Below are 71,267 nucleotides of genomic sequence, written 5' to 3'. Positions count from 1 at the left end.
CAAGGATGGAGTCTAGTGCATAAATATGGACATGTGACAAGTGTTTGACACATTTATATTTCAATAAATCCAATGCATAAGAACACTATACCTAAGATCACTTGCCACGTGTTCACATCTCAATAGGTCTTGTGCATAAAAGCACACCCAAGCCAATTCTTCTGTGCTAATGCTTCAGGTTCAGGCTGAGTTTTAGAGCTCTTTAGCAGCTTAGCATGCATTTTGTACTGGTTAAGGCATTAACATTCAGCTCTCAAAACATTTTTTTAGCCAAATTATTGAAGAACAATGTAGTCAAGAATTATTATAAAAATAATTATAAATAAATAAATACCAAAAAAAAGAAAATCCAGGGTTGACTCTTCAATTCTACCATTCAAATATGTTTGCAAAATGTTACAATATTCAACAAGTTTGATATCTCCCCTTTAACATTTTGTAAAACTTTTTTTTTAAAACCAAAATTTATGTCACATCTCTCTTAAAAAAAAAAAAAATTTATGACAAATATTTTAATTCAATGTATAAGAAAATAAAGTAATTTATAGGATTTTTTTTTTTTTTTTTTTTTTTTTTGTATGAGAGATATAAAGGGCATATTAGTTAAAAAGAAAGTGACTTTTTCCTGAAGCAAAATTTTAAAGTTTAAACTTGTTGCGAATTTGCGATTGCTCTTATGTCTTCATTCAATAGGCCGCCCCCTCAGATTTCTATTGAATCAGCCATGTCGCATTGTTGACAACTAGGCATAACACAACTCCCCGTGACCTTGGGGAATCTGTAGTGATGAAAAGAAGTAAAGAACACATCAAGGTTCAAAGAGCCTTCTACATGGGGGTGTCAACCAATTATAAATGTAGTTTTTTTTTTCTTTAGGCTGCGGAGGTCTGTTTCCAAAAAAAAGACTAGATTTTGTCTTTTATAAACCATGACAATCTAAAGCACTCCATCAATATCTATAAAAACTCACAAATATAACAACTTAAACAAAGAGAAAAGTTTTGAACAAAAACAATTAAAAAGTGAAAACAACATTTAAGAGAGGATTCAAAGTAACAAGTACTAAAGACAGGTTCTCCGTTGGTGGTTTATTTATGTGATATGAACATGAGTAATTCTTAAGTACTTCCAAAGTACGGAGAATGGTACTTTCTCCTCTCACATTCATGGTAGGGTCCAACCATGAATGTAAGAAGAGGTAAAGTCCACCATAAATGTAAGAAGAGGGAGCACTATTTTTCCGTATTCCGAGAGTATCTAAAAATTTTCCGACAAGACAAAGCATGTAGAATGTCATGGCTAATAAAGTTCAGTATTTAAAATAGCAAAATTAAAAACTCCTGGAGACACAAGGATGGATAATCTAATAGAATTGTGATATGCCATTTTATGCACTTACAGCTGTTACAACAATTCTACACAATTGATCTACATTATTGACTCCCAGATGTTTTCCAGAATCTCTTCTCCTAAACTTCTAAAATACTACACACAAGTGGTAAATGAAAAGAGGCTTACCAGTTACCTGGTTTCAATTGCATAAGTTTCAGAGCCTCTTAGGAATGAGCGGCGCCACCAAATCTGGAAGGCTTTGCTTAGATTAGGGCATTCAGTGCCATGCTTGGAGAAACACCGAAACCATTCCATAAATAGCATATACTGCTGCTTCAAAGGAAGAGTAAGGAGTGTCTGACCCATAGCTTCCTCCAATGCCTTCATGTCAAGCCCTTTTCTGCATCTCTGCAGCCAACCAAAGTCCAATAGCATTGGGCCAAACCATGCCAGGAGAAGCCCTGATCTTGATTCTGACCGGCAATGCAGTTTTCTGGTCCCCATTGCAATGAATAGAAGTGCCGAAACCCTGCTAAGCTCGTACCTGACCATTGGAGACACATTCTCATGCATCTTAATCAGTTCACCCTGATCTGCCCACATATCCACAAACTCCTCAGCCATTTGCCTATCAAGGAGGATTTCTAGCAACCAATTGATGTTATCAACTTCTCTTGAGATTCGTTCAATCAAGGGCCTACCCTTTTCCTTCTTGGCCAATTTCTCACTGGGAATAGTGTCAGAAGCCTCCTCAAACAAGCAGACAATCGAACTCAGACAGAACTGGCAAACACCGTATAGATCTTCCTTATTGACATCAGCATGGTCCTTCTCATAGACTGAACTTCTGCACAGGAGACCCTTTACTAGATGCTTTAGCTCATTCCTAGCATTAGCATCAGTGCAACTGGTGATAGACCAAACAATCTGTCTAGCTAAATGTTGTTGGGAATCTACTGAGTTACGAGAGTACAGTCTGGCCAAAATATCTCTAGTTGTTACATCATCAAACTTAAATCTTGAAAACAGAATCCTCAGTTTCTCCTCTTCTTCCTCAGTCCAAGGAACAGCCTCAAGGTACTTTAAACAGGACAAAACTCCCTTGGTGAACATTATACCTGCTGATACCTAGTAATAATAAGAGAAGACGTTGTTAAAGAGGCACACAACTATTATTACAGATTCCATGGTTCACAATTCACAGAAGCTTTCTTTAGTTAACACCATGGTTTCAATTCAAAGAATTCCAGTCCTCTTTCTCTCTCTCCAATTAATTTCATATATCTCTTAGAACAGATCCATTAAATTGATAAAATCTAATTCTCAATTGCAAAATTGTTACTACCTTTTAAAAAAAAAAAAAAATTAGATATGCAATTAAGAAAAAGCAATTGGTACCTCCATGCTCTACAATGAGGTGAACACAGTAATCATGCAGGGCATCATACTACTGACATAAGTAGAGAAAATGAATGACCAAGATGTGCATAGACAGCAATTTCCAGGGAAAGAAACCTCGAATCCCATTAGAGGGCCAACTTCCATATGTACACACTTTCTAATTTTTAATGTTAATATTTAGACCTAATACCTATGCCAATCCTACCTACCACTGATACACCCCCTGTGGGTAGATTTCCTTTGAACCTATATAAACCCCCTACCCAACCATCCAACCAAAAGAAGTAAAGAGAAAGGAGTATTAATCTCATTGTAACAAACATAATCAATAATGTGTGGGGATAAGGACGCTTCTATAGCTTCATGTCCAAGTATTTCAAGAGAAGAGAGCAAACAATGAAACCTTAGTTTCTTTAGAGCATTCCAAGATTGGGAGTTAGAGCTGATGGATTCTTTGTTCGTGTTTGTGCGTTCTAATTATCCCTTAGGTGGAAGGTCGTATTGGAGGTTATAAAATTTTATTGAAGTTCTCGTTATAATGCTTTGCAAGGGTTTACATGTGTAACGTCCCTGGGGAAAGTATATAGGGCGTTGAAGCACCATGGAGCATTGCTTTCTTTGTATGGTCAGCAGCTTTAGTGGATTCTGATAATGGAAAATCTGAAAAGTGGGGGAAGATCATGATTGGTAAGGTATGTGCAAACCTAGCATAGAATTGATGGACTGGACAGTTTAATAACTCACCATAGAAGACTGCTTGGGAGTTGTGGGCCTCGTGTTTTCTCCTTTTGGGTTGCATTGTGGATTATTGAAATACTTGCTAGTTGGAGGGAGAAGTTTTGGAGTCTTTTAACAGGAAAATATTGGAGTATAGTTCCATTGTGCATAATACGGAATATATGGAGAGAACTGACCAATCATACCCCTTTAAGTCCCTGTTCTTAAGATTTTTGCACGATAATTTTAGGAAGTATATAGTCTCTTCTTTTTATTTCATTGATCTTCTTAACTTTACATTGTAACTTTAATCCACAACACCCCCCCCCCCCCCCCGACCCTCCTTTTTTTTTCCTTTTTATTCATAAGATTCAAAGTAGGATCTCCTCCAATGGCACTCTCTTTATCACCTAAGACAAGGAATAAGGGAGGATTTTTCTTTCTTTCAAATTGCATATTTTATCCATCAAATCTCAAAAAAATTATTTATGTTTTGCTCAAAAATAACAAGAAAGTTCCTTTTTTTATTTTCCCTTTTTTTTTAGGAGGTATTGTCTTTGATTGAAACTATTGGTCATCTGCACTCTAAACTTAGGCAACCACTAAATTCAACAAACTTATAAGTCCTGTTTCCTCAAAATGGAAGGGGCCAAATTTCCCCATAAAGCCACATTCCTTTTAGGTTGCGTTCATTTTGCAAGAATTTAAAGTACAAATTTAAAATTCAGGAGACTTACCATATTATTTATGGGTATTAAGTTAGAAAGTCTAGGGATATTTTCAATTCTTACAATTTATAGGATTCTAAAGTCTTGTGCATAATTAGTTTTTTCACCCAAACATAATCTGATTCAAAACACAAATATCCAAATTCATTAAACTCATAGCTCTACACTCTTCATACATACTATTTCATGCATGCGACAGTGCACATAATCTCACTCACTCACATACACTTATCACATCAAACCAAGCAAAAACACTTCAATCACACACACGCACCCAAAAAAAAAATTTAGAGATAAAACCCACTTAGATATTACTATGACAAACAACAATTGAACAAAACCCCAGTTAAAAAAACACAATAAAACAAAGACATAAAACAAAAACCAAAAAGCACAAACAAACCTCGAGAATATCGATTGAGCGGTAGACACCGATCTTCGAGAGACGTTTAGGAATATCGTCCTCGAACATGAGCTCGATGGTCTCTCTAAACACACCAAGATTCTCCACTTCTGGAACCTCAATCCTACACATCTTCGAAGAAGAAGAAGAAGAAGAAGAAGAACCATTCCTCTTAAACTCGCTGATTAAACCAGCGAACACTTCAGAACTCGTACTCAGAACTTGCGAGTTCAGCTCCAAAACCAAACACCCACCACCAGTTTTCCCTCTCAAGTTCAACCTCACGTCGAACACAGTAGCTTCCTTGTCGGAAATCTCAGGTGGGGCCCGAAAGCTTTCGGGTTTCGGTTCGGGTACAGAGGAATCAACGGCTGTGATGATTTCTTCTGGGTCTTCTTGTTCTTCTTGGATAATGGAATGGACGGTGGGATCGGAGTCGATGGGGGAGACCCGACCCGGGGACAAGATCCGACGTGGGTCGATCCGGGTTCGGCCCACGAGGCTCAACCCGGATTTAGTGCTCAATGGGGAGTTGGGAACGGAGGAGTTCGTGGGTTTTGATGAGAGAGTTTTGGGGTGAGAATGAGAGCGAGAGAGTGAGAGGTCTTCGGGGCTGGAAGGTGGGACTCTGAATGAGCAACACCATGATCTCCGGCGAGCTTGTGACTCACGCCGTGACGACGACCCGGGTTTCCGCCGGGTCGAACTGCTCATTTTGGGTGGTACTGATTAGAGTGTTAGAGTCTGAGAGTGAGTGTAACTGTGAAAAATGTGAAGGTATTGGTTTTGTTTCTTTATTTTCTTGAGAGAGAGAGAGAGAGAGAGAGAGAAAAAAAAAGTAATATTATGATGACGATGATGATGAGGTTGAGGGAGATGGGTCTTTTTTTTTTTTGTTTTTTTTCTGGTTAATCTTGGGAATCGTGAGTGTTTTGGAGTTTAGTTGGGTAAAATGTTTTTAGATAGTTTGGTTTCTTTCTCTATTGGTCAAGTTATCAAGAAGATGAGGAGCGCAAATTCTTTTTCCTTCATTTTTCCCTTTTTCTTTTTGGTTGTGTTTCTGACCGTTATACATTTTCAAAGTTGAATAAGGGATTTAGAGTTTAATTTTTATCTACATTAAAAATTGATTGATATTTTACTAATAATAAAAAACTATCATTAAAAGTAAACATTATAGATTGAAATTCTTTAAAATAAATAGTAAATTAAAATATTATTTGTTAGTATTTTTGGTGGCATAGTCTATTTCGTATCCAACAATTTTTGGTAGCTAATCTATATAATATTTATCAAAAAATATAATTTTTGGTAGGTTTTTTTTTTTTTAGATTGAATTTTTGGTAGTTTGTATGCTATAAACATGTGATAAAATGCTAAAATCTAGCATATTTTCATAAAAAGTTAGTTTTGTTAATTTATTAAAAAAAAAAAAGGTCGAAACAAAAAATAAAAAGCTAAAAGTTTTGTGCCAAATAGACATTTTAATAATCATGTAACTTATTAAAATGATGATGTGATACAATATACATGGATGATCTTCTAATCCTCCTTCAACACAATTTGAATAAAAACTTTGTAAAACAAAATGGTCAATAACAAAAAAAAAAAAATTAGGACAAAGTTTAATTACAAAATTGGTTGTAACCTTAGACTACAACCTTAATATCTTTTATTGGATGTGAATTTTGACAAATTTATTACATCTTCTTCTTATATCTTTTGTAAGGACTCAATTTGTAACGACCTCAAGCTGGTATTGGGTTCGTACATTAAAGGCTCAAACAATAAAATTTGTAGAGAGTGGGCTGAAAGGCTAAACCTTGATCACCGGACAGTAGTTAGTCATGGGCTACATGGTGGACGCACAGAGGTGAACCATGTTTGCCCAAGAATTCTTTCTCCTCGGCACGGCCTGGGAGGCTTTAGTTCTTGGCCTTTTTTCCCAGCCTCATTTCTAGATTGCTTACTTCTCTTTTTATACTAGCCTTTACCCTCCCTCCAACGTTCACGTGTAGGTTCAGTTTTCTAGGGCTGATACTTGTCCTATCAGCCCATACCCAAAGTGGTTAGGGGTGGTTGTAAAAGCTGAAAAGTATTGTTCTGTCAGGCGCAGAGTATTTAATTGCAGTAATGACAGTTTTTTCCTTGTCTTTTGTCGTCATACTGTTTAGGGGTCCTTTCTCCATCAATGCGGAGGTATTCAGTTTTTCCTCAAACTGTTCCTATACCGTACTTGCCCTTTCTTTCAGGAGCGCTTTGGGATGCCGAGGACAGAATCGTCCTCGGCTATATCTCTAGGCCATTTGGACTTTCATTGTATGTCCTCGACAATGTCCCTCCTCAACTCGGGCCTTGGGCCCTAACGTAATGTGGGCCGGGGTTACAAGTTCTCTGGCCCCACATCTTTCATGCTTACAAAATTTCTAAAAAAAAAATTAAAGATCAATAGATATGTCATCAATAAATTATTTAAATTGCAAGTTTTTATAGTTTGAAATTATGTATAAAATATAAACTTATATAGATCATATAGTAAATAATATCCGATTAACACAAAATTTGACATGTGTATTAAGAGCGTAAAGAACGTACAATGCAAATGTTAGATTTTCAAAATATATAGTAATGTTTATTTTATTGAGTAAAGTTGTAGTCTTAAGTTCCATTCAATTTTGTAGTTAACTTTGTTTTATAAAGTATGTAAGAAATTTGCAAACCAATATTGTCCCAACCTTCTTCTCAACAAAATAAATAAATAAATAAATATATATATATATATATATATATATATATATATATATATATCTCTTCCAAACCTCACAAAAATACAAATTACACCTGACTTTATAAAAATATTTTTAAAGTGTGTAAGAGAAATATGGGCATATGCTTTTTTTTTCCCCTCAAAGAAGCTGTCATCATATAGGTAAATCTAAACGGTATATATGTGAGAGATATTGGCATTTAGCAAAAAAATGAAAGAAAGTGGGTGTCATTTAAAATAATAATAATAATAATAAAAAAAAAATCTGTTATTTAAAAAGGAGTGAGCTGGAGCTCTCGTGGAATACAGTACTTTTGGGCACTTTCTTGGCTTCTTGGCGTGGGAAAGGCATCAATGCCAGGTTGTTTGGTTCCAAGTCTCAGCTTATAGGTTGTTCTTCAAATACGCTACTACTACATAACAGAGAACAAAGTAGTAAGTAAGTAAGAGATTTTTTAGTTTCCATGAACATCATTTTTTTGGGCTTATCAAAAAAAGAGAAAGAAAAAGAAAAAGGAAGAGAAAGAGAACATGATTTTGCGTGCTACTAACTATTTTCTTTAATGTCAAAAGTGAGATTTAGCTTTAAAATAACGGAATAGCCTAATCATTTGTTAAGTATTCTTCACAAAAGTAGTATGCTTGCAGACTGAGAGTTACATACCATGTTTTGAAAACGACTCAAATGATATTAAAGGTAAAAAGTTTAGATGTTCCAAAATAAATTATTACTTAAATCTATAACATCAATTGTAATAATGGCTTCAATTTTACATATTTCCACTTTACATTCCTACTTTATTTTATTATTATATCAAGAATCGCGCGCTGCATTTTATCATCCAATCTAGCATCAAATCAAAAATCAAAATTTGTTCAGGTGGTAAATTGTACTCTAATTTATATTATATACACGTATTTGAGATATCTTTTCTAGTTACACCATTTTTTATTATTTATAAATGGGCCTTTTTATTTCTTTTCTTTTCTTTTCTTTTTAGAAAATTTACATACAAATATTTTAAATAATTCTGGGATTTTTAATTTTATAGATTACAGTCCCAAAAATTTTGAAACCTTCATCCATGTTTGTTATAATAAATAATGGTATAGTAATTATATCTATAGTTATAAAATGGAACATCATTGGCAAAGATACTATGGTGACAGGCGATGCTCCCGTGAGGTCTAAAGAGGAAGACGAGGAGCTTCAAAGAAGCACCAAAAAAGTTAAGGAAAACCATCGTGTGAAACCTGCACAGGAACCCCACGGTCTTGGAGTTTGGGGAGTAAGTTTTTCGTACAAAGAATCACTGGTTGAAGAGCTGCCCGGTGCTTTTGAGCAAGCTTTCGACTTCAACCATGAGATGGATTTTGATGCCATATCTGATGATGAGTTTGAGAACCTACCTTCCGAGGAAGTTGCTGTTAAACTCTCTGGGGAAAGGAAAAACAAAATCAGAGCCTCGTGGACTAGAGCCTTGATTGTTAAAGCTTTTGGGAAGTCTGTGGGTTTCCATTTCCTACACTCACGGCTGACTAGCATGTGGAAACCCTCTGGTAAGATGGACTGCATTGATCTAGGTTATGGTTTTTTCCTTATAAAGTTCTCTCTCAAGGAAGATTATGCTAGAGTCCTTAAGGGCGGTCCTTGGTTTGTGGGAGGTCATTACCTATCCATTAGAGGATGGGAACCAAACTTTAGGCTAGAGGCGACCAATCTATCCTCAGTGGCTGTGTGGGTTTGCTTGCCAGGTCTCCCCATTGAGTATTATGAACTCTTAGTCCTTAGGGATATAGGAAAAGCAATTAGACCAATCTTACACATTGACACACACACCGCTTCGGAGACCAGAGGACGTTTTGCGCGTTTATGTGTTCAGGTAAATTTTAATGATCCGTTGGTCAAGCTCGTTAAGGTTGGTGGCATAAATCAAATCATGTAGTATGAAGGCATTAGATCCCTTTGCTTCTCCTGTGGTCGAGTAGGACACAAGGCAGAGAGCTGCCTGTACATAACCCGTTCACCGGTTAATGCTGCTAGAACAAAGACTAATGTGGAAGTTCCGACGATCCAAGAAAGGCAAGAAAAAGCTGAAGGTGAGTCAAACGCTGAGGCTGAGTCTAACGCTTTTGGGCCCTGGGTTTTAGTTGCACGTAAAAGGAAACAAGGCAGGCATGCGTTGAAAGAGAGTAAGGCTGATGCCATTTTGGGGCTTCCGTCCAAAAGCCTAGTTAAGCCCATCAGGTCCCTGAGCCCACTAATATGAACCTTTTACTCTGATGTTGACCAAACTTTTGAGGCTACACGCAACAACGACATGTTTAAAGGAAGTGCGATCTGTGCAAATCACACTATCACCGAACCTAGTGGGTATTATCCAAAACCTTTGCATGCTTCCTCAAAGGGAATGAAACCGTTGTCTGCTCTGAAAGGTAAAAAAAGTATAGCCCAATTTGGGCCAAAAATGACTAAACAGAGAAGCTTGTCGGAATGGAAGTTAGTTCAATCAAAAGAATCAGAGATCACCAAGCAGAAAACCAATAGGGGGAGCTTTAGCTTCTCCGGATCGAGTTTGGAATTTAGGGAGTTCAAAGCTGGAGGCTCTTCTAAGCTCGAAGTCGTCGGCCTTGATCACATTCCTAATCAAGCAAGTCTTGATACGAAGAAGGTTGCAGCAGTGGGTGCTACGAACATAAGCATGGATCCTGGCTCTGGCTTAAAGGCACTTGACATCACTAAGCCCAATTCCACACCTCAGGAGACCATTAGACAACTGTTTGTGGAAATGGCAGAAAACCAACACATGGAGAGTTAATAAGCATAATTCGTCCATGGAAGTTGAGATCAGGAACATCTTTAAAGCTAATTTGAAGCGTATTGACCCCAAGCTCCGTTCCAAGATAGCGGATCTAGATGGAGAAGTTGAGTCACCTGATTCTTGGGATGATATGGCTCAAAGGAATCCTTGCACTAATCAGGGGGTTGATCTGACCCACTCGGGAAAGGATATGCAGGTGGACAATGGAGGTGATGCTTCTACTCACCTTATGTAATTTTTCCCTGTTGATCTTTTATATTTTTAATTTAATTATGAATATGCTAATATGGAATTGTAGGGGTGCTAGAAACCCCAACTTCTGTACTATTGTTAGTGATATGATTCGTAGGCATTGTCCTGCTATTTTGATTATTACTGAAACTAAACTGAGTGGTGACAGAGCTCAAAGAATTATAGACAGGCTCCCTCTGGATGGAGCAATTGTAGCTAATTCTCTTGGGCGGTCTGGCGGCCTTTGGCTTCTTTGAGATTTTGACCAAGTGGAATTATCTGAGTTGTCATCTACGGAGCAAGAGACTCACGCTATTGTGTCGTCCATAGCTAATGCCCCTTGGCTCCTCTCTGTCGCATACGCCAGTCCTAGATTAGTTGAGTGGAGATTTCTCTAGGAGAATTTAGAAACGGTGGCTGGTCTCCATTCTCTGTCTTGGGTCATAACAGATGATTTTAATGAGGTGCTCATGAATGGGGATATATTTGGAGGAAATGCTGTAAGTATTAGTAGAGCTCTCCATTTCCAGGATTGTTTGAATGTGTGCAACATGATTGATATGGGTTTTGCAAGGCCTCAATTCACTTGGTCTAATCATATACCTCTGACTCAGCTTGTCCAAGAGCGGATAGACAAAGTTTTTGTTAATCCTATATGGAACAACCTTCACCCTGAAGCAGCCGTTCTTCATCTGGAGAAAACACACTCGGACCATTGCCCTATTAAGTTGCTGTTTAACAGGCCTCAAGACTCTTGTGCTCCTAGACCTTTTAGATTCCAACCTATGTGGCTCTCTCACCCCTCCTTTCCTGGTGTGGTTCGTGAAGCCTGGTGCAACCCGTCTACCTTACAGCAAGCGATGAGGTCTTTCTCTGAGAAAGCTAATAGTTGGAATCGTACTCACTTTGGCAACTTGTTTCAGAAAAAGAAAATAATTCTTGCGAGGCTAAAGGGCATTCAAGAAAGTTTGGCAGTTTGTCCGAATGATCACCTTATCAATTTAGAGAAGATGTTAAGAAGTGATTTTGTAGAAGTGGCCAAGCTTGAAGAAGAATTTTGGGCAATGAAATCCAGGATCCTTTGGCTTGTTGAGGGTGATAGGAATATTTCCTTTTACCACACAGCAGCCTTGGTTCGTAGGAGAAGAAATCGCATTTTGTGCATGAAGGACAGGATGGGGAATTGGATCAATGGGGATAGAGAAATTTCAGAATTTATTAGAGAGGGTTTCGATGCGCTTTTCACTTCTGGGCTTATCTCCTCATCATTGACTAAATGGAATCCTCCTTGTTGGTCCACTTGGCTAAATGAGGCGGATGCCACAGCCATTGACAGGCCGATTTCTGATGCTAAAATTAAGGCCAGCCTGTGGGCACTCAAACCCTTCAAAGAGCCTGGTTCAGATGGCCTTCACGCTGGTTTCTTTCAACGTTTTTGGCTCCTGGTTGGAGATTCGGTGAAAAAAGAAATCCATCATATTTTCACGACAAAGGCTGCTCCCGAATACCTTAATAAGACCCTGATCACCCTTATCCCCAAAAGCAGAAATCCTGAGACTTTGAATAACTACCGCCCCATTAGTCTTTGTAACACCGTATACAAGATGGTGACAAAAATTATTGTGGCTCGGCTTAGGCCCCTGCTTCCTGATTTTATCTCTCCTTTACAGTTGGCCTTTGTCCCTGGAAGGCAAGGGATGGATAATGCGATTATCGTCCAAGAGTTGATTCACTCCATGGCAAGGAAAAAAGGTTGAGTAGGAGTGATGGCAATTAAGTTGGATTTAGAGAAAGCTTATGATCGCTTGGAGTGGAGTTTTATTAGGGATACTCCGAACCTCTATAAATTCTCGAATCGGCTTATCTCTCTGATCATGAGCTGCTTGTCTTCGTCCTCTATATCTATCCTGGTAAATGGCGGTGCTTTGGAGCCGTTCTACCCTTTTCGTGGTATCCGGCAAGGAGACCCCCTATCCCCTTATCTCTTTATTTTATGCATGGAAGTCCTTAGGGCCCTTTTAGAGGAAAAATGCAAGGCCAAGCTTTGGAATTCTGTCAAAGCTTCCCAGGGCGGTTCGGAATTCTCTCATGTCTTCTTTGCGGATGACCTCATCATGCTTTTTGCCAAAGCAGATAGGAAGAATTGCACGGCTATTAGAGATGTTCTTGACTCCTTCTGTGAGCTTTCCAGGTAGAAAATCAGCACTAAAAAGTCTCGGGTCTATTTTTCTCCAAATGTTGACCCCGAAAAGAGAACCGAGTTGGGTGAGATTCTGGGGTTCCGCTCTACTCCTACTCTTGGGAAGTACTTGGGCTTTCCCATCAAGCATTCAAGTACCCCTCAGGATTTTGGGCACATTCTTGACCGTATCAAAAGCAAATTGGCTGGTTGGAAAGCAAACCTTTTGTCCACCGCTGGCAGAGTAGTTCTGACACAATCGGTGACTTCGACAATTCTAAATTATAATATGCAATGTGTAGCTTTCCCTTCCAAAATCCTTTAAGGAATTGATAGGCTTAGCCGGAACTTCTTATGGGGTTCTTCGGAAAACAAGAAAAAACTTCACTTAATTAGTTGGGAGAAGATTACAAAATCTAAAGAAGAAGGGGGGTTAGGAATCCAAGTGGCTAAGCCGAAAAACACTGCTCTTTTAGCCAAGCTTAACTGGAGATTCAATTCTGAAAAAACATCTCTTTGGGTTAGAATCCTGTCCAAAAAATATCTTAGGCTGAGACAAGGCTCTATAAATCAAGCTTGGAAGTCTTCTTGCTCCCCAACTTGGGCAGCTTTAAAAAAAGGGCAAGCAATATTCAATAAGGGTTCTAAATGGAGTCCTGGAAAGGATAGTAGCTTATCTCTTTGGTTTGACAAATGGATGGATAAAGGTACGCTCCGAAGCCTTATCTCGGGTCCACTGAATAGGGATAAGGAGAATATCAGACTTAAGGATGTTGTTGGGTATTTTGGCTGGAATTTGGATCAAGTGTCTTTCTCTTTCCCAAAGCCAATTTTGTTAGAGATAAAGGCAACTCCCCTCTCCTTCTCATGCAAAGGAGATGATAGACTAACATGGCACTTATCTTCAAATGGTGAATTTAATTTGAAAGAAGCATACCAGCTGGCTTTAGATAAGGAGGAGAATCTGAGCAGAACTCCTTTTCCAGGTGCTTGGGTGTGGAAGATTTTATCCCTCCCTAAAGTAAAGCATTTCCTTTGGCAATGCTATCACTCTAGCATAGCTGTGAGAGCAATTCTTTATGAGAGGGGGCTGGGAATCCCGCCGGTCTGCCCAGTTTGCAATGCCAAACCTGAGACCATTGTCCATGCTCTTCATGACTGCCCAAAAGCTAGATGTTTTTGGAATTCCCTTCTGCCTCCTATGCCTCCAAATCTCTTCTTTGGTATACCATTAGTGGAATGGTTGAAAATCAATTGCAGAAGCTCTTATATTAGCACCATATCTGAAATGAGGTGGGGAACGATTTTTCCTATGGCTGTGTGGATTCTTTGGCTGCACAGAAATAGTATTGTTTTTGGTAGAACAGGTCTGCAACGTAATCTTTTAGATGAAACCTTGGCTAGAACAGTTGAGGTAGCTTATTTGGTTAGCAATGGAAGCAAAAACACTAGTCGAAATAAAATCCAGGTGAGGTGGCTGCATCCTCCGAGTAATTGGTTCAAGTTAAATTCGGATGGTTCATCTAGGGGCAATCCAGGTTTGGCTGGCGGTAGAGGCCTCATTCGTAATGACAAGGGTGGGTGAAAGGGTATGCCCGAGCCATTGGTATCACGACTAGTGTAGCTGCGGAATTGTGGGCTTTATGGGATGGCATCAGGCTCTGCATCACTCCCAAGCTTCCTGCAGTGGAGATAGAGTTGGATGCCAAGGTGGTCATTAATTTAGTGAGGAAAGATTCTTGCGATCTTAACAGCCTAGGTGCTCTTGTGGCTGATTGCAAAGAAGTGCTGAAGGAAATTCCTTATGTCAAAGTTTTGCATTGTTTCAGAGAAGCCAATAAATGTGCAGATAACTTAGCTAGGAGGGGTGCTATGTTGGAGCAAGATTTTATTGTTTTTATCCATCCTCCCACAGAGGTGGAGCTGCTTATTAATCTAGATGTTGTGGGCACCATGTACGATCGTTTTGTTTCCTCTGCTCTAGAGGTTGTTTAGTTTGTTAATGAAATTTCCTACTTACCAAAAAAAAAAAAAAAAATGGAACATCTGTTTATTTATTATATTATTTCTATATTTATATTCTAATAAATATATATATATATATATTGTAAGGACTCAATTTGTAACGATCCTAAACTAGTATTGGATTCGTACGTTAAAGGCCCAAACAATAAAATTTGTAGAGCGAGGGTTGAAAGGCTAAGCCTTGGTCACTGGACAGTGGTTCGTCATGGTTTCTATAGCAATTTGCACAAGGGTGAACCTGGCGTGTCTAACAATACTTTTTTCCGATACGTCCTGAGTGGCTTCGGTCCTTAGACCTCGTCCGAGGAGCTTCATGTTCTTATTATTCTCCTTTTTTAGGGCTCCATGGTCTGGGAGACGATTTGTCCCCGCCCTCCCTGAATTGCTTCTCTTTCCTTTTTATACTAACCTTTACCCTTCCTCCAATGTCCACGTGTAGGTTTAGCGTTCCAGGGCCGATACTTGTCCCATCAGCCCATACCCAAAGTGGTTGAGGGTGGTTGTAAAAGCTGAAAAGTATTGTTCTGTCAGGTGCAGAGTATTTAATTGCAGTAATGGCAGTATTTCCTTTGTCATTTGTCGCCAAATTGTCCAAGGGTCATTTCTCCATCGATGTGGATGTGTTAGGCTTTTCCCTAAACTGTTCCTATACCGTTCTTGCCCTTTCTTTCAGGAGCGCTTTGGGATGCCGAGGACAGAATCATCCTCAGCTATATCTCAAGGCTATTTGGACTTTCATTGTATGTCCTCGGCAATGCCTCTTCTCGGCTCAGGCCTTGGGTCCTAATATAAAGTGGGCCGGGGTCACAAATTCTCTGGCCTTACATATATTATTAAGAATAATAATTATTAGTATTATTTTACATTAATAATATTATTATTAAATATTGTGTGTGTTAAAATACTTAGTATTTAAAATATATATATATTCAAAATAATAATGTATTATTATAATGTATAATGAATAATATTATTTTGAATTATGAATGTCGTTTCCTTAGGTTATGACAAGATTTGCCATCCGCTTGTTGGCTTTTTGGAATGGGCACTTTTAGGCTTTCGTCCGGTTAGGGTGAAAACAATAAGAATAGAATACTTTTGGTGAAATTTTTTGTGAAAATTTGATATTTTTCATTGTTTGATTAACTAGGAAAAACAAGAAGGAAAATGGTGGGACCTAGGTGTCACTTGTGCCTATCAAATTGTTTTATTCTCAAATTAGGGAGAGAGAAAATAAGGGTGAAAATGGATAGTCAAGTTAAAATGATTCAATTGCCCTTCCCACATCACTTTTTTATTTTACTTTCCCTGCCCACCAACTATCATGTTTGTCTTATTTGGTTATTTCCACCCATTTTTAGTAAATTTATATAAATTATATTTTTCATCTTCTCATTCTTCTTCTCAACCAAATAAAAAATATATATATATTTATTTGTCATCCTTCTAACCAAACACATATCATGAAAAAGTAAAACATTTTATCTCATTCCACTTTTCCATTCTCACTAAGGATGATAAAATGACTCACTCTACATGACATGACCCACCATGCCTCACCCCCCAACCCCAAGTGGATGTTTTGCTAGTCCCACCTGTCTTAACCTGCCCCAAATCTCTCTCTCTCTCTCTCTCTCTCTATATATATATATATATATATAATTTATTTATTTAACTTATTTATACATAATAATGTAAAAAATTTGTTATATATAACCTAATTATAATATTTTATTTTATATACATATTATAGATTATCTTTAAAACATTTTAAGTTCTTGCTGTCACACTTTCCCTTTATATCTCATCTTTATCTTATCCATGTCGGAGCAATCTTGTTAGGATTAGTAAAACATCTTCTATCAACTTAAACTCGCCCTACCCCACTACTACCTCACATGAGTTTCTTCTGCCCTGACCCAACCCTGCTTTTCCCCAATGCCATCCCTAAATTCCTCACAACCAAATGGAACATTAAATATACGACAGGGTTGACACTTGGAAGGTTGTTCCTTTGTGCAGATATTGACTATCTGAAAAGAACTCAAATTTGAAGACAATGAACTGTTAGTGTTGAGGTTGAGAATTTTTATTTTTTATGCACCGTACATGAGTGGGATTATGCTTGACATCGTTTTTAGATTCCATTAATCACCTGAATTTCAGAGGTTGAATTCTTCACCTTTTGCCTTTTTCTTTTTGGCTTGTATAATTCTCACATACTAGACTTGCCGGCCTTTTTTTGTTTTCTAATGAATTTTATTTACTTGTCATAAGATTATCGTGTGCGCAAAAGTCCCATTTACCCTTGCAAATAACAACACATCACCATCAAATTAAAGAAAAAGAAAGATTAGTATTATCTATTATTTATAATACTAGAAGTCATAATAAAAAAATGGACTTCTTATGTGCCTTAACTCGTAATCATTGCCATTTTTTGGTATATTTGAGAATTTGAGTACTTCCATAGCATTATCTCTTTCATGTGCATCCCCTGCAATTCTAGAACTACCAAATGTAACATGGCAGGCATTTTAGGTCATCCATTGCCAAGCATTTGCTTTTCCCATAATAGAGCTTATTTCAAACTAAAGCATGTTTTAGGTCATCCATTTCTGTATTATTTAGATTTCAGACTGTTAATGCTGAGCTAATTTTCCTAATTGTTTCCTTTATTATTTATCTTTCAAATTTGGTTTTTTCTCAGATTGCTAAGATTTGTCATATGTGCAACTGGTCCTGTCCTGTCTCATATGTAAATGAGAGAAATTGATGACAAACTAACCATTTGCATTGAAAAAGATAACCATTTGGTTTCAGTCTAGAAGCATTGCCTGGAGACTCTAAAAGCTCTTCACAGCTCTTGATGGTCTTTTGTGGGCAGAACCTGTACCTAAGTTTGGCCCTTTTTCAAAAAGAAAATGACAAAGGGGCACCCTTCACAGGTAAGAAATGCTAAGACATAACTGATCTCTTCTCTACATTTACATAGAAAGAGATTAACATTGAGAAAATAAGGTGTTAAGTCAGCTGGTGAGCTCCTCCATCAAACCCTGTTATCAAAGGGATAAGATGGAAGGTTAGAAGAACTCACAAAAACCATTCTGCTATGAGAATTCAAGTTTAAAGTTACCGCAGACAACCCACCCTTGAAATAAATTGCTCAGCGTCAGTTCGTTTAAGAAAGTGCACTGAGTGTCGAGCAAAATTGGTTGTCTTATCGTCACTTAGTACCACACCAATATCGTCAAGGACTCTCACCTGGATGTAGGGATCTTTGGGTGGCACCATATCCTGTCAAAGAAAACATATAGGTATTACTTTTGAGGTGCAGAATCAATCTATATAAATAATTCTTAAAAAAAAAAAAAAAAAAAAATCAGAATATGGATACTTCCAACTCTGTAGCATTGATAATCCCATAATATAAATTTTAATTTGCCTATTTTTGTGTGTGTGTGAGAGAGAGAGAGAAAGAGAGGTTACCACAGTCAAATCAAGGTCAAGTCTCGACATATAGGATTGCAAAGTTCCAGCATGTTTCTTAAAATAGTCTTCCTCTGTGTGACTGAGCTTCTCTTGAATTTCTTGAGGAAGCACAGGCCCTACTTTCCATATCAAACTTCATATAGTTTCTGCTCAGTTGTACCTGCATGGTTGTCAATACCATATCCATACCCATGATAACTGGTGAAGATGATGAACCTCCAACAAAAGAGGAAGCTAGAAAAGGTTGGCACATAAAAAATAAATGGCAAGAAAGAAATAGTTACACACATGCCATTAGACAGTGCTTATTGCGAACTAAAGAAAGGTGGTGGATGAGCGCTCCATAGTGATCTGCATTTCTAGTTGTTTGCACATCCAATCCTTCTTCCTGCATTTTTCTGTGGTAATATAAAGTCGTATGAGGCTTATGGGCCAAACCAAACCAAACTGATGTTAATATATCATTGCATATGAAAATGGTAATAGAGTAGTAGCCGTATGCAATAATAGTCAATGAATGAAAAGGAATTCCCAAAAATAAATTCCAGCCGAATGAGTTACCAGAATTTTCAAATTGCCAACTAGCTAAGAAAACAATCCCCACCCACCCCCACCCCCAAAAACGATAATAATAAAAATAACTCAGCTGCTATGCAAAATTGTCCCATGGTTGCGACTTAGCCACGCACACACAAAAAAAGGAGCTAATTCTCTCTTATAGAAGGAGAAATTTCGGGGTTAAGCTCATTGGAGAGGATGTTTTTGATAAGAACTTGCTAGAATATGAATATGAATTGTGGAAAAGTAAGAATGGTGAATGGGAATAGTAGTTGTTGTAGGCCACTTCAAGGGGACCTAGACCTCCATAGAGAAAGAGAGAGATTAAGAGAGAGAGAGAGAGAGATGCACTAAGAAATTGGTTTAGTCTTCATTGATATCTAATGTTGAATTACAATTATGTATTTATAGGAAACTAGCTCTAATCTCATTGGCCCACATGACTTAAGATAATTGGCTAGTTAATTAAACATGTGCTCTATGAATTAACCATGTGTTAAATGAGCTACATGTGCTCAAATCCTAACTAACCCATCCTAATCTCAACTAAGTAACTAACTAAAGGGGTTATAACAACTATAAGGAGATTACAAGGCATATGACATAATTTGGGGTTCCTATCAATTTTGGATCCTAGAGTGCTACTCCCTTTTATGTATCATCTAATTTGACTATTTTAAAGAATTATCCAACAGTTATCTATGTATGCATCAAATATGCATAGATATGCTAATATGTATGCTTGTACATGTCCATGCAACTATATGCACATTTGAGTGCGTCTTGGAAACACGTTTATATTTGCTAGTTGAAAAGTTAGAAGAAAACATTAGAGATCAGCAAGGGAAGGTGCTTCTTAAAATTATTAGACCTATGTTTAGCATTTTTTACTTAAGTTCAACCCTAAAATCTGGAGTTCTAGGAATTTTGGATCCACATCAACACTTAGTGGGAGCAAATAATGGAGAAAAATTAGCCTCTGATTCATTATCCAAGAAATTAAAGCAGAAGCCGCACACTATTTAGGAGGAATCTGTCACTATAACTAAGGCTTTTATCGCTATATTACAAGAAAAGTAACCTCAAAGCCGGCAAACCACATGCAGGAACAAGGATATCCAAGCAAAAGATGACATATAATATATATCATTTACTGGAACAGTATTGCAAAGGTAAAAATATAAGAATAAAGAAACCCAAAAATAAATAGATAAATAAAAAGTGAGCAAACCAGGAAAATAGCATCACCTTATCAAGGACTGAAGCTCGAGGTGATGCTGACTACATTCTGCAATTACTTGATCAAACAGGTCGCTCTACAAGATCATAGTAAAAGAGAGAGTCAAGTTAGAGGTAGCATGACAACGGAATTGAAGGGGGAGAGAGACAGTTGTCGATGGTAATGTTAAATCCTGAGGGAAAGTAGAAAATGAGATAGGGGATGCACCATGTATCAAGATAAAAGTTTCAAAATATTTTATCAAAAGACACTAGGGAAAAATGATCAATAGATAATCTGAGTTTTGCCACACTTGGGCGTCAAAAGTGTTACCACACGACATAGATCGCCATGTCATGTAAAAGAAAACAAGTGGGCTTATGAAGCAAGTATGGCCCCAAGGCTTAAAAAATTGGAGACAAGAAAGTGAGAAAGATCCAATTTCAAGGAAAACATTTATTTTCTTCTGTTCAAAGAACAATGTAAAACTAGAAGATCAAGTTCTAAGTCCCCCTTCTCAAAAAAAAAAAAAAAAGTTCCAAGTCCCCAATGAATTTTCAAACATTATTAAGAAAGATAACATTCAACAAAGAGTGCACTTATCATTCAGGCGACAACCATTAACAAGATCCTGTATGTTTTGCAAAATGCTATGTTCTAATTTAAGAGAAATTATAAAACACCAAAGATTATGGCCAAAAGAAATCTACAGATATGGAATTTATCTAAATTAAATATATCCAATAAAAGGTTAAGTTATAGACCAAAAAGGAAAAAATCGCACAAAATGAAGTAATATTGTTTTGGAACCAATAGCACCAAGCACCTACCCATTAATAAAGCTATGCTAACAAACAAACCATGTACCATCAAATTTTGAATAATTTTCAAAAAGAAAAACAGGGTGCAGTGGGGTTCACTAGTACTACTTTGGATTTTGACGTGAGTGTCAATTAAGTCCTTGGACTTTCAATTTGAATAATTAATCCCCTAAACTTTAGGTTTGTGACAAATCAAACCTTCTATTAATCTTTTCTGCTAAAACCTGATGAATTTATCATGTGATATGCATATGGTGATAGTGGTATTTTTAAATTATTGACAAGAAGGTAGAAATTATGTGCACATCACTTGATTAAACCATGAATTTTCAACAACAATTAAAATTCACAGCCACAAATCACCAAATTTTGATGAACAGAAACATACCCACCAGATAAATTTATAAAAATTTCCCAAAATATACTCCATCCTCCCATTTCCAAAAGCTTTGTATTCATTAGGACACGAAATAACCAAAATCTTTTGCTATGCTAGCTAAGCATAAAAAAATTAAAAAAAAAAAAAAAAAAAAAAAAACAAGCTCCAGGACTTACATTGTAAGGAGTGAGCTGCCCCTTTTCACCAGTTGCAAGTTCTTTCACCAGCTGGCATGCCTTTCTCCCATACATATTTCAATTCAAAGAAAAAACCAACCCTCCTAGTCTTCAAATCTGCCAGAACTATCCCTCATAAACCTACACTCATTGAAACATTTCGTCAAACAATTGTTATGCACATGAAGAAATAAAAAATTACAACATCCACAATGCCAAAAACCCAGAACATAAATACAGGCATACAAAAGTACATACAAGCAGACATACAGAAACACATCCATTTTGTGCATATATGGTGAACTTGAAGCGAAAGGATCTGGATTTTTTTGGGACTGGTAAACCGTACAAAGGTAGGAGAGAGACTGAGAAATGGAAGTCTTCCTGTTTCAGTGTTTGCTGGGATAGAAAAATTAGAGAGAAAGTGAAGAAAATTATTGAGAGATAATCCCTATGTAAAGTCGCTACTCTAGTTCAATGGCTTTGGCGGTTTTTTTTTTTTTTACACAATAATTTATTTTTAAAACTTTTTTTTTTTTTTTGAGAAGATAAAACAATTTAACTTGAGCAATATACTAAGGTTATTCTATATAAACAGAGGGTTTTACTAATATAGTAATATATATCAAATTACTATAACAAATTACAATATATATCAATAATGATTTTTTTTTTTTAGAAATATTAATAATGAAAATTTTAGCTTTTCTTCCAACAAATTCAGACATACTTTTTGACCTATACTGGAGAAAATTATTCGTTCCAACTTCCAAATTCCAATCATACAAAATAACATTAATCTTTTGATCAATAAAACGAAAAACAACATTAATCATTGTTGGATATATCTCAACCATTTACTTTTGTGATTAAAAAAAAAAAAGAACAATATACAGATCTAAATATAAGCAATAACACAAATATATGCGATAGGCAAAAGCAATAAAAAGATATTGTATATATAAGAAGAAATCTACAAATAATTAAAAACTCACAGACCAAATGCGTGAAGGTTGAATGATAAAAATCAAGTCTTGTATTTGACACAATCTTTTTAAAGCATATTTTGCCCCTCATACAATTTGTGGTGCTTTGAAACTCACAGACGTCTACCTCCAAAGATAAAATGATCTACAGTATGGAGAAAAAGTACACTAATTCCATACTCTACAAACTAATCTATGTCTCTTTCTCTCTCTTTGACTTAAATGAATGCACAAAATATTTTCTCTCTGGAAGAGTTTCTTAAAAGTTGTTTTTCATGAATGAGGGACTATGAATATATATGTTACTGAAAAGACACATTGTTTCAGAAATAACTGTTGTATACATACTTATTGACTCAAAAAATAATAGTAAACTATTATTATTAATTTGACAAAAGGAGCCAGTCCACACATGCCTAAAGCCCAACCCAATGTCCAACCCAAAACTCATATTCTCTATCATTTCTTATGTGGGATTCAAGAATTCTCACCACTTCAATATCATGTTCAAGTTGACACATTAGGAGTCAATTTCTTATTCACTCTATGATATTTATCTAACAATCTATTGATTCTAATTACTATCAAACGTACATTTCAATATATATATATATATATATATATATATATATATACACTAATTTGATTTTATGATTTAAATTCATTTTAATAGATTAGATAAATAAATAATAAGTTAAATTACTAATTTGATTTTCCAATTGTGGAGTAACGTTTAATTTAGGCTCTCAACTATTAATTGTGCCACTATGGTCTCTCAATTTCCAAACTCATATCAATTTCATCCTATTCAACTAATAACCTTTAACTTGAAAAAAAAAATGAAATTTAATTAATTAGTAGTTGAGTTACATCCCTAAAATTTGGGAATGTTTGGATTTTACATCTTGAAGTTTCAAAATTTGGATTTTATCTCCTGAAGTTTTTTTTTTTTTTTTTTTTTTTTTTTTTTTTTGGTAAAAAGGAATTTCATTAACAAACTAAAGAGCCTCTAAAGAGGAGGTTACAAACCGGTCATACAAAGTGCCCATGGCATCTAGACTAATAAGCAGCTCCACCTCTGAAGGAGGGTGGATAAAAATAACAAAATCTTGGTCTAAAAGAGCACCTCGCCTAGCTAAGTTGTCAGCACACTTATTGGCTTCTCTGAAGCAGTGTTTGAGTCTAACAAAAGGAATCTTCTTCAGCCCCTCTTTGCAATCAGCCACAAGCGCATCAAGACTGTTCAGGTTGTTGGAATCTTTCCTCACTAAATCAATGACCACCTTGGCATCCAACTCTATTTCCACAGCTAGCAGCTTGAGAGCAATGCAAAGATGAATGCCATCCCGTAAAGCCCAAAGCTCTACAGCAACACTAGTCGTGATACCAATGGCTCGGGCATACCCTTTCACCCACTCACCCTTCCCATTACGGATAAGCCCTCCACCGCCAGCCAAACCTGGATTTCCCCTTGCCAAACCATCAGAATTTAATTTAAACCAATTACTCGGGGGATTCAGCCACTTCACCTGAATTTTGTTTCTAATTGTGGAATGATTCCCATTACTCATCAAATATGCTACCTCAGCTGCTTTTGCCAAAGTTTCATCCAAAAGACTTCGTTGCAGCCCTGTATTACCAAAAACAATTCTATTTCGGTGCAGCCAAAGGATCCACACAACCATAGGAAAAATTGTACCCCACTCCATCTCAAAAATAGCGCTAATCCGAGAACTTCTGCTGTTGATTTTCAGCCATTCAACAAGAGGCATGCCAAAAAAGATATTCGGAGAAATGGGAGGCAGCAAAGAATTCCAAAAACACTTGGCTTTGGGACAATCTCTTAAGGCATGAATAATGGTCTCTGGCTCAGTGTTACAAACAGGGTAGTCCGGAGGTATTTCCAATCCCCTTGCATTAAGGATAGCTTTCACAGCAATGCTATGATGGCAACATTGCCAAAGGAAATGCTTGACTTTTGGAAGGGCTAAAATCTTCCACACCCAAGCCCTTGGGACAGAATATCTACTACAAATATCATCCTTATTAATTGCCAACTGGTAAGCTCCTTTCAACTTAAACTCGCCATTTGGAGAATAATGCTAGGTAAGTCTATCCTCATGATGGCAAGAGAAGGAGAGGGGAGTTGCCTTCATCTCCAAAAGAATGGAGGCCGGGAAAGAGAAGGATAAATGCTCCAAATTCCAACCAACATACCCAACAACATCCTTAAGTTTTATATTTTCCTCATCCTTATTCAGAGGGCCCGAGATAAGGCATCGGAGGGTACCTTTGTCCATCCATTTGTCGAACCAAAGGGATAAGCTACTATCTCTTCCAGGAATCCATTTAGAGCCTTTGCTGAAAATATCATTTCCTTTTCTAAGGGCTGTCCAGGTTGGGGAACACAAGGAAGGCCAAGCTTGGGTTCTAAAAACACGCCTCGGCTTGTGATATTTCTTGGTGAGGACTCTGACCCAAAGAGATGATTTTTCAAAATTAAGCTCCAGTTCAGTTTAGCTAAAAGGGCAGTGTTTTTCGGTTTTGTCGTTTGAATTCCAAGACCCCCATTTTCCTTAGACTTTGTAACCTTCTCCCAACTAATAAGGTGGAGCTTTTTCTTGTTTTTCGAAGAACCCCATAAGAAGTTTCGGCTAAGCCTGTCAATTCCTTGGAGAATTTTGGATGGAAGAGCCATACATTGCATAGTGTAATTTGGGATTGTCGAAGTAACCGACTAAGTCAGGACAACTCTGCCTGCAAGAGATGAAAGGTTTGCTTTCCAACCAGCCAACTTGCTTTTAATACGGTCCAGAATGTGCCCAAAATCCTGAGGAGTACCAGAATGCTTTAAGGGAAAGCCCAAGTATTTCCCAAGAGTATGGGTGGAGCGGAATCCCAAGATCTCACACAACTCAGATCACTTATTAGGATCAACATTCGGAGAAAAATAGACCCAAGACTTTTCATTGCTGATTTTCTGTCCCGATAGCTCACAAAAGGAGTCGAGCACCTCTCTAATAGCTATGCAATTCTTCCTATCAGCTTTGGCAAAGAGCATGAGATCATCCGCAAAGAACACATGAGAGAATTCCAGACCACCTTGAGAAGCTTTGACAGAATTCCATAGCTTAGCTCTGCATTTCTCCTCTATTAAGGCCCCAAGGACTTCCATGCATAAAATAAAGAGATACGGGGAAAGGAGATCTCCTTGTCGGATTCCTCGAAAAGGGTAGAACAACTCTAAAGCTCCACCATTAACAAGGATAGAAATGGAAGACAAAGACACGCAACTCATAATCAAAGAGACAAGACGGCTAGGGAATTTGTAGAGGTGAAGGGTATCTCTAATGAAGCTCCACTCCAATCTCTCATAAGCTTTCTCTAAATCTAGCTTTATTTCCATGACACCACCACGGCCTTTTTTTCTTTCCATGGAATGGATCAACTCTTGGACGATAATCGCATTATCCACCCCTTGCCTCCCCGGAACAAAAGCCGACTATAAAGGAGAAATTAAATCTGGCAGTAAGGGCCTAATCCGAGCCACAATTATTTTGGTCACCATCTTATAAATGGTGTTACAAAGACTAATTGGGCGATAATTATTCAATGACTCCGGGTTTCTGTTTTTAGGGATAAGAGTGATGAGGGTCTTGTTAAGGAACTCAGGAACAACCCTTGACATGAAGATGAGCTTGATTTCTTTTTTAACCGATTCTCCAACTAGAAGCCAAAATCGTTGAAAAAAACTAGCGTGCAGACCATCCGGACCAGGCGCTTTAAAAGGTTTAAGTGCCCACAAACTGGCTTTAATTTCAGCATCAGTAACCGGTTTGTCAATATTCATGGCATCCACCTCATTAATACAGGTGTGCCAGCAGGGGGTTTCCATTCAGCCAAGGTAGAGACAGTAAGACCAGAAGTGAAGAGTTCCGAGAAACCTTCTCTAATGAATTCTGAAATTTCTCTATCGCCATTAATCTAATTACCCATCCTGTCTTGCATACACACAATGCGATTTCTTCTCCTGCAAACCAAAGTTGCGGTGTGATAAAAAGAAGTATTTCTATCCCCCTCAACAAGCCAGAGGATCCGGGATTTCATCGCCCAAAATTCTTCTTCAAGCTTGGCAACCTCCGCAAATTCACTTCTTAACATCTTTTCTAAGTTGATAAGGTGAGTATTCGGACTAGCTGCCAGACTCACTTGGATGCCCTTAAGCCTTGCAAGCACTCTATTCTTTCTCTGGAACAGATTGCCAAAATGAGATCTATTCCAAATCCTTGCTTTCTCAGAGAAGGATATAACTGCCTGTTGCAGGGTTGAAGGGTTGCTCCAAGCGTCACGGACAACACCAGGGAAGGAAGGGTGAGAGAGCCACATAGGTTGAAATCTAAAAGGCCTAGGGGTGCTGGTGTCTTGAGGCCAATTAAACAGCAACTTAATTGGGCAATGGTCAGAGTGGGTTTTCTCCAAATAAAGAACAGCCGCTTCAGGGTGAAGGTTATTCCAAACAGGATTAACAAAGACTCTGTCAATTCGTTCTTGAACGAGCTGAGCCAATGGTCTATGATTAGACCAGGTGAAACGAGGCCCTGCAAATCCAATATCAATCATATTACACATATTCAGACATTCCTGGAACTAGAGCGCTCTGCTAATACTGACGACATTTCCTCCCAATTTATCTCCATTCATTAGAACCTCATTGAAGTCGCCTGCAATGACCCAAGGCAGAGAATGGAGGCTAGCCACAGTTTCTAAATTTTCCCAAAGCAATCTTCGCTCAGCCAATCTAGGACTGGCGTAAATGGCAGAGAGAAGCCAAGGAGGATTAGCTGTAGATGAAACAAGAGCATGAATCTCTTGCTCAGTAGACGACAACTCGGATAATTCCACTTGATCAGAATCCCAAAGAAGCCACAATCCGCCAGATCGCCCAAAAGAATTAGCAACAATTGCCCCATCCAGAGGAAGCCTGTCTATAATTCTTTTAGCTCTGACACCACAAAGTTTAGTTTCGCTAATGATCATAATAGCAGGACAATGCCTACGAACCATATCACTCACATTATTACAGAAATTGGGGTTGCTAGCACCCCTACAGTTCCAAATAAGCATATTCATAATTAATCTAAATAAATAAAGGAACAAAAGGGAAAATTTACAGAAGATGGTTAGACACATCACCTCCTTTGTCCACTTGCATATACTTTCTGATTGGTTTAGATCAACCCCCTAGTGATTGGAAGAGATCCCAAGATCCAAATCGTCATACACTTCGGGTAGCAAAGCCTCACCATCTCTATCTGCATTCTTAGAATGAATCTTGGGATCAATTCGCTTCAAATTTGCTTTAGAAATATTTCGGATCTCAACATCCATAGATGAGGATTGGTTGGACCCCTCCTTGTGCATGTTTGTTGAAATTTCAACGAGCGGTGGTCTATCCGCCTCCTGAGGTGTGACAATATTTTTATTGTTGTCTTCAGCTTTAAAGCAAACCCCAGAGTCCACATTCATAATCACTTCTTCCACCGCTGCCATCTTCTCCGAATCAACCCTCAAAGGATGGGAAAAGGGATTGAGGCAATCAACTACGGGCTTAGACGAACCTCCAGCTGTGAACTCCTTAACTTCCACACGAAACTGAAGCTACCTTGATGAATCTTCTGCTTAGTGGTCTCCGATTCCATATTTTTGATGATCTTCCATTCAGTTGAGTTTTTCTGTCTAGTCACACTCTGCCTAGCCTGAACCATACCCTTTTTCCCTTTCGGGATATACCTCGATTTCAACTCCTTGGAGTTAACGTGTGAAGACTTTAAATTAGACCCCAAAGGTACTTCGATAGTGCGATCTGCACAGATCGCACTACCAACGGTCACGTCACTGTTGCGTGTAAGCTCAGCAAAAGGTTCAACCTCAGTGTATAGGAATCGGCTTGGTGGGCTCAAAGCCCTGTTGGGCTTATGGCAGATAGTCCCAAAGAAGCTTCAGTCTGGTTTGTTTTCACCGCGTGCCTGCTTTGTTTCCTTTTTCATGCTACCAATACCCAGGGCCCAAAAGCGCTCGGTTCAGATTCATCTTTTTCCCGCGAATCCTGGCTCGTCATGCTTTCATATATGGTCTTCGCCATGGCAGATTTTTCCAGTGATTTTGTTGTGTAAGGAAAACCTTCTGCCTTGTGTCCAACTCTACCACAAGAAAAACAAAGAGAACTGATGCCCTCATACTGCACAGGTTGATCAATACCACCGACCTTAACAAGCTTAACTATTGGTTCATCAAAATTAACTTGAACACAAATTCGCATAAACCGGCTTCTGGACTCCGAAGCGGTGTGTGTGTCAATGCGCAAAACTGGCCCAATCGCTTTCCCTATATCCCTTAAGACCGATAACTCATAGTACTCAATGGGCAAGCCTGGTAAACGGACCCACACAGCAACAGAAGAGAGGTTTGCATTCTCTGGTCTAAAGTTTGGTTCCCATCCTCTAATGGATAGGTAGTGACCTCCCACAAGCCAAGGACCACCCTTAAAAACTCTTGCATGATCCTCCTTGAGTGAGAACTTAATAAGGAAAAAACCATATCCTAGATCGATACAGTCCATCTTCCCTGAAGGTTTCCACATGCTAGTCAGTCTTGAGTGTAGGAAATGAAAGCCCACAGACTTACCAAAAACTTTAACAATCAAAGCTCTAGACCACGAGGCTCTGATTTTATTCTTCCTTTCCCCAGAGAGCTTAACAACAACTTCCCCAAGTGGTAGGTTAACAAACTCATCATCAGATGTAGCATCAAACTCCATCTCATGATTGAAGTCAAAAGCTTGTTTGAATGCACTAGGCAACTCTCCAATTAGTGTTTCTTTATACGAAAAACCCTCACCAGTGCCAAGGTCATGGGGTTCTTGCACAAATTTCCCACGATGGGCTTCCTTAACTTTCTTTGTGCTTCTTTGAAGCTCCTCATCTTCCTCTCTAGACCTCACAGGAGAAACGCCTACCATGAGAGACACTTACTTGTGCCAATAAGAGATTCTTACTTCATATTTCTCTAACTCAACATGCCATAGAGCACTTGCATAAGTGGGTATTCTCCTTAAGTTTTAGGTGTTTGGATTTTACACCCTAACATTTTAAATTTTGGATTTTACTCCATAAAGTTTGTGGGTGTCAGATTTAACACTCTCAAATTGTGAAATTTCAGGGTGTAAAATCTAAATACCCTCAAATTTTATGAAGTAAAATCCAAACACCCTTACAATTTATGGGGTAAAATCCAAATTCTGAAATGTTAAGGTATAAAATTAAAACACCCCCAAATTTTAGAGGATAAAATCCAAATTCTGAAAGTTCAGGGTATAAAATCCAAACACTCCCAAACTTTAGAGATGTAATTTGCTATTTACCCTAAAATATAATACAAAAAATTTGCTAGTTACCATTAAATTGATCTTGATGATATGTCTTCTACGTATTACGTTTTTTATTTTTCTTTTTTTCAAATACATTTTAAGTGAAAAGGATTTCAAACCGATCTAGATGTTAAAGCAAGAGGTGCCTGCTGGTGAACTTGAAGTTATGATTGGCTTATACATATCCCTTTTTTTATTATTTTTTTACTTTTTATAATCAATACATATCCCTTTTGTAAGGTTGAATTTAATCAACCATGTGTTGGCTTTATTCCATGACAAATTTGCTTGTAATACAGCACTTAGAAACCTTGTATTTAGGTGGGAATCATGTAAGGGTAGTGTGTGAGAGAGTGTGAAGAAATGCTCAAGACAGTGCAGTGAAGCAGAGACTCGCGGCTAGGACTCGCAGGAGACTCGCGGCTTGCAAGCCGCCAAAAGTAGCACACGTGCAGAGCATGCAGGGGAGCTGAACAGTCATACCAGCTGGAGCACTACAGGACAAAAATCCAGACTGGCCATTAAGTTAGCTCGTGGCTTGAACTCGCGACTCAGTCAAGTCGCGAGGTCAAGTCGCCAGCTAACCCTGTTTGGAAAAACTGACTCTTCACATTCCATTCTCACACTAGTATAAATACCCCCTCATTCCCACAAAATATGTGTGGCCATTCAGAAAGAAAAATCCTAAGAGAGGTTTCTTCAAAACACCCACCCAATTAGAGAGAGTTACTCATTTCTAGAGAAATCTTTGTAGTCTCTTCTCATTCCCTCTCTCATTGTCATACCTATTGAGAGGAGATTTCTATTCAAACACTACCCATACCCATTTAGAGTGTTGAGTGTTTTTGGAGTTTTGGGAAGCATTGGAAGATCCGGTAAGCTAGAAAAGAAAAAGGTTCAGCGCAACCTCGTTGGAGCAAGAAGCTTGGAGGGCTTAGGTACATCGGGTAAATTAGGCTTGGAGGGTCTATTGCTGTTCATGTATCCCAACTACATTTTCTAGTGGATTATTAACCGCTTGGAGGGCGGCGGAGAGGTTTTACGCCGAGAGCTTCGGTTTCCTCTTCAATAACACATCGTGTGTTGTCCTTGTGTTTGCATCTCTCTTCCCTTTATCTTTGCCTTTTATTTTCTGCTGTGGATGTGTTTTTAATTGGCTTAAATTGTTTACCAATTCTGTTTATAGCTTTTGTTCATTTTCCGCAACTAGTTATTTGACATAAAGCTTGAATTGATTATTTTGTAATTGGGGGTCCAAACATTCAAGGGTGTTTTATACACATATTTGAACTTTCAATTGGTATCAGAGCGGGTACACTTGTTGTGGTTTAAATACCTAAGTGTGATCCTTGACCCCTTGTGTTTATTTGCCATGGATTGTGCTTTGTATGCCTCTTTGCATGATTTGGTTGGTGATGAATGTAACATGCCACGTGTTTGTGAAAATGCCTCTATGAGTGTTAATCCTCATAAGTGTGATAACATGTTATTTGAATCTATGGGTGTTGTTGACAAACTCTTAAAGAAAGGAGCTAAGAAGTTTCAAAAGAATTTGAGCAAGTTAGTTTGTGAAAATGATGATTTGATTGTTAAACTTAATGAATCCAACAAATTGGTTGAGAAATATAAGAAGCTTGCTGAAATCTCTCTTGAAAAGCTGAAAGAGTTTGAATGTTTAAATAAGGACTTGGATGCTAAACTTGTTTTGTCTAACAAACTTGTTGATGATCTTAAATCTGAAAATGAATCTCTTAATATGCATGCCAAGTGTTTGATTGCTGAACTTGTTGCTAAAATGGAAGAAAATATATGTTGCAATCATGTTGTGGTACCCGATTTTGTGCCTATTGTGTGTTCTACCTCAAAGGACAAATCGGTGTACATTCCTCCACACAAAAGAAATCAAAAAGTGGAGAGAAAGGCTCTTAAGCCTAAGCCTTTGTTTAGGTCCCAATCTAGGGAATTGAGTGGATCTAAGTTTGTTCCTACTTGCCATCATTGCGATGTGATCGGTCACATAAGACCCCAATGCCCCAAGTTAAAAAGAGAACAAACCTTTGTTGATAGATCCCTTCCCAAAAAGCCTAATGGACCTAAATACATTGTTTGTCACCATTGTGGTGCCTTTGGTCATCTAAGACCTCATTGCTCTAAGTTTCAAGCTCTTAAGAGAATCAAAAGAAAAGAGAAACTTGAGCTTTTTGGAAGTTGTGCTTTGAAAGCTAAACCGGATAGGATGGAAAATGGTAAGTTGTTGAAGAAAGTGGTTAATGCTCTTACCTCCTTGTCTATGTGCATCTCCGGTTTTCATTCTTCCAACCCTCGTCTCACTTCTCTTGAGACACTCATTCCAAACAATCGTTCCGTTTGGATGAGGAAGGGTTCCTATGGTTGAGCTTTTGCTCTTTTGGTCTTTGATCTAATTCTTTCGATCTTTGTAGGACCCTTCATGCATTAAATGTCATATCATCATGCATTTTGTGCATCTTGCATTTATTTGTATGCATTGTTTTGTTCTTGATCTTACTTTTATGTTTTTGCTTTGTGTGAGTAAAAAATCCAAAACCACATAAAAAATGAAAAATTCAAAAAGTTTGATCGTATATGTTTAAGCACATATCACATGTGAGTTTGGCCTTGTACCTTTGTTTAAATGGCTTTGTGCATTTACGAGCTTAGCTTGTTATTTTTGCACTTATATCTTTGTGGGAAAAATCTTGACATTTTTGTGTGATTGTTGTAAATCGATCTTCAAGCTTGTCATGAATGATTAGTCAATAGTCATGTTGGTTTTGATACATGCATAGACTTGTGCTTATATCTCTTCCCACTTTTTTATTTTTATTGCTTAAAGAGCTCAATAAATGTAAATCTCAAAATGAAAAGAGATAATGAGCTGCAAAAGCCGTCGCACATACTAGTATTCGACTAGGAAAAAGGGAAAGCGACTTATATGAAAATGTATGATGCCTAAAAAGCCAAAGGCTTGTTCATCAAATTGAAATATCACAAATTTTAGGCATCAATCTCAAAATGAGATGTTTTGATTCAAAATGATCAAATGTTATGAATTGTAAAGAAGCCAATGAAAAGCTTCAATCTTATGTAATAATTTTCTTGTGGAAGGTCATATATGTTCATTTCTATAATTGAGATAGACCACTTGACTTAGTACTAGTTGTGTATGACTTGATTGAATTGATCATTGAAGCTTCACTCTAGACTAAGGACTATTCCACATTTGATACACACACACAACACACATGCCTAATGTTCAATAAATGTCTTATTCATTTGTTAGATTGTACTTGTCTAAATGTGATGTGTGTGCGCTCAATCATATATGGTTCAATCTAAAAAGATTTTTGATCATTTTATATGTTTTTGGAAGTGATTTTTATCACTCTTTGTGTTCATGTTTAGTGTTTTCTTTGTTTTTCATTATTTAACCATGTTCTGTATTGAAAAACAGGTTTTAGAGTTTTTCGCGGCTCAGCTGGCGACTCGCCAGTCGCGAAACCCCAGTCGTGAGTTCATCCAGAAGCTTTTGGCGACTCACTCGCGGCTTGCTCGTGACTCACTCACGACTCGCGAAAATTTTCACGACTGAAACTCGCGACTCACTCGCAACTCGCAAAAATTTTCGCGACTGAACCTCGCGACTCGCCCAGTCGCGAAACGCCCAAAAATAGCTTTTTAAAGGGTTTTTTGTGAAAAACTTGTTTTAAACCTCTCCCATCCTCTCTAAAACCCCTCTTTCAATATTTTTACATCAAAACCCAACCAATTTGAATGGCTTTTCATTCCATTAACATTTCTAAGGTAATTATAAATTCTTTTCATTTTTTTTGATCCTTGGATTATGTTTTGGAGAGTTTTGTGCTCTTGGTTGGGATTTTTATCATAGGGGTTGGGAAAACTTATTTTTGTCAAATTTCTTCATGGGATTAGTTTCTTTTGTTGATTTGCATTGGATGTTGGCCCCTTGTGGCAGAAAGTACATGTATTAAGGGTGAATTTCATGATGTTCATGCATTATTTCACATTATTGTTCATAGTGTGCATGCTAGGTATTTGATAAAATGCCTCTTAGACATTTTCTCGCTTGTTTAGACTCCGATGAGTACCAAACTTTGGGGTTTCTCATGTTTCCTCATTAGGAACATGTTTGGTTCGTTGGTTGTGTATTTAGCACACTTTGCCCCACATGTGCATTTTTCATGCATTGGTCATGCATTGCACTTACCCACCTTTTGCACACACCTTTGCTACCCTTGTCATGCATTGGTCTTTACTTTATTTCATCATCCTAGCATGTCATGTTTACCTTATGCTTTGTAGCATGTTACTTTGTCTTAGGTTTGAACTTCATTTTCTCATTCATCTTGCACCCCTTATGCATCATTTTCATTGTTCGTCCATTCATCTATTGCCCTCTTTTCTCCTTGACCCTTTGTCTATTCCTAACAAAAAGGGGGAGAGTATACTCTAAAGAGTATACCGGAGTATTTTGTCATTTCTATATGACTCTTGTTATGACTCATGTGCACATCCTTAGGGGGAGAAATTCTATTTCTCGTGCACATTTGTTGGGGGAGAGATTTTCCATAGTGGAGATGCATATACCAAGGGGGAGAAGACATTGTGTTAACTAGAAAACTTTGTTCTATTTGTTTTCTTGTTGGCTTTATGGTGCTTTGAGTTATGCTTTGTTATTCTCATTGCATCATGTTTATGCTTTGGACATGCATATATCCCTATGCTATTGTGTTTCATTGAATGCATGTTCGGACGATCATTTGCTTTGCTATGTGATCATTGTAGTCATTTCTATATGACTGGTTTGGTGTATGATCAAGTTGCTCACATGTTTCACATCATGTTTACTTGATCGCAATTTACTTGTTATATTATACTTGTCCTTTTATTACTTGTTTTACCTTGAGAGTCTAATGTGTTTTGTGCAAGTGTTTCAAGCTACAAGTATATATGTTCCAAGTGCATCACAGCTTCTCATCATTCTGAAGGGGAGAAATTTTAAGCACTTTTAGCTTATATTGTTTAAGTTTTTATTCAGTATTTGGTGGTTTGTACCCATGTTGCTTTTGTAAGCTTTTAGGGTTATGTTTTATGCATGTTTGTAGGCTTTATGGTTTGTACCATGCTTTATGCAGCCTTTTATGCTTTGTTGAAATCAGTACTTCTATCTAAATGTCTTGCATTTTGTTTTAAGTACTATCACTCTTGTGCCCTTGTAGGATTGTTCCTAGATGCATATACTTAGTGTATTATGCATTGATTGAGTGTTAGGCATACAAGTAACTTGCTTTGTTCATGTTAACTTGTATGTTCTAGTGTTCATTCCTCACTGTGATCACTACCTTGTGGTGATTACTTGGTTGATCAAGCCATGATTTGAAAATTCACTTCATCCTTGCTTGATCACTTTAAGCCTGTTTCATATGCATTTCATACTTTTCTGCATACAATGATCATGGTGTATTGTTGTGTTTTCAGGAATTTCATGTTCTTATGATTCAAGTGCTTCACAGCTTCCAGAGTTAGGTGTGAGGGAGTTTTGCCATTGTTCCCAAACTCACGTTTAAGTCTAGAGTCTGTTTTAAGGTGTTTTGTCACGGAATAGCCAAAGGGGGAGATTGTAAGGTTGAATTTAATCAACCATGTGTTGGCTTTATTCCATGACAAATTTGCTTGTAATACAGCACTTAGAAACCTTGTATTTAGGTGGGAATCATGTAAGGGTAGTGTGTGAGAGAGTGTGAAGAAATGCTCAAGACAGTGCAGTGAAGCAGAGACTCGCGGCTAGGACTCGCGGGAGGCTCGCGGCTTGCAAGCCGCCAAAAGTAGCACACGTGCAGAGCATGCAGGGGAGCTGAACAGTCATACCAGCTGGAGCACTACAGGACGAAAATCCAGACTGGCCATTAAGTTAGCTCGCGGCTTGAACTCACGACTCAGTCAAGTCGCGAGGTCAAGTCTCCAGCTAACCCTGTTTTGGAAAAACTGACTCTTCACATTCCATTCTCACACCAGTATAAATACCTCTCATTCCCACAAAATATGTGTGGCCATTCAAAAAGAAAAACCCTAAGAGAGGTTTCTTCAAAACACCCACCCAATTAGAGAGAGCTACTCATTTCTAGAGAAATCTTTGTAGTCTCTTCTCATTCCCTCTCTTATTGTCATACCTATTGAGAGGAGATTTCTATCCAAACACTACCCACACCCATTTAGAGTGTTGAGTGTTTTTGGAGTTTTGGGAAGTATTGGAAGATGCCAAGGATGGCGGCTACTATGGATTATAGCGGAATCCGGTAAGCTAGAAAAGAAAAAGGTTCGGCGTAACCTCGTTGGAGCAAGAAGCTTGGAGGGCTTAGGTACATCGGGTAGATTAGGCTTGGAGGGTCTATTGCTGTTCATGTATCCCAACTACATTTTCTAGTGGATTATTGACCGCTTGGAGGGCGGCAGAGAGGTTTTACGCCGAGGGCTTCAGTTTCCTCTTCGATAACACATCGTATGTTGTCCTTGTGTTTGCATCTCGCCTCCCTTTATCTTTGCCTTTTATTTTCTGCTGTGGATGTGCTTTTAATTGGCTTAGATTGTTTACCAATTCTGTTTATAGCTTTTGTTCATTTTCCGCACACTAGTTGTTTGACATAAAGCTTGAATTGGTTATTTTGTAATTGGGGGTCTAAACGTTTAAGGGTGTTTTATACACATATTTGAACTTTCACCTTTTGATGGGTAATTTAAAAAGTATATGTCATCCATAAGTGTCGTCAAAGAAACTCACGTCCAAGATGGCCATCAGAAGGAGAAGAGGAAAAAGTAGCTAACACCAAGGAGCAAGGTCGTCTAAGGAAGACAAGTCATCTACACTTCAAGAGGACATAGACGACCAATAACCACTTAGTGAATTTTAAGCATTTTTTGCAGACTAAGACCAAATGCACCACAATCCACTATTTTGAAATGTGCGGTCAATTCTCCAAAATTTGCTTCACTCTCCCCACTAAGTGCACACATCTCCCACGATGTTAGTGGCACCTAACAAGCTAACCCACTTCAAACTCTTTATAAAAAAGGACCCAACCTCACCAGATTAATTAAGGTATGTTTTACTATTCATCCATTTACTATATTTGAGTCCTAGAGAGAAACTAATTTAATCATCAGAGAATCCTTGGCCGGTGCATCTTGGTCACCTTCGATAGTCTTTCTTTCTCTTTCAGGTCATCGATCTGCCGTTGAAGCTTGGAGCGTACGGCCTAATGATTTTCAAACATCATCACCTTTCAATCAATGATACACTCATATAAGTTACAGATTTATAACATTGTGAGGGCCTAGTAGTTAAACACCTTGTCCACCTTGCTTTTAGTGCTAAAGTTTGAGTAGCGCAAAAGATATATTAGCATTAGGGTGGCAGGGTCATACAGGAGTAGGGTTTATCTCATTAGATAAAAAGCAATTTTCTCTTATGAAGTAGTGTCGATACATTAGCATCGAGGTGGCAGGACCATGCATTATGTTAGAGATATATATTATTCATATTAGCCCAATGTAATAGGCCCAACCCTAATTCTATTTTGTGTGCAAGTCAAGTCTCCTACTTGTACTAGAAGTCTATTAGTCTAGGGTTTAGTCACCTATATATACTCATGTTAGGGTTCATTGTAATATAGGAGGTTATTGTACTACACTCTCATATAATAAAGATGTAGCCCTTAAGGGATTCCTCCGTGGATGTAGGCCGTAAGGCTGAACCACGTAACCCTCGTGTTCTCAGTGTTCCTCTTCTATGCTTCCTCTTCCGCATCCACTCTAGCATACACAACATAGTATAACACATCGCATGCTAATATTTAACTCATTAGTAGGATTGATCTCATTAGGTGGGAAGTGATTTACTATATGAAGCACTTCCGGATACATTAGCACCGGGGCCATGCACAAGTAGGGTTTATTTTCTTAAGTGGAAAGTGATTTGCTCTCATGTTTCTATCTTTTTTTAAAAAAAATAAAAAAACAAAAGAAAAGAAAAGAGCAAAAAAGACATATTCACACGTTAAGGATCATATATGGAAGAAGCATCAAGAATTTCACGGTTGATGACAATACATGCTTTTCTCCCATATTCCCATATATGTCCAAGTTAGGAATCAATGAGAGATCAAAAAAGAGAGAAAAAGTTAGAAATGTTGAGAGTCACGTGCATGATTCTCCAAGGACCCAGAACAAATCCCCCCAATGACGTAATCAGTAGATCCGGGCCAAAAAGTCCAAAAACACGTGTATCTCAACACTACAGCTCATGGGGATCCTATTGCAGTGGTGTCACACTGTGATTGGCCTAAGTGCCTCGCACAAACACGCAATTTGTGAACCCAAAAAAACACTGCTCGAAATTTGCTATTATGGGAATGGGAATGGTAAACCGACATCACATGTTTTGACTTACGAGTTTCTCCATTTGAGACGAGGTAATCATCACGCGCCACGTGTCCTATCAACATCACCAGAATGCCACGTATGAAGATGTAGTTCCCTTTGGTTCTACTTCTAGAATCTAGATTGCCACGTTACGTTTTGTGGTGGCACTTCGCTCAACCCCTCAACTATATATATAAACCTATATTTTTCGTTTTACTTCCTCCTTTCACCTTTGCTTTGCACCTTAATAATTCTTTCTTTCCAAATATATTTTGGTCTCTCTCTCTCTCTCTCACTATATAAAATGGAAGGAGCATCCATGGTACGGATTGATAGGAAATCATCAATCGAAAGTGAGCCTAGGACTTTGGGTTTTGACCAAATCCAGTATGCAAGGGTAAGTCAATTTATATATTTGCTTAATTAAGTTTTGCATTAATTTTGTGCTTGCAATTGTGTGAGTGAAATGTTTATGGGTTTGTTATATACTGTTGGGATATTAATTTGGTGCGTCAATTTGTTTATAGGAGGCAGCCTTGTATGTGTTAAATACAAAGACCATAGAAGAAGCAATGACTATCTTCATGAAGGTAATGAGTTGAAAAAATTTTTGATCAGTACAAATTTACAATTTTTTTTTATTTGAATTAATAATTCTTTGTTGGTTTTAATGATATTGATTTTGTTTGAGAGAGAGAGAGAGAGAAATAGCTGCTTGCATATAAATCACCAAGTATGCATGGGATTATTTTTTGCATGATGGATCTTGAAGCAAGTATAACGCAAAATCATTTTGGCATACACTTTGTTGAGTTTGAGATGGAAAACTGTTAGGTAGTCTAATGCATGGTAGGTACGGGAAAAAAAGGGCTTAATTAAATTTTATAAAATGTCATTATTCTGTATGTGTTTCTTCAGCTATAAAATCTGTTCTTTGGTTTTATAATCCATAAAATAAGAATTTGTGATTGAGTATTTTCACTTAGATGCATTGTTTTGAAGAGATGAAATAAATTGCAATGGAAGTATGATGATGATGATGATGAAGCTAATATATTGATAACAAAAACAATAATAATCCATTTGAGTAGATGGACGTGAGAAGTTAAAAGTATTTGTATGAATCAACACATAAATTACTTGGGTAAATTATCTCAGCAAAAAGGAATCCATAAAATAAGAATTTGTGATTTAAGTTAGTAGCACTTAGATGCATTATTTTGAAGAGATCGATGAAATAAATGCAATGGAAGTTTGATGATGACGATGAATTGATGATGTTGATGAAGCTAATCGATTGATCATATAACAACAACAATAATAATCCATTTGTGTAGATGGATGTGAGAAGCTAAAAGCATTTGTATGAATTAACACATAAATTACTTTTGTAAGTTATCTTAGCCCCACACGCACACACCAAAAAAAAAACTTGTGTTAAGTTATGATTTACTGTAATTTTTATAATCTCCCCCTTGTTTTTTTTTTTTGATAGGATTTTTTTTTTAATTTTTAATTTGTTTTTAGTTATTATTACTACAATTATATCATTATATTTTTGAGGAGTTGATTGCTTGTATGATTCATTGTGTAATAATTGCAAATATTCGGCAGGGATTAGAGCCAGTTGTCAGTACTGCAAGACATAATGAAAATACAATGATAGACACAGAAGATGAAGAGCTCAAGTCTACAGAAGACCAACCAAGATTACCAGCTGGGCCGAGGGATATAGCATCAGCACCTTTCTAGTTATTTCGTGAACTATGCAAATTTCTATGTAAAAATATAATAGTACGTGTACAGGATGCAATTTTGCCCTTCAATCATCCTATTTTGAATTTGTTATTTTTTGAATCCTTAAAATATTTTCCTGAAGTTGAAAATTTCTTTAGTAGTATTGATCAGCATTCAAACTGTCAAGCTGCATGTCGCCATTATGAAAAGATGAACCCTACTCCTGTATATAAACCTATTTTTCGTTTTACTTCCTCCTTTCACCTTTGCTAAGCTTTGCACCTTAATAATTCTTTCTTTCCAAATATATTTTGGTCTCTCTCTCTCTCACTATATAAAATGGAAGGAGCATCCATGGTACGGATTGATAGGAAATCATCAATCGAAAGTGAGCCTATGACTTTGGATTTTGATCAAATCCAATATGCAAGGGTTAGTCAATTTATATATTTGCTTAATTATGTTTTGCATTAATTTTGTGCTTGCAATTGTGTGTGTGAAATGTTTATGAGTTTGTTATATACTATTGGGATGTTAATTTGGTGTCTCAATTTGTTTATAGGAGGCAGCCTTGTATGTGTTAAATTCAAGGACCATAGAAGAAGCAATGACTATCTTCATGAAGGTAACGAGTCGAAAAAACTTTTGATCAGTACAAATTTTCAATTTTTTTTTTATTTGAATTAATAATCCTTTGTTGGTTTTAATGATATTGATTTTGTTTGAGAGAGAGAGAGAAATAGCTTCTTGCATATAAATCACTTTGATGAGTTTGAGATGGAAAACTGTTAGGTAGTCTGATGCATGGTAGGTAAATTAAATTTTATAAAATGTCATTATTCTGTATGTGTTTCTTCAGCTATAAAATCTGTTCTTTGGTTTTATAATCCATAAAATAAGAATTTGAGATTGAGAATTTTCACTTAGATGCATTGTTTTGAAGAGATGAAATAAAGTGCAATGGAAGTTTGATGATGACGATGAAGCTGATATATTGATAACAACAACAATAATAATCCATTTGAGTAGATGGACGTGAGAAACTAAAACCATTTGTATGAATCAACACATAAATTACTTGTGTAAATTATCTAGCAAAAAGGAATCCATAAAATAAGAATTTGTGATTAAGTTAGTAGCACTTAGATGCATTATTTTGAAGAGATCGATGAAATAAAGGCAATGGAAGTTTGATGATAATGATGTCGATGAAGCTAATCGATTGATCATATAACAACAATAATAATCCATTTGTGTAGATGGATGTGAGAAGCTAAAAGCATTTGTTAAATTATGATTTACTGTATTTTTTATAATCTCCCCCTTGTTTTTTTTTTTTTTTAGTTATTATTACTACAATTATGTTATTATATTTTTTAGTTGATTGCTTGTATGATTCATTGTGTAATAATTGCAAATATTCGGCAGGGATTAGAGCCAGTTGTCAGTACTGCAAGACATAATGAAAATACAATGATAGACACAGAAGATGAAGAGCTCGAGTATACAGAAGACCAACCAAGATTACCAGTGCCGAGGGATATAGCATCAGCACCTTTCTAGTACTCTGCAAATTTCTATGTAAAAATATAATAGTACGTGTACAGGATGTAATTTTGCACTTCAATCATCCTATTTTGAATTTGTTATTTTTTGAATCCTTAAAATATTTTCCTGGAGTTGAAAATTTCTTTAGTAGTATTGATCAGCATTCAAACTGTCGGGCTGCATGTAGCCATTATGAAAAGATGAATTTTTGGCTAATGACTAATAACAATCTAATTTAGGTTGCGTTTGGATCCGGATGTTTTGCCTTTCTTTCTTTTTTTTTTTTTTTTTTTGCACGCGTTTAAGAGGAGACAAAATTCACTGTTTACCAAAGGACCCATAACCACTTTATTCAAAAAAAAATTAAAAATAAATCATACGATACTATTCATACATTTAAAAATTATTTTACTACAGTATTTTCAGTTTTTAACTGTATCTAAACGAACTCTTAGTATTAGGAGATAACTACCCAGTAAGATGGCAAATCATTGATAGTTGTAAGAGACTAAGATCTTAACGGGTTTGGTTTCTTATAGGGTCAAGTTACGGTTTTAGCCTTGCTCGGTCATCTAAGAGGGTAAACCAGGTGCTTGCAATAGACAAGGTACTTTGGGTTTGGAAATGCTATCAAGTAAAAGTAAAATCATTCACATGCTAATGCAATAGGAGCTTAGCTGTGTAAACTGGAAATTATTAGAAACAGAACACTTCAGGTTATTTCAATCACAAACTCAAACACGATGAAAGTAGGTCATCAATTTATTACATATAAACAATGGGAAAGAAGAAAAGTTTTTCATTATCTTTCATCATTATTTTCTTTCCTTTTCCTTTTTCTTTTTCTCTCTTTTTTGTTTGAAGAGTCCTTTTGAGAGAGATCTGACACAGGTAACTGCTGAGCAGCATGACAGGAATTGACTGGAAATTGCTCTGAGTCATTGGTTTCAATGTGTTGAGACTCACCAGTTTCAGGGGGGCAGCACAATCGCTTCAAGAGATCATCCATGTCAAAAATGCCCAGATTTTTCAAGTCTTCAAAAAGATCAAGGTCATCTGAAGGAAATGATGATTCAGTAGTTCCATTGTGACTGGCATTCTGCAAAATCATAAGATTCTACATCAGAAGAGATTAAATCTTCAAAGAAAATTTGCTAGCAAAGCAATCAGAAAAATGTTATCTTATTTTATAAAATTTTATACGTCATTTAGTCCAAACTACTTTTTATTCGAAAATGATATTTTAAAAATTTGGTGGCTAAAATGTACATTCTCTCAATTTATTTATTTATTTTAAATGTTTGAAATTTTAAGTTCAAATTTTATATGGCAAATAGCACCAATACGAAGCAAGGGCTTTCAAGTAAGATAAAAAGGGAACACTAAGACTGATGGCAGTTTTAATCCCACCGAGGATAGTAGGACTAAATTCAAACAGATTGGAAAAAAAACAAAATATATGAGGGGGAAAACTATTATATAAGTTTAATCGACCAATAAGCACGAATAGATCGTTACTACTATAAAAAGATAGAGGTAAGGAACTCTTAAAACATTTGTTCTTTTTCTTGAAATGAGGATTCAAAACATTGACAACCATAATTTTTTTATTCATAAGCACCAATCCCTTATCTTTCACAAATACAAGTGAGGTGCAAGCAAAATATGGGAAACGGAAAAGATATGATGAAACTTGTAAGAGAAGAACGTCAGTAAAGGTTGATTATTTCAAAAGCTCACCTCAATTTTACAAGGTAAATCTGGCCCCGGATCAGACTGGTGTGGCACATATAAGACCTCAGGAGCACCAAAAGAATTGCCCAGAAAGTGCTGAGATTCACCTGCTTCTGGATTCAGTGGCTTATCAAGATCCCTCATGTTAAGACCATTGTACTGAGAACCAGAGTGGAAAGCATTTCCAACCTCACTTGGTCCAGCTTTGTAGCCCAGATCTTGCAAGCGTTTGAAATTAGGATCAACAGGAAGTTCGGCATCAACAGTTCCATCTTGAATGGTATTCTGCAAAATCGTAAACAAATCCACATCAGTAGAGAGATTAGAACTTCAAAGAACATATGCAAGCAAAAGAGTAGTATAACAATTAGGAAAAAAAAATGTTAAATGCTACAATATCATCCCCCTGAATCCCTGATACAAAAAGTAAAGAGTTCAATGAAAGATTAAATACTAAAAGATTCAAGAATTGTGGTTTACTTTTAATGTTGGAAACTGCTCTGAATCAATATAATCATTGTGTCCAGCATTGAGGCCATTGAATGGAACATGCTGGGGTTCACCTGCTTCAGGAGGGATATTCAGTGGCTTATCGAGATCCCTTATATTAAGACCATTGTACCGAGAACCAGTGTGTACATCCTCACTTGGTCCAGCCAGATATCCCAAGTCTTTGTAATTAGGATCAACAGGGAGTGCAACTTCAGCAGTTCTATCATGAATGGGCTTCTGCAAATATCATAAACAAATCCACATCAGTAGAGATTAGAACTTCAAAGAAAATTTGCAAGCAAAATAGTCTAAAAATCAGGAAAAAAAAAATGTTAAATGCTACAATATCATTCCCCCAATACAAACAGTAAAGATTTCAAGGAAAGACAAGATTAAATACTAAAATATTCAAGAATTGTGGTCTACTTTTGATGTGGGGCCTTCTTGACACTGTAGGGAGAAAGTAGCTGGTTCAGTTTTAATAACAGTTTTACTATTTTTTTTTTAATTCGATTGTTACAATGGAGGAGGGGAGATTTGAACCTTGGGTTGTCTTGAAAATACCAGGAGGTGCCAACCAATTGGACAAATTCTTTATTTGTAACTTTCGTTCTCCTCAATATTTTCTAACATTACTTTCCAATAAGGGCAAAGAAAGGAAAGAAAACATTTTGGATCCAGGTATCTTGAGCTCACTAATGAAATTGGGTAATGATGGAAATTGACCTATACTTAAATGTAAATACAACATTGAAAAGTATAGCAATGTCCAAAGCTTTGGCTAAGTTCATAATGAAACAATGTACATTAGAAAATATAACCTACTTAAAATTCCCATTGCAACTAGATCTGGAACACTAGTAAGAAAAAAGGGCAGAGAAGTTACACACCTTATTTTTCTTATCTTCATTTGAAACCAATGATGTTGAAAACAAAAAATCATCACCCAGAACCTGAGGCAACTCCTCTGAATCAACATTATTGCTTTGAACTGATGGAAGCACCACACGCTGGGATGGCACAATTTCAGACAAACATGATTCAGATGCCGTGCTGTTCAATTGCGAGGTGCCAGCAGCAAGTGAATTGCTATGGTTATTATGCAGCACAGAGGCAGGGATAGAAAAACCAGCAGAACGGTTAACTTCTTCATCATCAATCCAGTCATCCTCCTTAAATGGTGCTCCATATTGGGCATTATTTCTTGGGCCTAGGCCTTCCTTTTGGAAAATCTTACAAAGCACATGTTCACTCTGAAAGACAAACATCAAGAGAATCGATTTGAATTCAATCACCAGAACACCATCAATCACTTATATACATGTAGGAGTAGAAATAGATGTAGCAGTTGACCAACAATTCAAATACATTTTACTCCCTATCCCATTATATTTTTCCCTCTTAGTAAACTCAACCTTTTAATGACATGCAATTTATTTCTCTGTCTTTTTCTTTAGAAGGGAAAGGGTAAGAAGAAATTATTACCATGTTTCTTTAACAAGAAAATTTTCCAAAATTATCATCACAAAGTTCCAAATTTTGAGAGAGTACACAACAACTTCCTAATGGTAATTTGAAAAGCTGTTGAATTAGGAAGTGGGAAAATGGACTAACCACAAAAACAAAATTATGCCATGTTTGACAGAACATAAAATTCAATCAACAATAATCTTTTTTAAGTAGATATTATGGTTGTCAAGTTGCAGTAATATGTTTCTCAAGTATTTGCAATGCATGAGCTAGATTAGATGAGGTAGGGGGAAGACTATTGAATGTGTACTCAAAGAGAGAAAAAAACATTCTATTATCCATATTTGGACCATTTCACATAAATGAGGATAATATGTCATCCATTTAAAAGTATAACTGACAAGCTCATCAACCAACAGGAAAAAAAAAAAAAAAGACTTCAGGTGCTGCAAACAGCAAAGTAGAGTTACCTATAAAATAGTGAATTTTGAGATTTCTTCTATAATTCAAACAAAAAAATGAAAATTTAACTCAAATGAAAAAAATTCAAGCAGTTGATTCAACAGAAAATATGAACTCTAATCTCTAAAACATGCCAAACTGCACAGTACACAGGAAGCTTACACATGCCCGGCTACCTCAGATTAGCCAAATATTTTGTTCTTTTCATCTACTCCAATCAGATATGGGGGGCTTTCACAGTTTTTTCATTGAATCCAGGTTATTTCAATTAGTTATAGAGGAAGGGGGACGTTATTTCTCGCTATAAATTTTTGATCAGGGCAAATATTTTATGAGGTCAGTTTTCATGGGTAAGAGTGCAGCACAATGGTTGATGAAGAATATTGAGCACATTGTTGTTGGGGGTTAGTTCCAAGCAGTTTTTCACTTTCAGGGACAGTGATATTGCTTTTACTCTCCAACGGAGCACCAACTCTTTTGGTCAGTTCTTATTATTGACTAAACTCAAAGTTGGCAGGTCTAGGAGGTTGGTCATTATCCCTGAAGGCATAGCAAAAAATGGTTGGAGAATTTTCGGGCTTGAATTAAGAAATATGATGTATCCTTCCCAATATGTGGTGGGTGGCTCAGGCCATTCGAAACTTGTTGCTCAGTTGCATAGGCATAATTCAGATTCAAAACTCTAGAACTTTTGCTGAAACTGTGCAAGGCTATCACGTAAAAGTAGAAGATAGAAAGCATCCGACGCAGTTATGTATCACAGATAAGGGGAAGACACAGTTAGGAGAGGAGAAGATGGTGGTGCTGGATCCAGAACATGCAAAGACGGTGTTGAGTAGTAGAACGGTGGCCACTCCTTGCCCGTTAGCTGCTGGTGGAGGAGCTGTGAAACCTCGGAGAATTAATGTGGATATTAATTTGGGAGAGAAAATACCGGTAGGAAATAAATTGAGATTTCCGTTAAGGTTTAATTCAAATTCAAAAGAATCTAATTATGGTATTGTGAGTGTTTTAAGGAATGCATGCTGGACAGGAAAAGATTTGACTGTGGAGGTGGGTGAGACAGGAAAGAGGAGGGTTTCATGGGATTATAACAAAGGTGGACCTAAGTGTTTTAAATGGGTTCCACGGGAAACAAGTAAAAATAAGCCCACTGTGGGCCTAAGCTTGAATCCCACATTGGCCCAACCATGTTTGGGCTCTACTCAGTCAACCACAACTTGCTTCTCGGGCCCAAGTTCTTACGAAATGGGTGAGCCACCTTCTGAGGCCAATCTGACACCCCTGGCCCATTCGATGACAACAACGGAAGTTTTTTCAGACAAACCCGAGTCCTCGATGTTCACTGTCACGGTGTCAGATCGACATTGAATTTAGTGCTTCTTTTATGTTATGCCCAATTTCATATTGAATTTAGTGCTTCTTTTATGTTTTTGCTTTTCTCTCTTTTTTTTGTACTTTTTGATATGCTTTGTGCTACTTTGCATTTAGCAGTTTTTTGAATATACATCTTTCTTAATTATAAAAAAAAAAAAAGAAGACAATTTGAGTCTCTCAAAAACAATTTTACAGGGAATTACAGAAAGTCCAGCAAGTGCATTTAAACAATTGGCTGTTGAGGTGGGATATAAGGTATAAACAGCTTTGGATTGCAACAAGTGTTGCGCCTAACCATCAAGATCGACATTTAAATCCAGGGAACAAACTTTGGACTGTGAACAAATAAATTAGAGAAGTATGGTGAATAGGCAAGTAACACATATGTCAATTCAGATGCACATGCAATATAATCTCTTAACCTCTGTGTGGACTAGGAAAGAAACAATATTCACAATCAGCTTATACAAAGACTACACCAACAGACACAAGTATCATACTAAAGAATGATAAATAACCAAACATTACCTGAGCAACTCCTCTCTCAGCCCCATAGTTATCATCAAGTCTGTACTCATGCATAACCCAATCCGTCCGTTCCCCTGGTGCAAAACCCTTGTGAAAAATCAAAGTTTTTATTGAGCCCACCAATGCATTGTTGTGTAGAACATGTCTATCTTTTCCAGTGATTTTCCAGTGCCCAACATCAGTGGCACGATTCATTCTAACCCCACTTAAATATTTCTTCTCAATTGGACAAAAGAAGTACCATTTCAGATCCCCTTTCACAATAGACTCATCTGGTAGAAGAACAAACAAACTTTAGTAAGAAAGCATAATGTGCTAATCAATAAAACAAAATAGAGTAATTTAATGAAATAAAAATAAAAGACAAAAGAGTGTAAATAAATATTTTTCCCATATACCTGCAAGTTTCCAAGGAGCAAACTTGTATACATCAACCTCTGCAATGAGTTCAATGGGGAATTTTTTCTTGGTAGCTTTCCACAATAGATAGTACACAACAAGCTGAACGTCTGTGGGATGAAAACCAACCCCAGGAATGGGAAACGGCTTTTTCCCCGACAAGCAATCCAAAACGTACTCCCTCGGTTCCATAACTTTGAAAATCTAGTATACAATTTCCTCACAAGCAGTGAAGAATAATAACGTGTAATCTGCTCTTAATCAACAAAACCCAAAACCCTTTCCCCAATAACGCAATGTTTTCACAGGAACAAGAAATGAACACTACCCTACAATGTGATGCAATGAGAATGACACTTGAGTAAAAAAAATCAAGTGCCGAACAGGACCTTCAATGAACGCCAGAGCCTCCTCCGGTTTATGAAGCTAGAATCACACCGAATGATTGAAAAGTGTTTCTTGTTGAGAATAGAAATAGACATTTGGTGTGGAATAATTACCTGTTATCAACATTATCAATTGATTAGGCACACAATGCCAAGAAACGCCCCCACAAATTCAGAAATAAAAAATAAAAACCCAAAACAGATACCAAAGACTAAATGATAAGAAGATAAATCAACAACCAACCAATCAAATCTTGATTTAATTTGTTTCTTTTTTCAAGTAGAGAAACCCCCTGATAGGATGTTATTAACATAACATCAAAGGGACATAAAATTATAGAGTAGCGTACAAAGTAGCCTAACTCCGGAATAACAATCGAAAATTAAGCTCTGATTAAATTAAGTAATACAACTTTGACTTAAACAATCAAATCAGGGAGGAGTAAAATAAAAATCAGATAATGATTCATAGATATAAAACCCAAATCGCCCAGATTATAAACCAACCAATCAAATCTTCATTCAAGTAGAGAAACCCCCAGATAGGATTAAAATCAAAAGCACATTAAATTTATCAAGTAGATTATAAAGTTAGCCTAAAAAGAACACAAAACCCCTTAGTAACTATCGGAAATTAAGCGAAAATTGAAACTAGTAAATATATTTTTGACTAAAAAAATCAAAACAGGAAGGAGGAAAACAAAAATCAGATAATAAGTCATAGATACAAAACCCAAATTGCCCAACAAAAAACAAAGAAATTTCCCAGTTTTTAATCAAATGAAAGCAAACCCAGATTATAAATCAATCAGGAATACCCAAATTTTGATCGCATAAACACAATAAACCTAAAAACCCTAGAATATGAAACTAAGATCAAAAACCGAAAAACAAAAGGCAAATAATAGAAAGATTCAGAGAGAGAGTAGAAACAGTACCTGAACTTGAAGCGAGGAAGAGAGAGAGAGAGGGAGGGAGAGAGCGCCAGAGAGAAGGGTTTTGGTTTTACTTTACGAAGAGCGCAATTGGGGATTCTGTTAAACTGGTTTGTTTAACGTAATGTACTAAGCTTTTGTACTTGTTTTATAGTTAGTAGTAAACTACATTTATACATAGAGACAGACAGTGGGTTGAGTTGAGTTGAGTTGAGCTGAGCTGTATAGAACACAGCGTGTTTTGTTTCTCCTTCAATCTTATTGGTCTGCTTGCTTAAGCAGATTGTTCTTCTTTTAAAAAAAAAACAAATATATGCATTATGACGTATTTCTCTTCTTCTTTTTTTTAGTATTTATGACGTAAATATCTTTTGTTCACACTAGTATTAGAAGAAAACCTTGCTTCCATTCATGAACATATCCACTTTCAATCACCATATTATTGTTATTGTAAATATTTTTTTATTATTTTTAGTCTTCTAGTTCAAGTCTTCTAGATGCTCAAATTGATTTTATCATCATCACAATAGGTTTAAATTCAATTCCTTTACTAGACCATAATATCAAGCAATGAAGTCCTAATTCATCAAAAAAAAAGTAATATACAAATTGTTTACAAACTGGCCCTTACCTCTAGAAAATCATTATAAAAATTAATCCTACTTCTCGAATAATACACCACAATGCATAGACGTGTCAAAAAATAATTCAAATTCTTCTCCTACTCGAGTTGAGGCTCAAAACCATTTTCCATATGCAACAAAAATTGGTGCCCTTTTCATCACTTCCCTGCCCACATGTTTACGCGTTTTCACTTTGACATCTCTCTCTCTCTCTCTCTCTCCCCTAAGATTTAGGACAAGCTCCCCTACAACAATTTCAACACATATATATATATTCTCTATCAACCTTGCTTTTCCATGATTGAACTCATTAATAAAGCAAATGCTTCTTTATATTCCATTCCATTCCAATCCAACCCCATGGTTGCAGAAATCAAGAGCAAATCAAAAATTAAAATAAATAAATAATGGAGCTATTAAGAGCATTAGCACACGGGATGCCAAAAAAAAAAAAAAAATTATTTTGCATTCTCAAACACTACTTTATCTATTTTACCAACTCATTTTACAACTCATCCTATATTCCAGTTTTTATTTTTACATACAACCAAATAAAATAATAAAAAGTATTATTCTCTCTTTTTCCCTCACACACAACCACATACTAAAATTATTTTTTTTATTTTTTTTACAACTTATGAGCGATATTCATAAGTTGCAAAAAAAATTTTAAGTTTACTAACCCGGATGGAGTGAGTTTTGGAGGATGTTTACACCCCCAATGCTAGTACTCTAAAGATAATCGATTGCGAACTGGCCTTGCTAGTCTTTCATCACTACCAACAAGTTTAACATTTTCACTTTTGACTACACATCTTTATTTGTCTCTCCTCTCCTAATCACATTTCAAAGTCTACAACAAATCTGCCTACAATTTCAACACATATTCTCCCTCACCCTTGCTTTTCATTGATTTAACTCATTAATGAATAGTTAAATGTTGTCCATAGCTTTATTGTTACTCTGAAGAAATGAAATAAGTTTAATGAAAGTTTGATGATGAAGATGAGGCTGAGGGTGGAATAAATTGATACAAAAAGAAAGACTTTAGATTCTATTAAGTTCTCCGACTTTCTTTACATATTAAACCTACTTTTTTCAATACAAATATGCTAATGAGAGCATCTCCAATGGTCTATGCAAAAGCAAAATATTCTCTATAATAGAGAATGAGACCAAAAAAAGTCACTCCAGTGGATTCTCTATACCCAAAAAAATTTTTGGCTCATGAACAGTAGCTCATTAAATCTAATAGGCTACTGTTCATTCTTCAAAAAAAAATTTCTATTATAATAATCAGGTGTTGAATAAAAAAATGTTGGAAGATGTGTAGTTATTAAAAAAAGAATAAATAATTAATAAAGAAATAATATTTAAATGAGATAAAGAATCTATTGAAAAGTGTATTTGAAAAAGTGGATAGATATAGGTAAAAGTCACTGTTCATTCTCCAAACAATACAAAAATTTGATGAATTTACTGGAGATGCTCTGAAAGAGAAAAGTTTGATTTGTGAAGACGGCTTGACAATGTGTAATGCTAAAAGTATTTTTATAAATCTAACACGTTAATTACTTGAGCAAGTTATGATTTACTAGATCCTCAACAACAGCAACAACAACAAAAAATTGTTATGTGTAGGCAAGAGATCCGATCGTGTATAAATTGTAAATGGGCAACATGGATTAAAAGATTAGTACCAGACCGAGGGGTCTAGCACCAAAAACCTTTTTCTTTTTTTCTTTTTTCTTTTTTTCCTATCTATATATAAGAAGCGAATGCCCATAGTTATAGTGTCTTTTGGTGCAAAAACAGAGAGAACATGACCAAAAACAGAGAGCTTTCGAGAGAGGAGGAAGCCGAGTTATCCAGGAGCAAGAAAAAAGTTAAAGAAGGTCACCATGCTGATTTTAACGATGGTTTAAGTGAGAGTAGGCATTCGCAAGGTAGCCAAACCCAGTGGGGAGAGACAAAGAAAACTTTCAAGGATAAACTGGTGGGAGAGATACCAGGAGCCTATGCTAAGGCTTTTGACTTCTCAGATTTTATGGACATGGAGGCGGATTCAGATGAGGAGGTGGAGGAACTCCGCGAGGGGCTAGCAGCAGTGAAACTTACGAGGGAGACCAAACTGCGTATTAGGAAACCATGGTCAAAAGCGCTGATCATTAAGCTCTATGGCAGGGCAATAGGGCTCGGTGCTATCCAGAGTAAACTCAATGTGCTATGGAAACCGTCTGGGTCTTTGGACTGTGTTGATCTTGGTAAGGATTTCTATTCAGTCAGATTTTCGTTGAAAGAAGATATGGATGCAGTTCTTAAAAATGGACCTTGGTTCATTGCGGGGCATTTTTTGTCCATTAGGCCTTGGGAACCTTTTTTCAAACCGGATTGCGCTAGTGTGTCGTCTATAGCTGTCTGGGTTAGGTTACATGCTTTACCTATGGAGTTGTATGAGGCGGAAGTGCTTAAGCAAGTTGGTGAAGCCATAGGGAGGGTTCTTCGGATTGACTCACATACCGCCATGGAAGCCAGAGGGAGATATGCCAGGCTCTGTATCCAGCTCGATATTACCAAACCACTTATCAACACTGTGCTCATTGGTAGATTTGAGCAGCCTGTGGTCTACGAAGGGATTCATCAACTATGTTTCTCATGTGGGAAGATAGGGCATAGATTTGAAACTTGTCCTCTTACCATTAAGAAACCTGAAGCGCCGGTGGAGGGTGGTCCGATTGGTGTTGGTGTGGAGAGGAGTACGAACCAAGGAGTGTTTCGGCGTGGAATGCATGATTCGTATAGTACTGACACAGGTAATGGATCGTTGAAGGACAGAGACGTTGGTGCAGGAAAGGACAGGTATGGTCCTTGGATGTTAGTGGCACGTAGAAGACCTGGGCAGAAGAGAACAAATATAATAGTTGCCACTGAGGATCACACAAGCCACGGTATGAATCAGCCAGAGCATGGGCCTAGGCAGGAGCCCAAAGGAGATAAAAGGGGTTGGTCTAATATTAAAAAGGGTGCGGAGGCTGTTGGGCCGTCCAATGTGGGCCGAGATATGGGTGTTGGTAGCAACAGGGTAGATGACTTACAAGACACCCGATTCAGCCCTTCAGTTAAGGGAAAAAGAGTTTTAGCCAGAAACAGGGTAGCTAAGATGCAGTCTAAGCCATGAGTGGGTTTTTCAAACACAAAATCGGATGGGTCTTTTTTGGTTAAGGGAGGTGATGGCGTGTGTGCTGATGAACCGTTCCGGTTTCAGAATTGTGGTCGAACCGAGGTGGAGGTGCAGGATCGGCGGCAGTTTGACGGAGTGTTCGGAGGAGGCAACGTCAATTCTTGGGATGGGTTTGGCAGTCCGGTTGGCAGCGCAAGTGTGGCGGAAGCTATTCCAGCTGATGGCGGTCAGTGTAAGGATGGGGTTCTTACAGAAAAAATCAGTGAGGAGCTAAGACATCCTAGTGGAGAAGCTCAATCTAATGACCGAGCCAGTGCTAGTACTCAACAAGCTTTTCGGGGCGACGGAGGTGATTTTGGTATTGATGGAGCAGTGGAAATCTCTGTGTCCAAGGAAGGGAAGGCCAAAGGTGAGGATGGCTTGGATGGGATGGAGTTTGAAGTGGGAAGAGGAGATTTTATCTCATCTGATTGAGTGTTTGTTCCTTCCCGATTTTTTAGTTATGAATATTATAGTGTGGAATTGTAGGGGCGCTCTGAAGCCCAACTTTCAGAGGTATGTTAATGAGCTGGTCAGGACTCATAATCCTGCTATCTTAGTGGTCATGGAAACGCGGGTTGGGGGAGACAGAGCAAAGGAGATTACTGACCGCCTTCCTTTTGATGCTGCTATTTGGGCGGAGACAATTGGTTATGCGGGTGGTATTTGGTTGCTTTGGAACTCAGACAGAGTTGAGGTTGTGCAGCTCGCGAGTACAGAGCAAGAAGTTCATGTCGAAGTAAAGGTATTTCCTTCTAACCTTTCTTGGATTTTTTCTGCCGTGTATGCTAGTCCTAGAATTGTGGAGAGGCAAGTGTTGTGGGAAAACCTTAATAAAGTTGCTGACCTTCATAGTAAGCCTTGGGTTATTGCGGGTGATTTCAATGAACCCCTAGCTGAGGTTGATAAGTTTGGGGGTAGGCCAGTTAGTATAAATAGATCGTTGCTTTTTAAGGAGTGCTTGGATAAATGTAATATGGTGGATATGGGATTTAGTGGGCCGAAATACACGTGGACAAACAGAAGGGAGATCAGTAGTCTTATACAAGAAAGAATTGATAGATTCTTTATGAATACTAGATGGTGTCAACTTTACCCGGAGGCAAAAGTGTCGCACTTAACCAGGTGTCACTCGGATCATTGCCCTGTGTTGATGGAAACCAATCCCATTAGGCAGTTGCATCTATCGAGACCATTTCGATTCCAATCCTTTTGGTTGTCCGATCCCTCCTTCCCTAATGTGGTTAATCAGGCGTGGCAGCAGCCTAGAAAGCTGCTGGAAGCTATTGAAGTGTTTTCCAAACAGGCTAGTTTGTGGAACAAGAACCAATTTGGGAATATCTTCCAAAAAAAGAAAAGGATTGTGGCCCGGCTCGATGGGGTGCAAAGAGCTTTGGCCAATCATCCTTCTGCCTCCCTAGTTGAGTTGGAGAATCATTTAATTAAGGATTTGGATGTGGTGCTAGAGCAAGAAAGGGATCTTTGGGCGCTTAAATCCAGAATTAATTGGATGATTTTGGGTGATAGAAATACCTCCTTTTACCATGTTTCAGCTCTGGCCCGTAGGAAGCGGAATTCGATCACTGCAATTAAGAACGATGCGGGGGAGTGGTTGACTGAGGAAAGAGAGGTTGCAAATCATATTAGAGAAGGATTTATGAATATTTATACCACTTCCCAAGAGGCTGTAACTCGTGATTTAAATTACAGCATGCAGTGGCAGCCTATACTCTCAAGGGAAGAAAAGGAAAATATTAGCCAAATGGTGACGGAGGAGGAAGTTAGAGCTGCTCTTTGGTCTATGAAAGCTTTTAAAGCCCCTGGGCCTGATGGGCTTCATGCCGGGTTCTTTCAAAGGTTCTGGCTTGTGGTGGGCAAGTCGGTTACAGAGGAGGTGTTGGCTGTTTTTAGAGAGAAAAAAATGTCGGAATACCTTAATAACACCAATATTGTGCTTATTCCTAAGACCCAAGGTCCTGAAACCATTGGTAGTTACCGCCCCATTAGTTTGTGTAACTCGGTGTATAAGATAGTGTCCAAGATTTTGGTTGGGAGAATTAGACCCCTACTGGATCAGCTAATTTCTCCTTGCCAAACAGCCTTTGTGCCAGGGCGGAGGGGAGTTGATAATGCTATTGTTGTCCAGGAGATTATTCACACTATGGGGAGAGCCAAGGGGAAAGGTGGCTATATGGCTCTTAAAATTGACCTGGAGAAGGCTTATGACAAGCTAGAATGGGGCTTTATAAGGAGTATGTTGATAAGATATAATTTTCCTGATAACCTCATTGATATCATTATGAGTTGCATATCTTCTGTTTCGACGTCTATTCTCTTTAATGGAGGGAGTCTTGATCCCTTCAAACCCTCGAGAGGAATAAGACAAGGTGATCCGTTATCCCCGTATATCTTTATTCTTTGTATGGAATTTTTAGGCCAGCTCATCCAAGAAAAATGCGAGGCCAAAGTGTGGTGTCCGGTTAAGTCTTCTAGAAGTGGCCCTTCCTTCTCTCATCTATTTTTTGCTGATGATCTTGTGCTCTTTGCCAAGGCTAATGCAGCTAATTGTAATGCCATTAGAGAGGTGATTGACACCTTTTGTAATTACTCCGGGCAAACTGTGAGTGATTCCAAGTCCAGGGTGTACTTTTCGCCGAATATTGATCAAGATGATAGGGAGGCCCTCAGTGATATTCTTGGCTTCCATCAAACGGATTACTTGGGGAAATACTTAGGCTTCCCTATCAAACACCAAGGGAATAACAACCAGGACTTTGGTTTTGTGTTAGATAGAGTTAAGAGCAAGCTTGTGGGGTGGAAAGCAAGTCTCCTATCCTTGGCTGGGAGATCAGTTTTAATTCAGGCTTCTTCTTCAGCTGTTCCGGCGTATATAATGCAAAGTAATTTGTTGCCTAGTAAGGTTTTGGAGGGTATTGACCGGGTTAATAGAAACTTCTTGTGGGGATCGACTGAGAGCAAGGGAAAAATGCATTGGGTGGGTTGGAAGAAGGTCACTAGAACTAAAGATGAGGGGGGTTTGGGGCTTCAAACAGCTAAAGGAAGAAATACTGCGCTTTTAGCAAAGTTAAACTGGAGGTTTCATACCGAGGACAAGGCTCCTTGGGCCAAGGTCCTTAGATTGAAGTACTGCTGCCCTCGGAGACTGAATTCAAGAAATGTAAACAAGCTTCCTAGCTCTAGAATTTGGAAGGGGATGTTGCGAGGAGAAGAAATCTTTAAGAAAGGTATTAAATGGATTCCGGGATTTGAGAGTAGCCTGGAGTTTTGGAATGATAATTAGACTAGTTACGGTCCTTTGAGGAGTACCATCCAGGGTCCTTTGTCTAGAGAAGCAACCAGCTTGAAGATTAAGGATGTAGTGGATTATGTGGGGAGATGGGACTAGTCTTCAATTCAGATGCACTTCCCAGATGAGGTTATTAGGGACATCATGGCCACTCCAATTCCTCTTTCTACCAAAATTGATGATAGGCTGGCCTGGAAGCATTCGGCCAAGGGGGTTTTTGATCTTAAAAGCGCTTATTTGCTTGCTACGGATGCGAATGGGGATGCTCCTTTTAATGGGCATTGGATTTGGAAGCTGAAAACGCTGCCTAGAATTCAGATGTTCGTTTGGAAGTGTATGCATCTAAATCTTGGGGTTAATCAGTGTTTGGTGGCCAGAGGTCTGAATATGGATGCGTGCTGCCCTCGTTGTCACAGTGAGGCAGAATCTATTCTGCACTTGTTACGTGACTGCCCTTTAAGCAAGAACGTGTGGCATCATCATGGAAGGCAGGTAAGTAGTTCTAACTTCTTCTCTTTGAGTCTTCAAGATTGGCTATTCACTAATGCCACTTCTAAACTTCACCACAACTCCGGTCTTCCTTGGAATCAAGTGTTTTTATTTAGTATTTGGCTGCTTTGGAAGGATAGGAATCTGTGTGTCTTTGAGCATAAAAATCCTAATCCTAACCTGAGTAGAGAAATTGTGAATCGGGCTTCCGAGTATTTCTTTTGTGCTAATAATGCCTTGGTTACCAAAAGGATGATTGTGAAGAACATCAGATGGGAGAAACCGAGGGCTGGTTGGCTCACTTTGAACACTGATGGCTCGGCAGCAAGCTCTGTGGGTCCAGCTGGGGGAGGCGGGCTACTCAGAGATGATAGTGGTGAGTGGGTTATGGGTTTTGCGAGGAGGATAGGGAATGCTTCGAGTTACTTGGCTGAATTATGGGCTCTCCGTGATGGTCTGCAGCTGTGCTTGCAAATCCATGCTCAAGCAGTTGTTATTGAGTTAGATGCTAAAGCCATTGTGGATGCTTTTAACTCTCCTTATGTATCCAATTCTTTTGTGTCCTCAATCATGGATGAATGCAGGTACTTGGCAACCCGGATTCACCAGAAGAGGTTTAGACATATTTATAGGGAGACTAATAGGTGCACTGACTGTTTGGCTAGAATAGGCTCTTTGCTTGAGAATGATTTCACTGTTTTTTCAAGTCCGCCTGTGGACTTACTTAGTTATTTGGAGGCTGATGTTTCTGGTTTGTATGAGCACAGGCTTTGTCTTGTAACTCTTTTGGCTGTTTAGTTTTAATGTTATTTCCTCTTTTACCAAAAAAAAAAAAAAATAGTGTCTTTTGGTTTGTTCAATTGATACTGTAGCTATAGTTTTTTTTTTTTTTTTTTTTTTTTTTCATTCCAGTTTGTGTTTTTTTTTTCTTCTAAATATTTATATCAGCTAGCATATATATTGTTATACTGACACAACAAATTTCACAATATTTTCACAATTATTGAAGTGCCAATTTCTTATAGGATGAAATAAAGTAATAAAATATGAGACTATGACCAACCACGACTGAAAATAAATATTTTGTGAAAATGTTTTAACACTTGTTGTTATCACAATATTTTTCACAATTGTCGAGATCTTAGTTTCTTATAAATCAAATAAAAAAATGCTAAGTCCACAACATTTTCACATTAATTTCACAAAAAAATCATAAGTAAGCTATTATTGATAGATAAAAAATTGATATCAGTCATGGGTCCATTTTAAAATCAGCAACAACTTGACATCTAGAATTTATTATGAAAATATTATAGAGATAACATTTCTATAAAATAAATAATAATATATCAAACCAAAACTTACCACGGTTGAAAATAAATGTATTGTGAAAATAATGTGACATTTTGTTGTTCTCCTAGACTTCTTTTTTGGTTTAGTTAAATTTGGTGAGAAAAAAATTCATTGTTTCATGCACAATTTTCTTCTGTTGGTTTTTTGTTTGTTATTTCCTTTAATGCATAGTTTAAAGTATTTGTCCCAATTAAAAACTAATGACAATTTACCACCTAAAATTTCTTATAAAAATATTGTGGATATAGAATTACTCTAAAATAAAATTATAAAAGATCATACCAGGGCTCACCATAGCTAAAATAAAGGTATTGAGAAAATATCGAAACATTTATTATGTTCCTAACTTTTTTTTTTTAGCCAATTTGTTGAGTCAAAATTCATAATTTTACGAACAGTTTTCTTGGGCTGAGTTTTTTTTTTTTTTTTTTTTTTTTTTTTTAACACATTGGTTAAAGTAAAAAATACATAGTTTTACTAACAAAAAAGAATTATGGAAAAAAGTATTTTCCCTCTTTATGTTTTAGGTAGTTTCATCCCCCAACTTTAAAGTTGAATAATTTCCTCTTTTATATTTTGTAGACAAGTATTTAGTCCTTGCTATTACTCTCTTAATTAAACCTTAACAAAATCTTATGATTCCTAGAATATTTCATTGTGCAATATCTAAAATGCATTACGAAATTTTAATATCCCAAAAATTTTCTTCGTGTATTTTGAGTTTTATGTGTTAGTCATACTTAGAAAGTAAAAATGATGATGTATGGTATTTTATTTGTTAACTAGAGAACACTAATTTATTAGTGGTTTAAATCTTTTAGATTTATAATTTTATCTAATAGAAACTTCGATGACATACGTCTTTTGTTATTTTGTTATTTTTTTATTTGTTTTCTTTCTTAAAAAGGTATTCATTAAAAATTAGGTAAGCTAAGTTTCGTAGTTAGGCTCATAAAATAAAATGATAAAGATGAAAGTATGAATAACAAAATATTCATTGCATATGGTTGTAGGTATTTAATTTGATAAAGAGTTTCAATTGTAGCATATATCATCATTTATTGCGAAAATTTAAATATTGTGACAATGTTTTATCAAACCTTAGTTGTTTATTGTTGAAAGATGACGACAGTTGTTATCATTCTTAGTATAATTTTTTTATGAGTTGATATATACTATCTTGTAAATAGGTTTTACGAAATGAAAAAGTATTTTATATCAAATGATATCACGTCATCCATATCAAAATTCAATAAAAGAGAAACATGTGTACAAAAATAACTACCCACTAACACATGTATTTTAATTGTTAGTGGGTTAGTTATTTTTTGCTGACATGTTTCACATTTATTGAATTTTGATACTGCTGACATGGTATCATTTGATATCAAAGTGCAGTTTGGATAGAGATTATGGTGTGGTTTGGATAGAGATTTTAGCATCTACGTTTTGGGAGGGACACGCTTTTTTTTTTTTTTTTTTTCCTCTGCACGTGTTTTAGCTGGGGACAGAAGTTACTGTTCACGCACTGTTTTGTACTGTTCATATACTGTTCACCCAATTTTCAGCCACTTTTTTATTAAAAATGGGTCCCACGGCACGATTCACACATTTAAAAATTATTTTGCTACAATATTTTCAGTTTTAAGTTTTTAGCAAAAATAAGTTGTATCCAAACGGACCTTCAAATACCTTCTCCTAAGAAATTATCATACTAAATAAATAGTTTTTTTTTTTTTTTTTTTTTTTGAGAAACAAATAAATAGTTATATGTTAAATAACTATTCTAAATTTAAATACATGGTTTGATACTACTTCACCCAAAAAAAAAAAAAATTCTATCTTAAATTTTCTAACTCGAATGCACTGGCCTTACTCGTACAACCCTTACTACTTTCTAGTCATTTTGTAAACAATACAATTTTCAATGTAAAAAATACGTTAGTATGCGTATAGGACAAAATTTGGCCCTTCCATTCTTCTGTTTGATTTGCTCTTTTTACTGAATCCCCTACCTTGTTTCTCAAAGTTAAAAATTTTCTTTACAGGTAAAAATTAAATTAAGACTGCTAGGAGGGGATCTAATTTTTGCAAATACCTAATAACAATCTAATTAATCCAATTTACTAGCAATATAACCACATACCCTACACAGGATGCCAATCATGATTACATTTTTTTTTTTTTTTTTTATTGGTAAGTTACACTTGCACTAGATGAACACAAATAAGGGATGAGGTTGTGTCAGGTAAAACTGGCTACTAGACACAAGCCATGTCCCAAAAATAAAGGGTCAAAAATTGCCTGAAATAATATAACAAGATCTTTACGGTTTGAAATTGCTATCAGGTAATAGTAAAACTATTCACAAGTTAATGCAATAAGAGCTTAGCTTTGTAAACTGGAAATTAATAAAAAGAGAATACTTTAGTAGGTTATTTAAAACACAACTCTATAAAACAATAAGGAACTGGACCACATTTTTTGATATCATGAAAGTAACCATTATCAATTTTCAGAAAGAAACACTACCTCAGATTTCGGAAACAATCGAGAAGAAACATTGATAACACAAGCGACACAAATCAGTCACATTAATTCATTCAATTTTTATTTTATTTCATCATTATCTTCTTGTCTTTTTCTTTTTCTCTCTTTTTGGTTTGGACAGGCCATTTGGTAGAAATCTGAGACTTGTTGAGGTCCACCAGCTTCAGGCTCAAGATCCTCTATGCTAAAAATGTCGTCCAGATGACCGGTGGAAAAATTACATCCTTGTCTATATGTATTGCCCAGATCTCCCAAGCCTTCATAAATTTCACGTTCATCAGACAACAATTCAGCAAGTCCATTATGACTAACATTCTGCAAAATCATAAGATTCTACATCAGAAAAGATTAAAACTTCAAAAAACACTTGCTAGCAAAGCTATCAGAAAAATATGTTAAATGTAGCCATGCAGGTGATGGAAAAATAAAAACTCACTATGGTTTCGCTGTTTAATTCAAACTACTTTTCTTCCACAAAATGATCATATACTTTCAGCAGGTAGAATATATATTCTCTCAAATTAAAGAATGCTTTGAAATCTAGATTCAAATTTTATAGTGGCAAATAGCACATGAGAATACCAAACAAAACTCCAGCACCAACACGAAACAAGGGCCATGAAGTTAGATAAAAAGGGAAACCTAAGACTATTAGCCATTTTAATCCCACCGAGGATAGTTGGACTAAATTTAAACAGACTGGAAACAAAAACAAGATATATGGAGTGGGGAAACTATTATATTAGCTTTAATGAATACACATGAGGAGATCATTACTACCAAGAAAGGATGGAGTCTTTATTTATTTATTTTTCAATTCAAGGAATTTTTGCAACATAACTTTTTTATTAAAATGCAGATTCAAAACCTGGATAACCAAGATTTGTTTCTTCATAAGCACAAAATGGAAAAGATATGAAACTTCCTGGTCAATAATGGTTGATTATTTCAAAAGCTCACCTTAAACCCAGGCAGCAGATCACACACATCTGACACAGATATTTGCTGAGCAGCATCACAAGAATTCAACGGAGACAGCTCTGAATGAATGTTAGCATTGTATCCGGGATACAGGTCATTGGTTGAAACATGCTGAGATTCACCAGCTTCAGGAGGCAGTGGCTTTCTGAGATCCCCCATGTAAAGACAATTGTCTGGAGAACCAGTGGAGAAATCGAATCCACCTTCACTTAGTCCAGCTGTGTTGACCAGATCTCCCAAGTCTTTGCAAATAGTAGATTCATCAGTTCCATCATGAATGGGATTCTGCAAAATTGTAAACAAATCGACATCAGTAAATATTAGAACTTCAAAGAACATTTGCAAGCAAAAGAGTAGTATATCAATCAGGAAAAAAATGTTAAATGCTAAGAGATGGTCCCCCTGATGCAAACAGTAAAGAGTTCAAGGAAAAACAAGATTAAATGCCAAAATATTCAAGAATTGTGGTCTAGTTTCAATGTGGGGCATTCTTGACACCTTTCATAGGCTACTTTAATTATTACTGAGTCTTGGTGTTAAGTCTCTTTGGGTAGAAAGTTGCTGGTTCAGTTTTAATAAGAGTGTGGTAATTCCAGTCTTCCATTATATATGTAACTACTGTTTTGCTCAATATTTTCTAACATTACTTTGTAAAAAGGGAAAAGAAAGGAATGAAATAAAATGAAATTTGGATTGCCAAAATTTGGAAATTATAAATAAATGTATTACATTTTGGATCCAGATATATTGATTTCACTAGTGAATTTTGGAAATGATGGAATATGACAGATACTTAATGTAACTACCACATCAAAAAACATATCAATGTCAAAAGCTTGGAGCAAGTTCATAGTGAACAATGTACATTAGAAAATACTTCATACCAGAACACATTTGTAAGAAAAATGGGCAAAAGTGGTTACACACCTTATTTTTCTTATCTTCATTTAAAACCACTGATGTTGAAAAAGTAACATCCCCATCATAAACTTGATTAAACTCCTTTGAAACAACATTAATACTGTGAACTGCTGGAAGCATCTCACATTCAGATAGCACAGTTTCAGATAAATATGACTCAGAAGCTGTGCCATCACATTGGGAGGTGCCAGCAGCAAGTGAACTGCTATAGTTATTAGGCAGTACAGAGGCTGGAGTAGGAAAACCAGAAGAGGCAACTTCTACGAAGCCGACTTCATCATTGTTCCAGTCTTCTTCCTTAAATGGTGCTCCGTATTGTGCATTATTTTTTGGTCCTAGGCCCTCCTTATGGAAAATCATACAAAGCACATGTCCATTCTGCAAGACAAAAACATCAAGAGAATCAATTTGAATTCAATAACCAGAACACAATCAATCAGTTTTATACATGAAGCACAAACAGAAATAGAACTTGCCCAAAAGTGCTAGGTCATCACAATACAACCAATACATTTTACTCTATCCCATTATATTTGTCCATCTTAGTAACTCAAGCTTTTAAACAGACACAATTTATTTCTTTGTCATCTTTCTTTAGAAGGAAAGGGTAAGAAGGAAATCATTGCTATGTTTCTTGAAGAAAAAAAAATCAAAACTACCATTATTTTGAAGGAGTGCACAACTTTCTAGTGGCAATTTTGGAAAGTCATTGCTGGAAGTGGGAAAATGGAATCTTTGCAAAATGGAAAAATGGACAAATATGGAATGGACTAACTACAAAACAAAATTATGACATGTTCAACAGAACATAAAATTCAATCAAAAAGAATATTTTTTAAGTAGAGATTATGGTTGTCATGTTGGAATATTATGTTTCTCAAGAATTTGCAATGTAAATGCCAGGTGAGGTAGGGGAAGACTATTGTATGTGTAATCAAAGGGGGGATATATTTGGAACATTCAAACAAGTGAGGATAATATTTTATCCAATTATAAGTATAACCGACACGCTCGTCAACTGAAGAAAAAAACTTCAGGCGCTGCAAACACCAAAGTATAGGTCCCTATAATTAATTTTTAAAATTTTCTACCATAATTCAAACACAAAAGAAAATGTAACTCATAAAAATTCAAGCAGGTGATTCAACAGACAAGTAAACCCTCTTAACATTCTCTAATCTCTAAAACATACCTAACTACAAAGTACAACAGAAGCTTACAAACAGACAATGTAAATATGTAACATTCTCAAAGACAATTTGATTCCCTTGAGAACACTTTTGACAGGGAAAGCGAAAGTCCAGTAAGTGTTAAATAAACAATTGGCTTTTGAGGTGGGATGTAAACAACTTTGGATTGCGAAACTAAGTGCTTCTAAAGTGTAACCAGGCCTGGACGTGTCAATCCAGGTAACAAACTTTATATTGTGAGCATAGATGGTAATAAAAATGAGGGAAGTCTGGATCAAAAGGCAAGTAATGCATTAGTCAATCAAAAGAAAATTTAACTCATAAAAATTCAAGCAGATGATTCGATAGACAAGTAAACCCTCTAACATTCTCTAATCTCTAAAACATATCTAACTACAAAGTACAACAGAAGCTTACAAACAGACAATGTAAATATGTAACATTCTCAAAGACAATTTGAGTCCCTTGAAAACACTTTCGACAGGGAATAGCGAAAGTCCAGTAAGTGTTAACTAAACAATTGGCTGTTGAGGTGGGATGTAAATAACTTTGGATTGCGAAACTAAGTGCTTCTAAAGTGCAACCAGGCCTGGACGTGTCAATCCAGGTAACAAACTTTAAATTGTGAGCATAGATGGTTATAAAAATGAGGGAAGTCTGGATCAAAAGGCAAGTAATGCATTAGTCAATCAAGGGGCACATGCATTATAATTTCAGAACCTCTAGTGGAGGAGAATGGATACAAGAGTATCATACAACAGAATGAGAAATAACCAAGCATTACCTGAGCAACTCCTCTCTCAGCCAGGTACTTATTATCAAGTCTGTACTCATGTATAACCCAATCCGTTCGTTTCCCTGGTGCTTTTCCCATGTGAAAAATCAAAGTTTTTATAGAACCAACCAATTTGTTATCGTAATGAACAGGTCTTTCATTTCCAGTGATTTTCCAGTGCCCAACATCAGTTGCACGATTCATTCTAGCCCCAGCTGAATATTTCTTCTCAATTGGGCAAAGGAAGTACCATTTTAGATCCCCTTTCACAATAGATTTATCTGGCAAAGGAACAAACACACTATAGTAAGAAACAAATATAGAGAGCACAAAATGCTAATCAATAAAACAAAACAGTGTAACTAACTGAAAAATAAAAAATAAAACAAAGAAGTGTTTTATATGAGAACTTTCACAAGTACCTGGAAGGTCCCAAGGGGAAACCTTGTATACATCAACTTCTGCAATGACTTCAACGGGGCACTTTCTCCCCATAACTTTCCTCAATAGAAAGAACATAACTAGCTCAACATCTGTGGGATTAAACCGAACCCCTGGAGAGGGAAACAACTCCTTCCCCATCAAGTGATCCAAGACAGAGTTCCTCGATTCCATAACTTTGATTCCCAGTATACAATTTCCTTACAAGCAGTGAGGAATATAATTTATAACCCGCTGTATGTTAATCAACAAATAACAAAACGTCTGCAATAACTCTACCGTGCAATACAATGCAATGAGAATGACAAAAGAGAACAGTCAAGTCCAATGCCAAAACAAAAACTTCCAAGAACACCAGAGCCTTCCTCGGTTCATGAAATTAAAATCACACCAAATGATTGATGACTGCTTCTTGTTGAGATTAAGCGACATCTGGTGCGCAAGATATTCCTGTAAAAGACATTATCAGGCACACACAATGATACGAAACACTCAGAGCAATAACACAGACTAAATGATAAGAACAGAAATCAACCGATCAAATCTTCATCTCTTAATTTTTCTTTTTTCAAGTAAAGAAAGAAATCCCCTGAATCGATTTTACATTAGAAGGACATAATATTATAGAGAAGCCTAAACAAAACCTAAAACCCAGATTAAGCGAAAATTGAAACAACTAATAGATGTTTGACGAAATCAAAACAGACCCAGATAATTTTTTGATAAAACAATAAAAAAAATAAACCCTAATTTTGATCGCATAAACGCGATAAGCGTAAACACAAGAAGGGAGAAAAACCCTAGAATACGAAACAAGATTATAATCAAAAGAGTTAAAAAAGTGACATTAAAAACCTAAAAACAAAATCAAATAATAGAAAACATTCAGAGAGAGACCAAGAATAACAAGCAACAAATTTCCATTTTTTATTAAAATAAAAACAAACCCAGATTATAAAACCAAAAAAAAAAAAAAAACCCTAATTTTGACCGCATAAACACGGTAAGCGTAAACACAAGAAGGGAGAAAAACCCTAGAATATGAAACAAGATTATAATCAAAAGAGTTAAAAAGTGAAATTAAAACCCTAAAAACAAAATCAAATAATAGAAAACATTCAGAGAGAGACCATACCTGAAGCTCAGAGAGAGAGAGGGGGGGAAAGAGACCGAGAGAGAAAGCATGCGAGAGAGAGCGCGAGTGAGATAATACAGTTTTTTTTTTTTTTGATAACCGGGCAATACAGTTGTTTAAATAGTAGTAGTAAACAGAGTCGAGGATTGAGAAAGCGTGTTTAGTTTTTCCTTAAACCTTATTGGTCAGGAAGCTTCACCGGCAATCCGAGGTTTATGATTGGTCTGCTTACCACATTAATGGTCAGGTTGATGACTAGATTCTATCTGCGCTTATGACGTACTAGTACATTTCTTTTTCTTTTTCTTTTCTTTTTTTTTTTAACGAGGGAAACGTACTAATACATTTCAGATATATAAATGGTTCCCGCTTCACTTTACACCAATATTGTTATATGGTGAGTTTTAATTAGTTTAATTAGTAAAATTTTTTATGATTGAATAAAAGATTTTGAATTTAATTCCTGTTTGTACTAAAAATTGATTAATATTTTGATCTGATGAGAAAGAGTTAACCTAAATACTTTTCAACGGTGGTTTTAGCCATGTCCCACAGAAATTAAGTAGAGAAGTGTCATTGTCTCTCAAGATAGAATGGAAAGGTTCTATTGTTGTTATCATATCTCCTAAATTAAAAATTGTACAATAGAGTCACCACTTATTTAATTGAGAAAATAAGAAGACCTAATTGAAAAGTACACCATTTATTGATGAATTGAAAAGGATATATGTCTTTAATAATAATAATAATAAATTACATCATTTTAATCCTAGATACAATTTACAACAAAAGTAATGTTGTGGTAAAAAAACTCTTAGGCCCAACTAGAAGATTGATCTTGAAATTCTAACCGACGCCACAAATTTATAAAACAAAAGGGTAATCCACAATGGGATGACTGAACAAGTAAAATCAAGAATTTGAACAAACATTGTTGGATTTAAAGACACAATTACACTTTTGCCGAGATTATAGGCAAGCTTTTTTAAGAAAAAACACTTTCATATGACTTATACACTTTCTTTCTTAATTTTCCAATTCCATTCTACATGTAGGGAAAGGCCCTATTTATGCTTTTAGTTCACCCTTATCCAAATAGTGGATTATCATGTTGGATCTCAGAAGATGCTTGTCTCATCAAGCATCTCTTCCCTCCTTTTTTTGATGATGAATGAGGACTTTTGGGATGTAAAGTAATGTTCATGCTGGTCATTCACCATTTATTGCTGCTTGTATTAGGTAGGAACACCTAATTAACGCGGATGTGATTATTGCTTCAGTTGCATGCCACCTTTCTTGGATCATTGGCTCGTTTTTCTAGGTAAAACCTTCTTTCTTGATTGCCTTATCGTTCATTAGTCCTCAAGTGAGACGTTACCACAACAACCCAAATCTCATTGGCTTTGCTCGGCAAGAGGATCCTAACTTGTTTGGCCTTTTGCCTTTAATTTATGTTTTAGGTCTTTTCCTTGTGATTTGGGCTAGGCTTGGCTCGTCGGATCGTCGTTTTAACCTAACTCCTTTGGCCCTTAAAACTTTTTCAGGGGATCACCCTTTAGAAGTAAAAAAAAACTTTGATTCCTAGTTACAATCTAATAGATAAAATAAAAATAATAGAATTAATCTATTAACCCTTGATCTAAGTTCAAATGCTAAGTTACAAGATTGAGAAGATGTTTGATACCCAACATGCCTAGTAAAACCAATCTTCTAAACTGTAGTGGCCAATGATCATATCACATCATTCAAGAGTTTCTATCATCTAAAACAAAGAGAAAACATCAAAGAGCATGATGAAATCCTATTCTAGGCATGTATATATTGGATATTGAAAGAGATGGTGAATGTGTATGTTTGATGTGTGAAAAAACCCTAATTTAAGAGCATGTGAATATGTTAATTGCAATTGAAAAACCATATTCTAAGAGCATGTGAACATGTTAATTGAAATTGAAAACCCCTAAACATGCAAAAACTAAGAACTAAATCTAACATGCTAATCAAACAAGAACATGTAAAAAACCTAGAAACAAAACTATTTGAATCTAAATAACTAAGATATAAAAATAAATAGGAGGTTTAGAAACCTTACTTGAATGTACAACATTCCAAAGCACTTCAATTTGAAATTTCTAAAGTTTCAGAGGGGTTTGGTGTCTTTTTGGACTTGAGGTGGAGAAGGATATTTATATTAGGAATGGGGGAACTAGGGTTATATCTCTAGGCAATGTGGGACTGGGGAAAAATTATGTTTTTTGAGCAAAAAATGTAGGAATCAAGATCAATTTATGTGGGGAGCAAGATGAACTAAAAAGGGAAGAAAATATGAAGATTATGACCCAAGTGCTGATCGACACTTGGTCCCAGATCCTCTGGATAATTTCCTATTTCGTTTCATCTATTTCCATTTTAAATTCAAACCTAATTTCCTCCAAATTTTAACTTTCTTTCATGATTTTCTTGGCCCTCAAGGTGAGCAAATTAATTCAAAAAAAATTAATTAATTAATTACTTGTCAAATTAATCAATTTCTCGCTATTTCATCAAGAATCAATAAATGCTTTGACTTGAATAAATTTGGTGCATGAAATCTCACCATAAATCCTACCCTTAGCCAATAGGATCATTGCACATCATTTAATTTAAATTGGACTAAAAAGAGGCCAATCAGAATTAAAAGATCATAGTCACCTATGGTCAAAATTTGGTTCATGCAAGTGCACCTTACCATTAAAACTTGTCTCTTTGATATCTTTTAATATGGTGGTCCAATTAATGCTCATAAATTGTCATTTTGATTGTCATGACCTCAAGATGTATTTCATGAAAATTATTTGGAGATCGAACAAACAAAATTACATTCTTGCTTCGGAGACGTGAGATGATGATTATATGCCAATGCAATGCAATGCAAGTGAGGTTAAATGAGAGTTGCAAAATGAAGTGTCTACAACTTTATATCATTTAAATAATAAAAATAATTATAGAATATATAGTTTCATATACAATCACAATAATTATATGTATTCTACCATGTGCGCATTAATTCTTTGAGAATTTTTTCATTTTACGTTCATCTCATTTTTAAATTAGTGCAATGTGTCACTCTTCCTTGAAAGACAAATAGATTCTATTCATTTAACCATTCACCTTAGCAAAAGTTATAAAGGATTGATTAGGTTTACCTTCCACCTAAGTAAATTTTTAAATGAATGAATATATATATATATATATATATATTTGTATTCAACAATAAATAATTTAGCTTTTGGGCAACCTCTTTATATATATATATATATATATATATATAACAAATTAAGATAAATAAATAAATAATAGTATTATCACCATATATGGTTTGCCAACATGTAAATGGCAAGTATGTAAATTAATTTGACTTATAAATCTTTAAAATAAAAGATGTTCAGTATATGTTATTCCGTAATCCCAACTAATAATTTTTGTTCTGCATGTTTTATTCCAAACTACAATATCCTATCCATGTGACATATTCCTTGAGAATGTAATAAAATAAGTTTTATTTCATTCATATTTTGCGTAGATTTTTTTTTTTTTTTTTAATTTTCTTTAAAAAGTATGGCCTGGTGTCTCATATAGAACAACATTAAGGAATGAGCAATTTTTATACAAACGTTTAGAAATAGAGTGTCATTTCATTGGTTTTAATAAGCTTAATTGATAAAGTCTCTTATTGTTGAAGAAGAAATATGGGGTTTGAACTCCGCTTATACCAAAAATTGATTAGTGTCTTGCCTTGATGATTAAGAGCAATGTCGTGGATGCCTAAAAATTTTAAAAATATTTCTAGGTTTGGTCGCACATTGGGTCCTTGGCGACGTGACTCTTGTGTGCTTGTGTTTTTGGGGTGAGGTGTGTGTATGTGAGTCCCTTTTTCTTATTTTTATTTTAGGAGTCACCACCAATTATTGGTTTTGTATTAGGTGTGATTGGTCACCTAAGGGTCTAATTTATTTTAGGTTTCCTAATTAACTAAACCAAATTTTAAGGGTTCATTAATTGAGGCAAACTAAAAAGTCTCAAACCAAATATCATGGACTTGGAAGTTTGGTTACATGTAGGGAAGGTGTTAGGCACCCTGTTGATACCATATTTTATCTAGCCCTAATTCACATGTCAAAACAAAGATTAAAAAAAAAATTTTTGAAAAAGGTGCAAAATCATGAATTTCAAGACCAAAACAGGTAAAAATAAACACAACATGATTGAGTGGAAGATAAAAAAATCACAACCTTAGGAAAAGTCATCTTACAACAATTACGACCAAAACCCTAACGGGGTATGGTCAAAATTTTGATTTTTTTATCCAACCGTTGGATCATGTTGAATTTTAAACCGTCTCGTAGGGCATATTTTTTCCTTCAAAAAGATAGTTTATGGGCCAAAATTGAAGTTAAAACATATAAGATATCACCAAAATATTGAAAACCCTAATAAAATCTTCATTGTTTTTTTAGGAAAACTGGCAGTTTTTTACCTGACTTCTCACAATAAACTTTACCTATTGGGCAAGAACTAGAATGATCAAGCTAGACCATCTTGAAGAATAAGGTCTTAGCTAATTTTCATCAAAAGGGCTTGAAGATATCTGCTTTGGATTGGAAGATATGAATTTTTCAAGAAAAAACGTCCAAAATTTTTCAGCTTTGCATCACCTTCCTTCCAAGCGCGATATCTCGACAACCATAACTGCAAATCAAGCTAGGTTAGGACTGTTGGAAACTAGACATCCAGAAATTTCCATGCATATAAAATTTAAAGAAAACAGAGCTCGGAAAGGCCACCAAATAGCTGCGTGAAAATTGGGCTAGAATTTTTTTTTTTTTTTAAGACGAAAAATGGTTGATGAGGTGGCAAAATTGGGAGGCTAGCATTGGTGTATTAGGATACACCAAATTACCAATGCTAGCAACCCCTTGCTATGGGCGGCTAGCACTAGTGTATCCTAATAGACCAATCTTCCTCTTAGCCAACTTTTCATAAGCTCACACACTCACCCAACAAAAAAGTTTCTCCTTACATACCACTCACATTTCCCTTAAGGATCTTGGTAACC

The 71,267-nt window shown here is 36.5% G+C and overlaps 6 protein-coding genes across 7 annotated transcripts; 1 reads left to right on the top strand and 5 right to left on the bottom strand.

Moving 5' to 3' along the window:
- Positions 1-1,355: 1,355 nt before the first annotated feature.
- Positions 1,356-5,502, bottom strand: LOC126733361 (BTB/POZ domain-containing protein At2g13690). Its single transcript, XM_050436618.1, has 2 exons — positions 4,582-5,502; positions 1,356-2,460 (listed from the first exon to the last, which is right to left on the bottom strand). The coding sequence occupies exons 1-2, from the start codon at positions 5,293-5,295 to the stop codon at positions 1,522-1,524; spliced, it is 1,653 nt and encodes a 550-aa protein (XP_050292575.1). The 5' UTR covers positions 5,296-5,502; the 3' UTR covers positions 1,356-1,521.
- An 11,875-nt stretch (positions 5,503-17,377) lies between these two features.
- On the bottom strand, positions 17,378-21,738 carry LOC126733359 (uncharacterized). Its single transcript, XM_050436617.1, is given in 7 exon segments — positions 17,378-17,661; positions 17,756-17,902; positions 18,095-18,257; positions 18,382-18,495; positions 19,904-19,971; positions 21,251-21,391; positions 21,509-21,738. Coding segments are annotated over 6 exon segments (594 nt in total). The 5' UTR covers positions 21,326-21,391; positions 21,509-21,738; the 3' UTR covers positions 17,378-17,634.
- A 6,541-nt stretch (positions 21,739-28,279) lies between these two features.
- On the bottom strand, positions 28,280-29,254 carry LOC126690035 (uncharacterized). Its single transcript, XM_050385177.1, has one exon. The coding sequence runs from the start codon at positions 29,252-29,254 to the stop codon at positions 28,280-28,282; it is 975 nt and encodes a 324-aa protein (XP_050241134.1).
- Positions 29,255-38,345: 9,091 nt separating this feature from the next.
- Positions 38,346-41,657, top strand: LOC126733358 (uncharacterized). 2 transcript variants are annotated; one of them, XM_050436616.1, is made up of 3 exons: positions 38,346-38,516; positions 38,647-38,709; positions 41,285-41,657. In XM_050436616.1, exons 1-3 carry the CDS (start codon positions 38,424-38,426, stop codon positions 41,417-41,419), a joined length of 291 nt encoding a protein of 96 aa, XP_050292573.1. In that variant the 5' UTR covers positions 38,346-38,423; the 3' UTR covers positions 41,420-41,657. The 2 variants fall into 2 exon arrangements, with proteins under 2 accessions (XP_050292573.1, XP_050292572.1); XM_050436615.1 differs by lacking the exons at positions 38,346-38,516; positions 38,647-38,709 and adding exons at positions 39,868-40,288; positions 40,419-40,481.
- Positions 41,658-42,039: 382 nt separating this feature from the next.
- Positions 42,040-49,355, bottom strand: LOC126733356 (NAC domain-containing protein 82-like). The gene is made up of 7 exons (XM_050436613.1): positions 49,191-49,355; positions 47,866-48,366; positions 47,468-47,739; positions 44,521-44,883; positions 43,619-43,867; positions 43,145-43,423; positions 42,040-42,503 (listed from the first exon to the last, which is right to left on the bottom strand). Exons 2-7 carry the CDS (start codon positions 48,056-48,058, stop codon positions 42,207-42,209), a joined length of 1,653 nt encoding a protein of 550 aa, XP_050292570.1. The 5' UTR covers positions 48,059-48,366; positions 49,191-49,355; the 3' UTR covers positions 42,040-42,206.
- An 11,279-nt stretch (positions 49,356-60,634) lies between these two features.
- Positions 60,635-66,327, bottom strand: LOC126733357 (NAC domain-containing protein 40-like). The gene is made up of 6 exons (XM_050436614.1): positions 66,173-66,327; positions 65,019-65,487; positions 64,606-64,877; positions 62,638-63,009; positions 61,690-61,995; positions 60,635-61,044 (listed from the first exon to the last, which is right to left on the bottom strand). Exons 2-6 carry the CDS (start codon positions 65,209-65,211, stop codon positions 60,790-60,792), a joined length of 1,398 nt encoding a protein of 465 aa, XP_050292571.1. The 5' UTR covers positions 65,212-65,487; positions 66,173-66,327; the 3' UTR covers positions 60,635-60,789.
- Positions 66,328-71,267: the final 4,940 nt, after the last annotated feature.

This window comes from Quercus robur, chromosome 6 (assembly GCF_932294415.1).
Source record: "Quercus robur chromosome 6, dhQueRobu3.1, whole genome shotgun sequence".
Taxonomy (NCBI): Eukaryota; Viridiplantae; Streptophyta; class Magnoliopsida; order Fagales; family Fagaceae; genus Quercus; species Quercus robur.
This window is presented reverse-complemented; position numbering and strand designations above follow the sequence as displayed.

Excerpts from the sequence above, each read along its gene's own strand:
- LOC126733361 (XM_050436618.1), bottom strand. The coding sequence starts at position 5,295 with ATGAGCAGTTCGACCCGGCGGAAACCCGGGTCGTCGTCACGGCGTGAG. Across the intron at positions 2,461-4,581 it reads GCTCAATCGATATTCTCGAG|GTATCAGCAGGTATAATGTT; the intron begins GTTTGTTTGTGC and ends TATTATTACTAG.
- LOC126690035 (XM_050385177.1), bottom strand. The coding sequence starts at position 29,254 with ATGGTAGGCGTTTCTCCTGTGAGGTCTAGAGAGGAAGATGAGGAGCTT.
- LOC126733358 (XM_050436616.1), top strand. The coding sequence starts at position 38,424 with ATGGAAGGAGCATCCATGGTACGGATTGATAGGAAATCATCAATCGAA. Across the intron at positions 38,517-38,646 it reads ACCAAATCCAGTATGCAAGG|GAGGCAGCCTTGTATGTGTT; the intron begins GTAAGTCAATTT and ends ATTTGTTTATAG. Across the intron at positions 38,710-41,284 it reads CAATGACTATCTTCATGAAG|GGATTAGAGCCAGTTGTCAG; the intron begins GTAATGAGTTGA and ends AATATTCGGCAG.
- LOC126733356 (XM_050436613.1), bottom strand. The coding sequence starts at position 48,058 with ATGGAACCGAGGGAGTACGTTTTGGATTGCTTGTCGGGGAAAAAGCCG. Across the intron at positions 43,424-43,618 it reads AGCAGTTTCCAACATTAAAA|AATACCATTCAAGATGGAAC; the intron begins GTAAACCACAAT and ends ACGATTTTGCAG. Across the intron at positions 42,504-43,144 it reads ATTTACCTTGTAAAATTGAG|AATGCCAGTCACAATGGAAC; the intron begins GTGAGCTTTTGA and ends ATGATTTTGCAG.
- LOC126733357 (XM_050436614.1), bottom strand. The coding sequence starts at position 65,211 with ATGGAATCGAGGAACTCTGTCTTGGATCACTTGATGGGGAAGGAGTTG. Across the intron at positions 64,878-65,018 it reads TTCCCCTTGGGACCTTCCAG|ATAAATCTATTGTGAAAGGG; the intron begins GTACTTGTGAAA and ends TTCCTTTGCCAG. Across the intron at positions 61,996-62,637 it reads ATGAAGATAAGAAAAATAAG|AATCCCATTCATGATGGAAC; the intron begins GTGTGTAACCAC and ends ACAATTTTGCAG.